General features: G+C 38.1%; 1 protein-coding gene and 1 long non-coding RNA gene across 3 annotated transcripts; both read right to left on the reverse strand.

The window, feature by feature from the left end:
• Positions 1 to 2,944: 2,944 nt before the first annotated feature.
• On the reverse strand, positions 2,945 to 49,345 carry LOC106071110 (protein neuralized-like). 2 transcript variants are annotated; one of them, XM_056027313.1, is made up of 8 exons: positions 48,943 to 49,345; positions 46,862 to 48,571; positions 39,934 to 40,100; positions 15,446 to 15,791; positions 9,859 to 10,178; positions 8,500 to 8,698; positions 8,113 to 8,232; positions 2,945 to 7,631 (listed from the first exon to the last, which is right to left on the reverse strand). In XM_056027313.1, exons 2-8 carry the CDS (start codon positions 48,057 to 48,059, stop codon positions 7,189 to 7,191), a joined length of 2,793 nt encoding a protein of 930 aa, XP_055883288.1. In that variant the 5' UTR covers positions 48,060 to 48,571; positions 48,943 to 49,345; the 3' UTR covers positions 2,945 to 7,188. The 2 variants fall into 2 exon arrangements, with proteins under 2 accessions (XP_055883288.1, XP_055883279.1); XM_056027304.1 differs by having other exon boundaries at positions 46,862 to 48,593.
• Positions 49,346 to 66,303: 16,958 nt separating this feature from the next.
• LOC129925882 (uncharacterized) lies at positions 66,304 to 69,168 on the reverse strand. Its single transcript, XR_008777645.1, has 2 exons — positions 69,072 to 69,168; positions 66,304 to 68,385 (listed from the first exon to the last, which is right to left on the reverse strand). It is a non-coding gene; the product is annotated as an uncharacterized LOC129925882 (long non-coding RNA).
• Between the last annotated feature and the right edge of the window lie 2,921 nt (positions 69,169 to 72,089).

Raw genomic sequence — 72,089 nt, forward strand, 5'->3', positions numbered from 1 at the left:
AAGCATGTATTTCAACAATTTCAAGCTGTGATTATGAACGCATTGATCACCAGCAAAGTCAAGCCCTCAGCAAATTTTGGCCATTTGATCAATGTAATAAATAAATAAATTACATGGGAAACTACACATGACATCGTCAAACTAATGAGTTACCAATGAGCCACTAGTTTGGGGTCACTCTGCCTGCAGACCAAAGTTTGATTTGAAGGAGCCCTACAACCCAGATGTTGTAGCACTGGCACTAAACAAATGTCAATAAAATAGTCAAATAGATAATGTTTAATTGACATGAATCTACATAGATCTACCCATCGCCAACATATGAACACAGATTAATAGATTTATAAGCGAGCCCTGTAAGTACTATAGATACTATAGACAAATGAAGTATAGATATCTCACAATGCCAGAAGCAAGAAAGACAAAATAAAGTGAGACTTAACACACTTCTATCCTTTGTAAGCTCAGAGCGTAGGACACAGATGTGAAGTTACAAACGAATCAACACTGATATCACTTCCACCGACCAAACTGTGACAACCATGTGTAAGTGTAGAACAGTGGTTCCCAAACTTTTTTGTCTCGTATACCCCTTGTCATGTTTTCTGGTTTTCCGTAGACCCCCTGCTTAAGTTATATTGAATTTGTAAAAAATTGAATTTCAAATTACACATTTTGTTTAAAATAATTTCTAACCAGTGACACGAGGAGTGAAAAAGTTATTTAAAACTACATTTTAAGTTGAATTAATTTTTTAACAAAATAGAAATTTAAACCCATTATATAACAGTTAATACGTATAGCATACAATCACTAAACACATTGGGAACTTTTTATTTTTAAAGGTTTGCAAGCTCACCATCCGTTGCTACGGAGATTATTTTTCATTTAGGGATTTGTTGTTATATGAAGTAGTTCTTCAAAACATTAAATATTAATGTGCCTTAAGTATCATTGTAAAAGTTTTCACAAAAAAGCAGTTTTTCGTGGATTTATTGAGCCATAAAAATTTGAATAAAAAAATACATCATTACCAGACAAGGTTGACTCTGCCAGCTGTATAGAGAAATATGCTATTTGCAGAAATATGCCGTTTGCAAAGACTTACATAAGAAGAAAGAAATATTTGACTATATTCCAACAGAGCTCAAGAATTTAGTAAACTCTTCTACAAATACATTGCCCTAACAACCAATGGGTCAGAGTTTGCATGGATGGTTCTCAGAAAGCCACCACAAAAGGAAAATCTGGAATACTAATTGAATGGCCCAATGGAGAAAAAAATCATTTTTAAAAATAATGTTCATTGTAACTACTGAGCTCTATGACAAGCACAGAGAAGAAATAGAAGCACTGGAGCTAACAGCTACCACCATGCTAGCCAATCAGCCAAGTTCGCAAAACAGTAAAACAAAATTTCGTGACCAATATAAAAATAGTCCTTCAAAGCTTGACAAACTCTGATACCTCATAAACACAACAACTCATGAGGCCTGGACTGACGTTCGGTTGTCACCTTTCCTGCTTGCATTTCCTGTCGGGAGGTTTGGGCTGGGATGTAATTATCCACATAATCTGAAGGAACATACGAAAGATTTTGTACAAAACATATTGTGTGACCTTGTAAAGCTCAACAACAGCAAGAACACTGCTCTCCAATGTTGAAGTAGAAGGAAATAGAAGACTGACACATTTGCCAAATGTGAGAAAACAAAGACACATTTAAACATCGCACTCTACCCTTTTGGAGTGTCACCAGAGAATGCTGACCATGTCTTCAAAATTGCATTCTTCAACAAGAGGCCCAAAACAAGACACCGGCCATAAAACTCAAACATGAAATTCTTTTAATGATATAAGTTTGTGTAAGAGTTTTTACAATTTCTTCAAAGGCTGGTAAAATCAATAATTTGCCTATCGTGTGAGGTTTTCAGTATTTCTCTATAAGTAAAGAGATAGAGTAAAACGCTCATTAATCATCGTCTTCTCAATGTCAGGTCAAAGAAAAATTTTGTGGCTGTATTCTGAACTTTATCTTTGAGTGTTTGAAAGTTTTGCAAACTTTAATCTTTCTATCAAGGTGGCATCATTCAAATGATCCTCCAGCTTAATTGGTTTCATAGCATATAAAAAATGGCACATTAACTCTCGCTTGTTTGACAAAGAAGTAATGAAGTTCAATTTCAAATACTTTACGCTGTACAGTCTACAGTCCTTTTTGTTAAAGTTATAACTAGACAAAACTACACAATTTAAATATAGTTATGAAATTAAATAAAACAATTTTTCATTCAATCAGCAGGATAAAAAATTTTAAGGATTTCCTAAGGTACAAATCATGAAAAAAGTGTGTGTGAAAAATTCCAATTGTCAAAATTGAGATTACTGAATTGAGATTCTTTATCGTAGACACCCGACCACATCTCATAGACCCCTTATTCCCTTTTTAACTTTCGTAGACCCCTGGGGGTCTATATAGACCACTTTGGGAATCACTGGTGTAGAAAGTGTGCAAGAACCAAGCAAAAAATACACCGGATGAAAGCGAGTTTATATTTTCTTTGTCTTAATAAATACATTGAGCACAGTGATACTAGTGAAAGTCCAACACTGCCCTGCCTAGAAAAAGCTCAAATGTATCTTAATACGAACAAACTAACAATCACAATCACAAGACAAATTTCCATACGGATAATAAAGATTATTATTATTATTACATACGATGCTCTTTATCCAATTGACAAAAATCAAACTTACAACCACATATGCTGCCAAAGATCAAACTAACAATTACATACACTGCTAAAGATCAAACTAACAATTACATACACTGCTAAAGATCAAACTAACAATTACATACACTGCTAAAGATCAAACTAACAATTACATACACTGCTAAAGATCAAACTAACAATTACATACACTGCTAAAGATCAAACTCGACTTGTTTTATAAGGCATTTGCTCTCTTTATTGTCATTCTAATTCACAGGATTATAAAAACAAACATTTTGTGTTTTAGTAGTTCCTCATCTGTACAAGAAAAAACGTTTGAAATGGAGACATTCATGGAAAGACGAATCAATGAACCACTACCTCAATATTAAAAATTTCATAAGTCAAAATAAAAAGTGACTACAACTTAACTTACACTTAGACTGAACGTGAAGATTGTTTCATCACAAATAAAAGACATCAGCCACATGGGCAGGGTAAAACAGTCTGAGCTCTGCACATATTTTTCTTCCATGTAATATTTCAAACACAACTTAGTCCCATGAAATGTTTTCAGCTTGTTACAAAGATCACTTCAACAAATACTAGCAAGCATTGTTTTCAATCCCCCTCACCCCCCAACCACACACACACACAAATACAGGCCATTGCCACAGCTCATGTATACATTCTGAGTCTCAGTGACCTTTTCTTTTCAAAAGTATACTGTTAGTAAATATAATGGAAATGTACATCCTAAATCTATATTTCTACTAGATCTAGATGTCTAAGTATTTGGTCTGTATACACAAGGACCAGCAGTGAAAAGGTTATGGGCACTATCTGACCAACATGCCACTGGCTGAGACCTCCTGCAATTAATCATTGAATTTCAATACTACTGAATGCATGCCCCCCTCCCCTTCTTGACCAGTAATCCTGCACTCATTTACACTTTTAGTAACTACAAAGGACCCTGCCTAGCTACTGAGCTCATAGGAACTGTCTCAGTCTCTAGATCATAAGTTAGCATTAGATTGGGACAGCATGGGAGATAACTGTCTAGGATGAAACACAGCCACAACAAAAGGTTTTCTTCTACAAACAAAACATATGGGTACAAAGGGAGAGCAACTTGGAATGCATAAACAGTTCTAAGAAAGCCAATGGTTCTTATGTTATATGTGTGCCTGTTACATGCTCTAGTCCATTTATTATTAGAGGTGATTCAAAACAGAAACTCAAGCTGGCCTACAAATCAGAATTGACAAGTTTTGAAAAACAAAATGTGAAGATCATAAAGGATGAAAAGATCATACATAATAATCTGATCCAAGAGTACATTCTAGTTCTTTGATCATGTCTAGGACTACATTTAATCATTCCAATACATTACATCTTTTGAAGAGTCCATTTTGTACCTTACTATTTCTTTTGAAAATGTTTCAAACATTTGACATTGTCTCCTATACCTGCTCAACACAGGGAACAAAATGTCTACTGTAATATTGTTGTTTTTTTTTGTTGTTTTAAAATACAAACATGATTTTGATGATATTTTATGTTTCAATAAAAAAAATGCAACAAAATTAATTACAGATGAGCTAATTATTTCATTAATTTCATTTTTTTAAAATAAATTTTATGTGTAACAATCAAAACCTAAAAATGAACATGATATTTTAATTCTAATTACACGAAAAAAAAAAAAAAAGGCTAAAGCGATAGCAATGACATAATAATTATACAAAAGAAATGTTAACATGAAGAGAATTGATTTTCCAATCAAGTACATTGTCATAAAGCACATAAAAGAATGAATGCACAACATTTGAATGTAAGACAATTGTATTGCTGGTGTGCATCTTTAAGTCCAAAAAACAAGTGCTGCTACATATGCCATGCAAGTGTGCCCAGTAGGATTACTTTAATACAAAGATGTCTACAACATGTATGGCAAAGAAGTGACAGTCCAACAAGCCATCAATCAGCCCTCAAGCTGCCTGCTTTGTCACTTAGCCACACCAGGGGAAGATGCAGAATAAGCAACTTCATGTAAATATTTACTTTTTTTTTTTAGTTAGGTAGCTGCTAGTCATTGAACTACAATGTCAGTAAATAATGAACCAGTGACTCTGACACTGCTAACAAGAGTGAACTGTCAAATAACAACAAAGTGAAGTAACATGTCAACAATGTTTGTCCCAAATACTTGAAAAATCCCAACATTGATTTTAAAAAAAAAAATGCCTTCATTAGAGTACTGAGTACTGAAGCAATTACCTGCAAGAAAATAAGGGAGGGAATCATGAATATCTGGACAATGTCACAATACATTGAAGAGGAAAGACACGCTACAGAGTTTACAAGCAGTAACAACATAATCCATTTTAACTCCTTGTATGAACTAATCTTCAATGAAACTACACCATACATTTCATACATGGAGGATACACTTTTTTAACAACTATGAAAAGCATGTCACACAGTACTAGACAAATACTTAACAAGTGAACCAACAAGCCACAAATACAATGCTGTCAAACTAGTGGGAACATTGCAATAAATAAACTAAAATCACAGATTATTTTTCAAAACAAAACTGATCTATACAAACATTGTAGTACAAAAAAGTCCGTTGAAAAATAGTTTGATATTGAGCTAACAAGCAAGCACTATGAACAAAACAATATGAAAGGAATGGTAGACATAGACTTCATTGACTTCCTCTCTGCAAGTGAAGCAAGTTAGGGCATTCATCATTCAGATACATTGAAGCTCTATTTTATGAGCTTTTCACTTGTAGTATTACAACTATAAATATGTAAACAATCAGGTGTTCTGAGCCTCAATGAATAGTTATTTTGTTTGAATAAGACAAGGGTTGTGTCAGAACAATTATAAAGCAGTTAGTCATTTTGTTGGCTTTAAATTAAAAAGTAAAAAGTAATTTGGATTTTAATGAAGAACTAATTACAAAATCTTGTGAAGGGACAGTGCTGCATACAAATGTTACTACAGCAGTTTTAAACGACAGAAACAAAAGTTAAAAAGTTTCACTAGATTATACAAGCAGAAGTTCACACATTTCTACTATTGAAAATGATAAGACCAGCATTGTGGCCACTTCTATTTTTCATTAAGACAAATTTCCATATGGACAATTAAGATTATTATTATTATTAACATAATACTAGGTCCCAGTAGAGCTGGCTAGACTTGGTAACATGACAGAATAAATACTGTATCTTCAGTAAGATACCTGTACTGTATTTATCACACATGTCCCCATCCACAATGAACTATTGTTGAATCAAACACTTTAGAGATTTTTTTGTATGCTTTCTCTGCACCATGAACAACATGAGATGCAATATTGCTAATACAAACTTTGACTTGAAATAATTTACTAGTGAACTGTCTCTTTTTAACCTGAATGTACAACTTTAAAATGATGCAATGTAAGCATGGTTGCATAGTCATCAAATAAACTTAATACCAATTTCTGAATAGACAAAGAAGAAAAAAAGACAGCAAAATGTTATATCAAATGTTTTCAAAATTTGAATTCTGTAAAACTGTATTATACATGCTGCACAATATCATCAACAAAAAAGCAACCTATAACATTGCTGTTCAGCACTAGTTGGTTTCTCTAAACATTTTAATGATTCAAAGACTTTCAAAATTGAATATTTTGGGGGAGAAAAAAACAACAAATTTATGTGAGAAAAATACACTAGCTTGACAGCAACAGTCTTTAATCCAAATATTTACAATTACACTGAAAATCATTAGAATAAATTAAAAGCATTTCTCATACATTTTGATTATTTGGCAACATCAGAAAATATTTACTTTAATTATACTAAACACATATTGTACAATGCTCTGTTTTAAATTTAGCTCACATGTGAACAAGAGCAACAGCAATGCAGATAAAAGGATTGAGCGTAGTTCATTTGGATTGAATGTTTTCCCCTTTAATCAAGACATGTAATCAGATTTTTAATTGTTAAAACATAAAAGAATACCAAACCTTAAAACATTTTAATCAAAACATTTCTTAACAGTGACAAAGTAATGCTAAAATTATTTACAATTTGAAGTGAAAGTAATTTTACAAATAGAGAATCAATTTTAAGAAATGCATATGAAAGAAAATGACAATTAACCTACCTTAGAACAATCATATCATGACCCTATAACTGTACATACATTCTACGTTATTTTATTTTTACTGCTATATAGTAACACTGCAATGTCAGTCACTTGTGAACATGATACATCACAATCCATAGAAATCAGCCAATCTGTCCTCTTGCATGCCTCAAAAGGCTTAAAACATTGATTGTTGTATTTATCTTTGCTAAAATAAAACATCTATTGCGGTCACATAGAGAAAATACCCATTGTTAATTGACTTGAATTGTTACAAGAGGGATAACTCCCATAACATTTTCTTTCCATGCTGCTAAGATCGATATATTTTAATTACATCCTGTATCGTCTGTCTACATATAGGGCAAAGTCCTTTCTCATTGCGAATGGTGGTTGCACAATCAAAACACAAGCACATGTGACCACAAGTATACAGGACGCTGTTGATAGATTTCTCCCAGCACACTTTACAGTCACTGGCTCCATCTTCCAATGGCGTGGCAGGTAAGGAAGTGGTCTGCTGGTTGCGGAAAAAGTCCCCTTCAGTTTCTGCGGGAGAGTGGTACTGCACTGGCACACTGTTGCTCCTGAAGACATTAGCTGGCAGGGAGGCTGGGCTGGAGTGAGGGGGAGGAGGAGGCATAGCCACTGTCAGCCCAGCACTGTAAGCAGCCCCGCTATTCCCAGGGCTACTGTTGTAACTGTTCATGCTCACTGACCTAGGCAGACGACCTTGAATCTGGGCCATAATTGTACCTGGTGAAAAAAAAAAAAAAAATACAATTCTATTGACAAGCTTTTAGAGACATGATTCTTGCATTCATTGCAATCAAAACCTGTAACATTTAGAAATGTAAGGAGCTACACCACTTTCAAAAATGTTAATTTACACAATTATTCAGCATTCAAAAACAAAAGCGATATATCCTGTTTATAATTTTAATCACTAGATGATAGTTATTCTTAAGTAGTATGACAGTAAGCGGAAGTTGTGCATTGTTTGATTCAATAAATCTAAATATAATATTTTGTTTAGTTATATATTGCATTGTTTAATTCAATAAATCCAAGTCTAATATTTTATTTTGTAATATGTCAACTATGTCACTTTGACAACTTAAGTTTTAGTCATATAAAATACTCTTACTGAAGGCATTACATTTCCAAACACTTCATTTTGTCTACGATAAAAAAATTAATTTCCCTTTGCGGAGTCACTAAAATAAAAGAATGTTACCTATAACTCTTATTTTCTGTATGTTACCATAGACATCAAAGAAAGCCCATAATGGAAGAGTGCGGTCCACATGCATCAGTGTAACAGGGGCTTGATTGTTTCTAGCATACCTTACCTCACCTGATCAATGGACAAAATAATAGTGCATTATTAAAAATGAAAACAGCACCCAAAGGTACAAATAAGTCCAATGTAACAATAATTAGGCTCCTCTAACATTACAAATAACATCTCAGAATTACAAATGAACAATTAAAGCTCAAGAACGTAATAAGAGTTTTTGTATTTAAAAAAAACAACACAACCACCTGGCTTGAATAACCAAACCACACCCAATAGCTATGTTGTTCCAGATTTGTGAAGCCATGAATATATCAATCCACAAACCTGATTCTGTTAGATGAAAGCTAAGCTCATCCCCAATCTCTGGGTTTCTGCAGATATCTTTGTTGACCACCCAGTACTCCAGACGATCCAATAGAAGATCTGAATCATCTGGCAAACTGCCAGGGTCTACTGTTGATGGATCACAGGCAGTCAGTCCAAAGCCTAGACCACCAAAAAAAGACCTGTCTATACTTAACACCTGTTGAAAAACAATACAGATTAGCTCAATAGTTGAAACTTTCTGAATAGCTGGCTAGATATTTCTTGAAGCCCTTTTTACAATAATTAATTATAATTTGTACAATTAATTAATTAACTTATCAAAATAAACATAGGTGGTTCCGTTCTGTAAATGTATGTGTGTCCAATGCTTTCACTGATTTAAGTAGATATCAATCTAAAGAAAATTTACAAGTTTTGATATTTGACACATTCTGCCTAAGTAAGATATTTCTTAATGTATTTTGTACTTAAAATAATTTTAAACAGTAACTCTAAATCTTCAACTCGTATGGTCTACCTGGCCATAGAGGTATGAACATTAAATCTCAAAATGTTAAGAGTCCCAGCAAACCTCACCACACCCATCTTCACCAACCATCCAAAGCTGACACAAAGTAATGTGTTGCTGCTAGGCAGAGTTGTCAAATCAGAGGGTCCAAGGTAGAGATGGGAAATGAACTGAACCAAACCCCAAACCAAATGAACTGAACTAGAACCTCACTTACAACTGAACTTTGAAACTGTTCACCCGAACTAAACGAATTGAGATTGACAATGATACAAATTTTGTATACTGCACTTCCTTAAAATAAATTTCACAGCAATTCCAGTGCCCTAATTTACTTACTAAATCTAAACCCAAAAACAGAAATGTTGTCATTTCTCAAATCAATAAGCTAATTAAGCTACCATTAACTGTAGCCCCTGTCATTCATTTTTCATCACATTTAATCATTTGATTTTTGCTTTTACTTTGACTGCAACAATTTGTGATTTGAGTGTTAAAAGTTCCCAAGCTGGCACATTGCAAATTATTTGTGTTTGATCATTATTTATGTATAGTTTCAAGTAACTAATAAATTGAATGTAACCAAATGGCCTGGTTTTGATATTACATAATTTCATGAAATTGAACCAAACCTGAATCTGAACTCCAAACCAAACCTGAACTATACTTGTTAATCAACCAAACTGAACATGAACGTAAATCTGATTTATACTATGGATTTCATTCCCATCTCTAGTTTATTATTTGGCTATAATTATTTCACCATTTTGTCTCATTAATGTTTGGTCCCTAGTGCTGTCTTTATATATGTAACATGTATTCATCAACTTTGACTCAACACATCTTACCTGTATGACTAAAGTCTCTCCACAATGAATGGGTCTTGAGGAAAAGACAAAAGCATTACAGTACTCATCCCTTAGCCTGACTGCCACACTTCTATCATTGCTTATCCTGATGTTCTTTCCCTGTAGAGTGTGCAGTGGCATAGGGGTCAAGTTGACACCAGCATGCCAAGTCAAACTGGGCAGAGGAGATGCTGGGCTGGGAGGGATTGGGGGCTCATTGAGAGACATAGAGCTTAAGGCAGAATTAAATGTGAAAAGGTCCACATCTGATGGCAGTGGACTGGCATCAAACTGAGCAGCGTTGGCAGGCAATTCAATCTCTGCAACAGCACAAAGAAAAAATATTGCAATAAATATAAAAGTTATTTGTTAGCAGTTACTTTTTATTTTGAATTTGTACAAGAGTAAGATAAGGTGTGGGCAGTACAAGAGTAAGATAAGGTGTGGGCAGTACAAGAGTAAGATAAGGTGTGGGCAGTACAAGAGTAAGACGTAGTGTGGGCAGTACACGAGTAAGATAAGGTGTGGGCAGTACAAGAGTAAGATAAGGTGTGGGCAGTACAAGAGTAAGATGTGGTGTGGGCAGTACAAGAGTAAGACGTGGTGTGGGCAGTACAAGAGTAAGACGTGGTGTGGGCAGTACAAGAGTAAGACGTGGTGTGGGCAGTACAAGAGTAAGACATAGTGTGGGCAGTACAAGAGTAAGATGTGGTGTGGGCAGTACAAGAGTAAGATGTGGTATGGGCAGTACAAGAGTAAGACGTAGTGTGGGCAGTACAAGAGTAAGATAAGGTGAGGGCAGTACACGAGTAAGATGTAGTGTGGGCAGTACAAGAGTAAGATAAGGTGAGGGCAGTACAGGAGTAAGACATAATGTGGGCAGTACAAGAGTAAGACGTGGTGTGGGCAGTACACGAGTAAGACGTGGTGTGGGCAGTACAAGAGTAAGATAAGGTGTGGGCAGTACAAGAGTAAGATAAGGTGTGGGCAGTACAAGAGTAAGATAAGGTGTGGGCAGTACAAGAGTAAGATGTGGAGTGGGCAGTACAAGAGTAAGATAAGGTGTGGGCAGTACAAGAGTAAGACATAGTGTGGGCAGTACAAGAGTAAGATGTGGTGTGGGCAGTACAAGAGTAAGACGTAGTGTGGGCAGTACAAGAGTAAGATAAGGTGTGGGCGGTACAAGAGAAAGATGTGGTATGGGCAGTACAAGAGTAAGACATAGTGTGGGCAGTACAAGAGTAAGATAAGGTATGGGCAGTATAAGAGTAAGACGTAGTGTGGGCAGTACAAGAGTAAGATGTGGTGTGGGCAGTACAAGAGTAAGATGTGGTATGGGCAGTACAAGAGTAAGACGTAGTGTGGGCAGTACATGAGTAAGACGTGGTGTGGGCAGTACAAGAGTAAGACGTGGTGTGGGAAGTACAAGAGTAAGATGTAGTGTGGGCAGTACAAGAGTAAGACGTAGTGTGGGCAGTACAAGAGTAAGACGTGGTGTGGGCAGTACAAGAGTAAGACATAGTGTGGGAGCAGTACAAGAGTAAGATAAGGTGAGGGCAGTACACGAGTAAGACATAATATGGGCAGTACAAGAGTAAGACGTGGTGTGGGCAGTACACGAGTAAGATGTGGTGTGGGCAGTACAAGAGTAAGATGTGGTGTTGGCAGTACAAGAGTAAGATAAGGTGTGGGCAGTACAAGAGTAAGATGTGGTGTGGGCAGTACAAGAGTAAGATAAGGTGTGGGCAGTACAAGAGTAAGATGTGATGTGGGCAGTACACGAGTAAGACGTGGTGTGGGCAGTACAAGAGTAAGATGTGGTGTGGGCAGTACAAGAGTAAGACGTGGTGTGGGCAGTACAAGAGTAAGACGTGGTGTGGGCAGTACAAGAGTAAGATGTGGTGTGGGCAGTACAAGAGTAAGACGTGGTGTGGGCAGTACAAGAGTAAGATGTGGTGTGGGCAGTACACGAGTAAGATGTGGTGTGGGCAGTACAAGAGTAAGATAAGGTGTGGGCAGTACACGAGTAAAATGTGGTATGGGCAGTACAAGAGTAAGATAAGGTGTGGGCAGTACACGAGTAAGATGTGGTGACGGCAGTACACGAGTAAGATGTGGTGTGGGCAGTACAAGAGTAAGATGTGGTGTGTGCAGTAGGAAAAAGAACACATGGCTACATAGATTTACATGATTCTGTAAGGAATTCAGAATGTTTAGGGCACCTCACCAAACTCTATGGGTACATGACATTATTTCGGGAAAACATAAATGTAGATGGTCATTGTACTGACCACATGATACCCTTATTAACCATAGGCCACAGAAAAAGATGACCTATACATCATCTGCCAAATAGATAGCAAGGTCTGAATGACAGGGGTACTTTGCTTATGGTTCTTTCATCTAGTTTCAAAACTACAAAGTCTGAAGGAGATTGCTGCAGGCTTATGAAAATGAAAACAAATTAAAAATAAAATATGGTAATTAGAAGCTTGGTGTTGGTCCTCAAATAATGTACCACTTGATTGGTTGGTGTGTTTGTAGATTAATCTAATTGCTAATGTAGTTACGTTGAAAATGAACATTCAAATAGATCTATATAACATATATAAACAAGTGTTAATACTATTACTAAGGTAACAACAATTTAAATCTAATTTTTTTCCACTTCAAAATGTTGTAAAAATACATTGAAGAACATTAGACTTTTTGATTTAAAATCTTGTCTATAGATTTAAAATAGGTGTATATTTATATATTGTATGTAGGCCTACATGTGTATAAATAGCATATAATGTTTAAGTATTTAAAAAAAAAAGGCATGTTTTAGACCAATTTTTTTCATATTGACTTGATGAATGTATTCAAGAAGTAATTCCTACACTATGGACACAGTTTGATGTATCAATAACCCAATCAGAACACTTGCAATTAAATCACTTGCCTCTATTTTGATTACAATGTGCAGATATTTGACACTACAACTGTCCTCTAGTGACACAGGAAACTCAACTCCATAGAACGAAAACAAACGACTACACGCCAAGGCAGGGCCATCTCAATCTCGATCTACCTGTGTGTTATCTACCCTGACGACACGAGCTATCGGGTATTCCCGAACAACATTCAACACATTTACATTCTGAATGCTAGAATTGCTCTAGCCCAGCGGTTCTCAACCTTTTAAGCTCGGCGACCCCTTTTTGCAATCCCCCACTCTGCCGCGACACCCCCCCGCACACACACACACAGCAATAGAGGAATAGACAAAAACAATAAATTTTTTCGATGGTCTTTGGCGACCCCTGGCAAATCGTCAATCGACCCCCAAGGGGGTCGCGACCCACAGGTTGACTCTACAGCTTCTCCAGTGGCGACCTTTCTGCCGGCTCTATTGACGGAAGTATGACAACTTATCTTGGATAGTCTAACATTTGTCCCGTCAACTATCATCTTGTCTCTGCCATTGATGAATTGCTCTACCAAGTGCTGATACGCCAAAGGGAGAAAGCTATAGCAGTGAGTCTAGAAATAGAACCTTGTACTTGATCTGCATTCCCTCTATAAGATCTTCGCCTTCAGTAAGCAAGAGATAACATGTCAATGAGTTGCACGTTAATGGCCTATAACGTTCGCACATCTCCCCAGCAGACAAGTTTCCATCAGATATGCAGGCTAAAAGGCAGCAGTAACTTGTAGCTTGTTAAGCTGCGTTTTTATTTCCCCAGAGGAAGTACATCACTTTGATAATGCATAAGTAACTTTCCCCCCTTGTAAGACGCGTCGTGCCAAACTGATGAGAATCTTTTTTGTTGTTTGTTCACAAAGAGGTGGCGCTACAATCAGGTCTATATGATCAACAACAAAACACAGGCTGGGTTTTTCTCCATTCATAATGAAAACATCAAAGCTGAACCATTTGACTCTAGTGGCCAGACATTATCAGAGTGCATGTCAACCAGATAGTGACTTGAGACGCGCACACTAATGGGCAGCACGCGCACTGATAGGAATAAATACTAGTAATTGGGAAAAATATTTTAATGCCCATTTTGGTTTCTAAAAAATCAATGGAGCTATTGAAAGACACAAGTCTACTTGGTGCACTAAAATGATGGAGGTATTGAAAGACACAAGTCTACTTGGTGCACTAAAATGATGGAGGCATTGAAAGACACAAGTCTACTTGGTGCAGTTATATGATGGAGGTATTGACAAAAGTCTACTTGGTGCAGTTATATGATGGAGGTATTGACAGACACAAGTCTACTTGGTGCACTAAAATGATGGAGGCATTGAAAGACACAAGTCTACTTGGTGCAGTTATATGATGGAGGTATTGACACAAGTCTACTTGGTGCAGTTATATGATGGAGGTATTGACAGACACAAGTCTACTTGGTGCACTAAAATGATGGAGGCATTGAAAGACACAAGTCTACTTGGTGCAGTTATATGATGGAGGTATTGACACAAGTCTACTTGGTGCAGTTATATGATGGAGGTATTGACAGACACAAGTCTACTTGGTGCACTAAAATAATGGAGGCATTGAAAGACACAAGTCTACTTGGTGCAGTTATATGATGGAGGTATTGACAGACACAAGTCTACTTGGTGCACTAAAATGATGGAGGTATTGACAGACACAAGTCTACTTGGTGCACTAAAATGATGGAGGCATTGAAAGACACAAGTCTACTTGGTGCACTAAATGATGGAGGTATTGACAGACACAAGTCTACTTGGTGCAGTTATATGATGGAGGTATTGACAGACACAAGTCTACTTGGTGCACTAAAATGATGGAGGTATTGAAAGACACAAGTCTACTTGGTGCAGTTATATGATGGAGGTATTGACAGACACAAGTCTACTTGGTGCAGTTATATGATGGAGGTATTGAAAGACACAAGTCTACTTGGTGCACTAAAATGATGGAGGTATTGACAGACACAAGTCTACTTGGTGCAGTTATATGATGGAGGTATTGAAAGACACAAGTCTACTTGGTGCACTAAAATGATGGAGGTATTGACAGACACAAGTCTACTTGGTGCAGTTATATGATGGAGGTATTGAAAGACACAAGTCTACTTGGTGCACTAAAATGATGGAGGTATTGACAGACACAAGTCTACTTGGTGCAGTTATATGATAGAGGTATTGACAGACACAAGTCTACTTGGTGCAGTTATATGATAGAGGTATTGACAGACACAAGTCTACTTGGTGCAGTTATATGATAGAGGTATTGACAGACACAAGTCTACTTGGTGCAGTTATATGATAGAGGTATTGACAGACACAAGTCTACTTGGTGCAGTTATATGATGGAGGTATTGAAAGACACAAGTCTACTTGGTGCAGTTATATGATGGAGGTATTGACAGACACAAGTCTACTTGGTGCACTAAAATGCTGAAGGCATTGAAAGACACAAGTCTACTTGGTGCACTAAAATGATTTAGGTATTGAAAGACACTATTCTACTTGGTGCACTAAATGATGGGGGTATTGAAAGACCTGAATTGTTTTCAATGTATAATTTTGGAATGAAACGATGAGAAAGCAGGTGAATACATACCTGCATTAGCGTGAGAGAACTCCACACCAACAGTGTTGCCATAAATATCCAGCATTGCCCATAGCGGTTGATTGGTGGACACACCGCTGAAAAAGAGCCCTTTCTCCTCTCCATTTACCCCGTAGTAGACGTCGCCGCTCCTGTTGACACTGAAGTGCAGGAGGATGTTGCTAGTGGTGTAGCGCTCCCCGAGAGCTTTGGCCCAGTTGCCAGGCTTGTTGGTTAGGTCCGGACAGGCGTACCGTGGAAGATCGCATCCCCGAATAGTGGCAGGGTTGATGCTGGTGAAGCCGAATCTAAGCACGCCACTCCAGTTGGTGTTGGTCTCTACAAACTTAATGTACACCTGTAAAGAATTGTATGAAGAACGCATAGAGAGGGATGCTACTATAACAAAGATATTATAAATCTAATAACATCAAAGTATTGAGATACACGAATCAAAATGACCTTGCTGAAGAATAGTCATTATGGGTCACAGACAAAAGCAGGAGGGACCTCGATTAGGTGTTTTGTTTGATTACTTCAAACATGTGGGAGCAATGTGGCCGCTCGCAGTTTTCCAATATAAGGCGACTATATAAATGGACAGATGAAGAGTTCCTTTGAAATCTTTTCATCCTCAGAGTGTGCCACGAGTTCTTAGGATTTCCGAGCTCAACAATTCGTTCTTCCAGAGAAACCAACATTCACCGAGCTCAACAATACGTTCTTCCAGAGAAACCAACATTCACCGAGCTCAATACGTTCTTCCAGAGAAACCAACATTCACCGAGCTCAATACGTTCTTCCAGAGAAACCAACATTCACCAAATACGTTCTTCCAGAGAAACCAACATTCACCGAGCTCAATACGTTCTTCCAGAGAAACCAACATTCACCAAATACGTTCTTCCAGAGAAACCAACATTCACCAAATACGTTCTTCCAGAGAAACCAACATTCACCAAATACGTTCTTCCAGAGAAACCAACATTCACCAAATACGTTCTTCCAGAGAAACCAACATTCACCGAGCTCAACAATTCGTTCTTCCAGAGAAACCAACATTCACCGAGCTCAATACGTTCTTCCAGAGAAACCAACATTCACCGAGCTCAACAATTCGTTCTTCCAGAGAAACCAACATTCACCGAGCTCAACAATTCGTTCTTCCAGAGAAACCAACATTCACCGAGCTCAATACGTTCTTCCAGAGCAACCAACATTCACCGAGCTCAACAATTCGTTCTTCCAGAGAAACCAACATTCACCGAGCTCAACAATTCGTTCTTCCAGAGAAACCAACATTCACCGAGCTCAACAATACGTTCTTCCAGAGAAACCAACATTCACCAAGCTCAATACGTTCTTCCAGAGAAACCAACATTCACCAAATACGTTCTTCCAGAGAAACCAACATTCACCAAATACGTTCTTCCATAGAAACCAACATTAACCGAGCTCAATACGTTCTTCCAGAGAAACCAACATTAACCGAGCTCAATACGTTCTTCCAGAGAAACCAACATTCACCGAGCTCAATACGTTCTTACAGAGAAACCAACATTCACCGAGCTCAATACGTTCTTCCAGAGAAACCAACATTCACCGAGCTCAACAATTCGTTCTTCCAGAGAAACCAACATTCACCGAGCTCAACAATTCGTTCTTCCAGAGAAACCAACATTCACCGAGCTCAATACGTTCTTACAGAGAAACCAACATTCACCGAGCTCAATACGTTCTTCCAGAGAAACCAACATTCACCGAGCTCAACAATTCGTTCTTCCAGAGAAACCAACATTCACCGAGCTCAACAATTCGTTCTTCCAGAGAAACCAACATTCACCGAGCTCAACAATTCGTTCTTCCAGAGAAACCAACATTCACCGAGCTCAATACGTTCTTCCAGAGAAACCAACATTCACCAAATACGTTCTTCCAGAGAAACCAACATTCACCAAATACGTTCTTCCAGAGAAACCAACATTCACCAAATACGTTCTTCCATAGAAACCAACATTAACCGAGCTCAATACGTTCTTCCAGAGAAACCAACATTAACCGAGCTCAATACGTTCTTACAGAGAAACCAACATTAACCGAGCTCAATACGTTCTTCCAGAGAAACCAACATTAACCGAGCTCAATACGTTCTTACAGAGAAACCAACATTCACCGAGCTCAATACGTTCTTCCATAGAAACCAACATTCACCGAGCTCAATACGTTCTTTAAGAGAAACCAACATTCACCGAGCTCAATACGTTTTTCCAGAGAAACCAACATTCACCAAATACGTTCTTCCAGAGAAACCAACATTCACCAAATACGTTCTTCCAGAGAAACCAACATTCACCAAATACGTTCTTCCAGAGAAACCAACATTCACCAAATACGTTCTTCCAGAGAAACCAACATTCACCGAGCTCAACAATTCGTTTTTCCAGAGAAACCAACATTCACCGAGCTCAACAATTCGTTCTTCCAGAGAAACCAACATTCACCAAATACGTTCTTCCAGAGAAACCAACATTCACCGAGCTCAATACGTTCTTCCAGAGAAACCAACATTCACCGAGCTCAATACGTTCTTCCAGAGAAACCAACATTCACCAAATACGTTCTTCCAGAGAAACCAACATTCACCGAGCTCAATACGTTCTTCCAGAGAAACCAACATTCACCAAATACGTTCTTCCAGAGAAACCAACATTCACCAAATACGTTCTTCCAGAGAAACCAACATTCACCAAATACGTTCTTCCAGAGAAACCAACATTCACCAAATACGTTCTTCCAGAGAAACCAACATTCACCGAGCTCAACAATTCGTTCTTCCAGAGAAACCAACATTCACCGAGCTCAATACGTTCTTCCAGAGAAACCAACATTCAACGAGCTCAACAATTCGTTCTTCCAGAGAAACCAACATTCACCGAGCTCAACAATTCATTCTTCCAGAGAAACCAACATTCACCGAGCTCAATACGTTCTTCCAGAGCAACCAACATTCACCGAGCTCAACAATTCGTTCTTCCAGAGAAACCAACATTCACCGAGCTCAACAATACGTTCTTCCAGAGAAACCAACATTCACCGAGCTCAATACGTTCTTCCAGAGAAACCAACATTCACCGAGCTCAATACGTTCTTCCAGAGAAACCAACATTCACCGAGCTCAATACGTTCTTCCAGAGAAACCAACATTCACCGAGCTCAACAATTCGTTCTTCCAGAGAAACCAACATTCACCGAGCTCAATACGTTCTTCCAGAGAAACCAACACTCACCGAGCTCAACAATTCGTTCTTCCAGAGAAACCAACATTCACCGAACTCAACAATTCGTTCTTCCAGAGAAACCAACATTCACCGAGCTCAACAATTCGTTCTTCCAGAGAAACCAACATTCACCGAGCTCAACAATTCGTTCTTGCAGAGAAACCAACATTCACCGAGCTCAATACGTTCTTCCAGAGCAACCAACATTCACCGAGCTCAACAATTCGTTCTTCCAGAGAAACCAACATTCACCGAGCTCAATACGTTCTTCCAGAGAAACCAACACTCACCGAGCTCAACAATTCGTTCTTCCAGAGAAACCAACATTCACCGAGCTCAACAATTCGTTCTTCCAGAGAAACCAACATTCACCGAGCTCAACAATTCGTTCTTCCAGAGAAACCAACATTCAACGAGCTCAATACGTTCTTCCAGAGAAACCAACATTCACCAAATACGTTCTTCCAGAGAAACCAACATTCACCAAATACGTTCTTCCAGAGAAACCAACATTCACCAAATACGTTCTTCCAGAGAAACCAACATTAACCGAGCTCAATACGTTCTTCCAGAGAAACCAACATTCACCAAATACGTTCTTCCAGAGAAACCAACATTAACCGAGCTCAATACGTTCTTCCAGAGAAACCAACATTCACCAAATACGTTCTTCCATAGAAACCAACATTAACCGAGCTCAATACGTTCTTCCAGAGAAACCAACATTCACCGAGCTCAACAATTCGTTCTTCCAGAGAAACCAACATTCACCAAATACGTTCTTCCAGAGAAACCAACATTCACCGAGCTCAATACGTTCTTCCAGAGAAACCAACATTCACCAAATACGTTCTTCCAGAGAAACCAACATTCACCAAATACGTTCTTCCAGAGAAACCAACATTCACCAAATACGTTCTTCCATAGAAACCAACATTAACCGAGCTCAATACGTTCTTCCAGAGAAACCAACATTCACCAAATACGTTCTTCCATAGAAACCAACATTAACCGAGCTCAATACGTTCTTCCAGAGAAACCAACATTCACCGAGCTCAACAATTCGTTCTTCCAGAGAAACCAACATTCACCAAATACGTTCTTCCAGAGAAACCAACATTCACCGAGCTCAATACGTTCTTCCAGAGAAACCAACATTCACCAAATACGTTCTTCCAGAGAAACCAACATTCACCAAATACGTTCTTCCAGAGAAACCAACATTCACCAAATACGTTCTTCCATAGAAACCAACATTAACCGAGCTCAATACGTTCTTCCAGAGAAACCAACATTCACCAAATACGTTCTTCCAGAGAAACCAACATTCACCGAGCTCAACAATTCGTTCTTCCAGAGAAACCAACATTAACCGAGCTCAATACGTTCTTCCAGAGAAACCAACATTCACCGAGCTCAACAATTCGTTCTTCCAGAGAAACCAACATTCACCGAGCTCAACAATTCGTTCTTCCAGAGAAACCAACATTCACCGAGCTCAACAATTCGTTCTTCCAGAGAAACCAACATTCACCGAGCTCAATACGTTCTTACAGAGAAACCAACATTCACCGAGCTCAATACGTTCTTCCAGAGAAACCAACATTCACCGAGCTCAACAATTCGTTCTTCCAGAGAAACCAACATTCACCGAGCTCAACAATTCGTTCTTCCAGAGAAACCAACATTCACCGAGCTCAACAATTCGTTCTTCCAGAGAAACCAACATTCACCGAGCTCAATACGTTCTTCCAGAGAAACCAACATTCACCAAATACGTTCTTCCAGAGAAACCAACATTCACCAAATACGTTCTTCCAGAGAAACCAACATTCACCAAATACGTTCTTCCATAGAAACCAACATTAACCGAGCTCAATACGTTCTTCCAGAGAAACCAACATTAACCGAGCTCAATACGTTCTTACAGAGAAACCAACATTAACCGAGCTCAATACGTTCTTCCAGAGAAACCAACATTAACCGAGCTCAATACGTTCTTACAGAGAAACCAACATTCACCGAGCTCAATACGTTCTTCCATAGAAACCAACATTCACCGAGCTCAATACGTTCTTTCAGAGAAACCAACATTCACCGAGCTCAATACGTTCTTCCAGAGAAACCAACATTCACCAAATACGTTCTTCCAGAGAAACCAACATTCACCAAATACGTTCTTCCAGAGAAACCAACATTCACCAAATACGTTCTTCCAGAGAAACCAACATTCACCAAATACGTTCTTCCAGAGAAACCAACATTCACCAAATACGTTCTTCCAGAGAAACCAACATTCACCAAATACGTTCTTCCAGAGAAACCAACATTCACCGAGCTCAACAATTCGTTTTTCCAGAGAAACCAACATTCACCGAGCTCAACAATTCGTTCTTCCAGAGAAACCAACATTCACCAAATACGTTCTTCCAGAGAAACCAACATTCACCGAGCTCAATACGTTCTTCCATAGAAACCAACATTCACCGAGCTCAATACGTTCTTTCAGAGAAACCAACATTCACCGAGCTCAATACGTTCTTCCAGAGAAACCAACATTCACCAAATACGTTCTTCCAGAGAAACCAACATTCACCAAATACGTTCTTCCAGAGAAACCAACATTCACCAAATACGTTCTTCCAGAGAAACCAACATTCACCAAATACGTTCTTCCAGAGAAACCAACATTCACCAAATACGTTTTTCCAGAGAAACCAACATTCACCGAGCTCAACAATTCGTTCTTCCAGAGAAACCAACATTCACCAAATACGTTCTTCCAGAGAAACCAACATTCACCGAGCTCAATACGTTCTTCCAGAGAAACCAACATTCACCGAGCTCAATACGTTCTTCCAGAGAAACCAACATTCACCAAATACGTTCTTCCAGAGAAACCAACATTCACCGAGCTCAATACGTTCTTCCAGAGAAACCAACATTCACCAAATACGTTCTTCCAGAGAAACCAACATTCACCAAATACGTTCTTCCAGAGAAACCAACATTCACCAAATACGTTCTTCCAGAGAAACCAACATTCACCAAATACGTTCTTCCAGAGAAACCAACATTCACCGAGCTCAACAATTCGTTCTTCCAGAGAAACCAACATTCACCGAGCTCAATACGTTCTTCCAGAGAAACCAACATTCAACGAGCTCAACAATTCGTTCTTCCAGAGAAACCAACATTCACCGAGCTCAACAATTCATTCTTCCAGAGAAACCAACATTCACCGAGCTCAATACGTTCTTCCAGAGCAACCAACATTCACCGAGCTCAACAATTCGTTCTTCCAGAGAAACCAACATTCACCGAGCTCAACAATACGTTCTTCCAGAGAAACCAACATTCACCGAGCTCAATACGTTCTTCCAGAGAAACCAACATTCACCGAGCTCAATACGTTCTTCCAGAGAAACCAACATTCACCGAGCTCAATACGTTCTTCCAGAGAAACCAACATTCACCGAGCTCAACAATTCGTTCTTCCAGAGAAACCAACATTCACCGAGCTCAATACGTTCTTCCAGAGAAACCAACACTCACCGAGCTCAACAATTCGTTCTTCCAGAGAAACCAACATTCACCGAACTCAACAATTCGTTCTTCCAGAGAAACCAACATTCACCGAGCTCAACAATTCGTTCTTCCAGAGAAACCAACATTCACCGAGCTCAACAATTCGTTCTTGCAGAGAAACCAACATTCACCGAGCTCAATACGTTCTTCCAGAGCAACCAACATTCACCGAGCTCAACAATTCGTTCTTCCAGAGAAACCAACATTCACCGAGCTCAATACGTTCTTCCAGAGAAACCAACACTCACCGAGCTCAACAATTCGTTCTTCCAGAGAAACCAACATTCACCGAGCTCAACAATTCGTTCTTCCAGAGAAACCAACATTCACCGAGCTCAACAATTCGTTCTTCCAGAGAAACCAACATTCAACGAGCTCAATACGTTCTTCCAGAGAAACCAACATTCACCAAATACGTTCTTCCAGAGAAACCAACATTCACCAAATACGTTCTTCCAGAGAAACCAACATTCACCAAATACGTTCTTCCAGAGAAACCAACATTAACCGAGCTCAATACGTTCTTCCAGAGAAACCAGCATTCACCAAATACGTTCTTCCAGAGAAACCAACATTAACCGAGCTCAATACGTTCTTCCAGAGAAACCAACATTCACCAAATACGTTCTTCCATAGAAACCAACATTAACCGAGCTCAATACGTTCTTCCAGAGAAACCAACATTCACCGAGCTCAACAATTCGTTCTTCCAGAGAAACCAACATTCACCAAATACGTTCTTCCAGAGAAACCAACATTCACCGAGCTCAATACGTTCTTCCAGAGAAACCAACATTCACCAAATACGTTCTTCCAGAGAAACCAACATTCACCAAATACGTTCTTCCAGAGAAACCAACATTCACCAAATACGTTCTTCCATAGAAACCAACATTAACCGAGCTCAATACGTTCTTCCAGAGAAACCAACATTCACCAAATACGTTCTTCCATAGAAACCAACATTAACCGAGCTCAATACGTTCTTCCAGAGAAACCAACATTCACCGAGCTCAACAATTCGTTCTTCCAGAGAAACCAACATTCACCAAATACGTTCTTCCAGAGAAACCAACATTCACCGAGCTCAATACGTTCTTCCAGAGAAACCAACATTCACCAAATACGTTCTTCCAGAGAAACCAACATTCACCAAATACGTTCTTCCAGAGAAACCAACATTCACCAAATACGTTCTTCCATAGAAACCAACATTAACCGAGCTCAATACGTTCTTCCAGAGAAACCAACATTCACCAAATACGTTCTTCCAGAGAAACCAACATTCACCGAGCTCAACAATTCGTTCTTCCAGAGAAACCAACATTAACCGAGCTCAATACGTTCTTCCAGAGAAACCAACATTCACCGAGCTCAACAATTCGTTCTTCCAGAGAAACCAACATTCACCGAGCTCAACAATTCGTTCTTCCAGAGAAACCAACATTCACCGAGCTCAACAATTCGTTCTTCCAGAGAAACCAACATTCACCGAGCTCAATACGTTCTTACAGAGAAACCAACATTCACCGAGCTCAATACGTTCTTCCAGAGAAACCAACATTCACCGAGCTCAACAATTCGTTCTTCCAGAGAAACCAACATTCACCGAGCTCAACAATTCGTTCTTCCAGAGAAACCAACATTCACCGAGCTCAACAATTCGTTCTTCCAGAGAAACCAACATTCACCGAGCTCAATACGTTCTTCCAGAGAAACCAACATTCACCAAATACGTTCTTCCAGAGAAACCAACATTCACCAAATACGTTCTTCCAGAGAAACCAACATTCACCAAATACGTTCTTCCATAGAAACCAACATTAACCGAGCTCAATACGTTCTTCCAGAGAAACCAACATTAACCGAGCTCAATACGTTCTTACAGAGAAACCAACATTAACCGAGCTCAATACGTTCTTCCAGAGAAACCAACATTAACCGAGCTCAATACGTTCTTACAGAGAAACCAACATTCACCGAGCTCAATACGTTCTTCCATAGAAACCAACATTCACCGAGCTCAATACGTTCTTTCAGAGAAACCAACATTCACCGAGCTCAATACGTTCTTCCAGAGAAACCAACATTCACCAAATACGTTCTTCCAGAGAAACCAACATTCACCAAATACGTTCTTCCAGAGAAACCAACATTCACCAAATACGTTCTTCCAGAGAAACCAACATTCACCAAATACGTTCTTCCAGAGAAACCAACATTCACCAAATACGTTCTTCCAGAGAAACCAACATTCACCAAATACGTTCTTCCAGAGAAACCAACATTCACCGAGCTCAACAATTCGTTTTTCCAGAGAAACCAACATTCACCGAGCTCAACAATTCGTTCTTCCAGAGAAACCAACATTCACCAAATACGTTCTTCCAGAGAAACCAACATTCACCGAGCTCAATACGTTCTTCCATAGAAACCAACATTCACCGAGCTCAATACGTTCTTTCAGAGAAACCAACATTCACCGAGCTCAATACGTTCTTCCAGAGAAACCAACATTCACCAAATACGTTCTTCCAGAGAAACCAACATTCACCAAATACGTTCTTCCAGAGAAACCAACATTCACCAAATACGTTCTTCCAGAGAAACCAACATTCACCAAATACGTTCTTCCAGAGAAACCAACATTCACCAAATACGTTCTTCCAGAGAAACCAACATTCACCAAATACGTTCTTCCAGAGAAACCAACATTCACCGAGCTCAACAATTCGTTTTTCCAGAGAAACCAACATTCACCGAGCTCAACAATTCGTTCTTCCAGAGAAACCAACATTCACCAAATACGTTCTTCCAGAGAAACCAACATTCACCGAGCTCAATACGTTCTTCCAGAGAAACCAACATTCACCGAGCTCAATACGTTCTTCCAGAGAAACCAACATTCACCAAATACGTTCTTCCAGAGAAACCAACATTCACCGAGCTCAATACGTTCTTCCAGAGAAACCAACATTCACCAAATACGTTCTTCCAGAGAAACCAACATTCACCAAATACGTTCTTCCAGAGAAACCAACATTCACCAAATACGTTCTTCCAGAGAAACCAACATTCACCAAATACGTTCTTCCAGAGAAACCAACATTCACCGAGCTCAACAATTCGTTCTTCCAGAGAAACCAACATTCACCGAGCTCAATACGTTCTTCCAGAGAAACCAACATTCACCGAGCTCAACAATTCGTTCTTCCAGAGAAACCAACATTCACCGAGCTCAACAATTCATTCTTCCAGAGAAACCAACATTCACCGAGCTCAATACGTTCTTCCAGAGCAACCAACATTCACCGAGCTCAACAATTCGTTCTTCCAGAGAAACCAACATTCACCGAGCTCAACAATACGTTCTTCCAGAGAAACCAACATTCACCGAGCTCAATACGTTCTTCCAGAGAAACCAACATTCACCGAGCTCAATACGTTCTTCCAGAGAAACCAACATTCACCGAGCTCAATACGTTCTTCCAGAGAAACCAACATTCACCGAGCTCAACAATTCGTTCTTCCAGAGAAACCAACATTCACCGAGCTCAATACGTTCTTCCAGAGAAACCAACACTCACCGAGCTCAACAATTCGTTCTTCCAGAGAAACCAACATTCACCGAACTCAACAATTCGTTCTTCCAGAGAAACCAACATTCACCGAGCTCAACAATTCGTTCTTCCAGAGAAACCAACATTCACCGAGCTCAACAATTCGTTCTTGCAGAGAAACCAACATTCACCGAGCTCAATACGTTCTTCCAGAGCAACCAACATTCACCGAGCTCAACAATTCGTTCTTCCAGAGAAACCAACATTCACCGAGCTCAATACGTTCTTCCAGAGAAACCAACACTCACCGAGCTCAACAATTCGTTCTTCCAGAGAAACCAACATTCACCGAGCTCAACAATTCGTTCTTCCAGAGAAACCAACATTCACCGAGCTCAACAATTCGTTCTTCCAGAGAAACCAACATTCAACGAGCTCAATACGTTCTTCCAGAGAAACCAACATTCACCAAATACGTTCTTCCAGAGAAACCAACATTCACCAAATACGTTCTTCCAGAGAAACCAACATTCACCAAATACGTTCTTCCATAGAAACCAACATTAACCGAGCTCAATACGTTCTTCCAGAGAAACCAACATTCACCAAATACGTTCTTCCAGAGAAACCAACATTAACCGAGCTCAATACGTTCTTCCAGAGAAACCAACATTCACCAAATACGTTCTTCCATAGAAACCAACATTAACCGAGCTCAATACGTTCTTCCAGAGAAACCAACATTCACCGAGCTCAACAATTCGTTCTTCCAGAGAAACCAACATTCACCAAATACGTTCTTCCAGAGAAACCAACATTCACCGAGCTCAATACGTTCTTCCAGAGAAACCAACATTCACCAAATACGTTCTTCCAGAGAAACCAACATTCACCAAATACGTTCTTCCAGAGAAACCAACATTCACCAAATACGTTCTTCCATAGAAACCAACATTAACCGAGCTCAATACGTTCTTCCAGAGAAACCAACATTCACCAAATACGTTCTTCCATAGAAACCAACATTAACCGAGCTCAATACGTTCTTCCAGAGAAACCAACATTCACCGAGCTCAACAATTCGTTCTTCCAGAGAAACCAACATTCACCAAATACGTTCTTCCAGAGAAACCAACATTCACCGAGCTCAATACGTTCTTCCAGAGAAACCAACATTCACCAAATACGTTCTTCCAGAGAAACCAACATTCACCAAATACGTTCTTCCAGAGAAACCAACATTCACCAAATACGTTCTTCCATAGAAACCAACATTAACCGAGCTCAATACGTTCTTCCAGAGAAACCAACATTCACCAAATACGTTCTTCCAGAGAAACCAACATTCACCGAGCTCAACAATTCGTTCTTCCAGAGAAACCAACATTAACCGAGCTCAATACGTTCTTCCAGAGAAACCAACATTCACCGAGCTCAACAATTCGTTCTTCCAGAGAAACCAACATTAACCGAGCTCAACAATTCGTTCTTCCAGAGAAACCAACATTCACCGAGCTCAACAATTCGTTCTTCCAGAGAAACCAACATTCACCGAGCTCAATACGTTCTTCCAGAGAAACCAACATTCACCAAATACGTTCTTCCAGAGAAACCAACATTCACCAAATACGTTCTTCCAGAGAAACCAACATTCACCAAATACGTTCTTCCAGAGAAACCAACATTCACCAAATACGTTCTTCCATAGAAACCAACATTAACCGAGCTCAATACGTTCTTCCAGAGAAACCAACATTAACCGAGCTCAATACGTTCTTCCAGAGAAACCAACATTCACCGAGCTCAATACGTTCTTACAGAGAAACCAACATTCACCGAGCTAATAATACGTTCTTCCAGAGAAACCAACATTCACCGAGCTCAATACGTTCTTCCAGAGAAACCAACATTCACCAAATACGTTCTTCCAGAGAAACCAACATTCACCAAATACGTTCTTCCAGAGAAACCAACATTCACCAAATACGTTCTTCCAGAGAAACCAACAATCACCAAATACGTTCTTCCAGAGAAACAATCCAAATGTACAAAGCACGAACCATCGTGTAACATTTTCAGTCTCTAACAACTAAACAGCCTTAAGGTAAACTTGTATCATTTTTGTTACAGTCTACTTCCTCTAAACCACGTGACTTCTTGAATGCATTCGATGTAACCGATGGTTCAGTATAACTGTATATTAATCAATCTAGATCTCGTTCGACTCGACTAAGTTATACTGTATGAGTAGTGTGAACTGAGTATATAAGAATCTGTTCTTTATGCTCTAATTGAAGCACTAGCGGATCCAGAACTTTGAAGTGGGGGGGGCGATTTTTTTCCAAACCCTAACCCTAACGCCCAGTAAACCCTAACCCTATGCATAAACGTGCGTACACACACACACATACACACACACACACACATACATACATATATATATATATGTTTATATATATATATATATATATATATTAGAATTATAAAAAAGCAGGATTTCTCAACCTTCAGCGAAAAACAAAACAACTGGGGCAGCGCTATAAGGTTCTCTTGTGGGGTTCTTGCTTTTTTCACTGCAGAAACGCATTCTCCTGACAAGTACAGCTCTTATTTAGCAATGGATTTCGGGGCGAAGCCCCGACGCCAAAAGCGTTTTCTTGCATTCTTCACTGCAGAAACGCATTCTCCTGACAAGTACAGCTCTTTATTCATCAATGGATTTCGGGGCGAAGCCCCGACGCCAAAAGCGTTTTCTTGCTTTTTTCACTGCAGAAACGCATTCTCCTGACAAGTACAGCTCTTTATTCATCAATGGATTTCGGGGCGAAGCCCCGACGCCAAAAGCGTTTTCTTGCATTCTTCACTGCAGAAACGCATTCTCCTGACAAGTACAGCTCTTTATTCATCAATGGAGTTCGGGGCGAAGCCCCGACGCCAAAAGCGTTTTCTTGCATTCTTCATTGCAGAAGGGCCTTCTCCTGACTTCTACAGCTCATTATTCATCAATGGATTTCGGGGCGAAGCCCCGACGCCAAAAGCGTTTTCTTCTTTTTTCACTGCAGAAACGTATTCTTCTGACATCTACAGCTCATTATTCATCAATGGAGTTCGAAGCTCATTATTCATACTATTAAAAAAGGACCTTTTGAATAATGTTGTACTTGAAAATTATTTTAATATGAATTTATAGGCCCTTAATACATTGCAAATAAAACCGATTTGTTCCTTGAAAAGATAAGATACCCCACATATTTAGATTTTGGCTTTGGGGATCGCCGCCGAAAAAAAAAAATATTCAATAAATAGTATTCAATAAGATTGCAATATAAATTGTGAATTATAGTCCCAAATTTATTTAACTAGAAAATTATCAGATTGAGTAAAGGTTGGTAAAAGGCGACTATGAAAACATTATTTGAGTTTATAACTCATCTCAATCATGGCTCTAATAGTGAAAAATTTCGTTTGAATTCTAACTTTTCCAATGCAAAGTCTTACTTAAAATAATTATGATAAATTCATGTAAAATTAAATAAACTCTGTCTGGAAATGAGAGGAGCGGTAGAGTGAAAACGATTAATCCTCGCTCCTTTAATAATTTCTGCTAAAGATTGCATTTGGCATTAAAGAATAGGGGTTGGGCGACTCAATATAAGAATTTAATTTATAGTGTATATAAATTATGATGGGGGAAATGCGATTGCATGTATCGCCCCACCCTCCTTGTACAACCCTTTTTCATTTAAATTTACTAATGATACAATTTGAGATTAGATTGTGGTATAACATAATATACAATGGGTCACATATCAATACGTAGTTTATATTATATAGATATTCAACTAATTTTGTTCACAAACTATGATTCTCCACAAAAATAGGACCGCCCCCCCCCCCCAGCATTCAGAGGGCTAGAGTGGGGAGGGCAGTACATGCAATTGCCCCCCCCTCACCCCACCGAATCGGCCAAAATACCAGAAAGGGAGCGACATAATATAAAATGTATATATTAATTCAACTAATTTTGTTCACAAACTATGATTCTCCACAAAAATAGGACCGCCCCCCCCCCAACACTCAGGGGGCTATAGTGGGGAGGGCAGTACATGCAATCGCCCCCTCCTTACCCCACCGAATCGGCAAAAATACCAGAAAGGGAGCGACATAATATAAAAGGTATATATTAATTCAACTAAATTTGTTCTCAAACTATGATTTCTCCATAAAAACGGACCGCCCCCCCCCCACTCAAAGGGTTTAGGTGGGAAGGGCAGTAGAGGTATTCGCCCCCCCCCCTACCAATCGGCAAACACGACATAATATAAAGATCGGTTAAAAAATCAATAACAAGTCTACACAATATAGATATTACATTGATTCTATTAGCAAGCTATGATTTCTACAAAAAAATTGTACCGCCCCCCCCCACTCGAAAGTGTATGGGGGGGCGGGATTGATACCATCGCCCCCTCCCGACCCCACCAATCGGCCAACATACTAGAGGGGGGGCGAAATAATCTAAAAATAGGTTGAAATATAAATAATTAGTATTTATTTTTAACCTAAGTAATAAATTCGTATACAAATTGTGTGAATTCTGTAATAAAAATCGCCCGGTTCGGGGGGGGGGGGAGTCGGCCGAGTGGGGGGGGGGGCGATCGCCCCTACCGCCCCCCCCCCCTGGATCCGCCAGTGAATTGAAGGCAGTTTGCTCACCTATGATAATAATTTACAAAAAAACGCCCAGGGAGGGGGGGGGCGGCCTGAGATCTACACGTGTACAATGTAGCAGTAGTAGCAAGAACAAGCACAGCACGTGGAAAAAACACTTTTAATGGGTTACCAGGTCAAGTCTGAACTGTAGATGATCCGTGATCACATCCTGGTTTTAATGGTGGTACTTCTACTTTTTGCTAGACCAGCAAGAGAGAGAGAGAAAGATGGAGAGAGAGAGAGAGGAAGAGAGAGAGAGAGAAAGATGGAGAGAGAGAGAGAGAGGAAGAGAGAGAGAGAGGAAGAGAGAGAGAGAGAACGTTAAATTATGTTCCATTTGTTGTTGTTGAAGTTCTACACGTAAAAACGTGCTCTGTTTGATCTCTAGTCATTTCAACTGCTGCCATTAGACTTTCATCTACTCATCACCCAGCAAAGTGATTGGGTAAAATTATTTTTAGTTAAAAACATATGCACTTATTAGTTGGAGTATAGTTTTTTTTTTAATCGAGCCCCCCCCCTTTTTTTTTCCGGAAAGACGCTTTGTCTACGTGGTGTGGCAAAATATGTTGGTCACAAATGGGTCTGCATAGACATAGACTTTCCTTAATCATTAGTTTCGAAGACAAGTCTGACATTTTTTCTCGCACTGTCATAGCTCCAGGAAATATTCACGGTTTTAATTCAATTTCACCATTTTAACTATTTAACCATTGTTATTGGCTTGCCACAAAACACAGGTGCTAAAAAGGCATTCAGAATTGGAAATAATAACAGACTACAGTCACTACACATAACATGATGAAAACAAATGAAAAGTAATAATGATGAAAGTGGTTATATAAAATTAAAATTCTAACATTAATAATGAACAATGATACCGCAACTATCAGATCACACGATTCACAAACAGTGCATGGCTAATCTAGCACCTAATTACAATCTAAGCCATCAACATAGCATGACAATAATGTAATAATGTTATATGTTAAAACAATAGAAAATTCTTTAGCAGTATTTAACTTCTGAAAAAAAAGGCAGAATTAACTTCATAAATACACTGAGATTTTTTGGTATTTACAGATCTAGAATTAAAAAGGTTAAGCTAATTTTTCAACATTGGGCCTGAAATAATATTTTTTTATAATCTTTTTTTTTTTGTATAACAGGCATGTCAAACACGGCGTTCGGGGGCGCATGCGTCCCGCGACCTCTTTGCATGCGGCCCGCTTGGCCACCTCAAAAATTATCAAAATAATGTAAAACTATTAGCTTGAAAATAAGAGATGACAAGCTACTTGAATTGAAAGCTACTATTTGTTAAACTAAACAACGAGAGTGAGTTTACAGTGAAAGCCAGCTACATTTTGTCAAACTTAATTGCAAGCCATAGCAAATCATTTCGTAAATGTCATTTTATAAAGGAGTGTGTCGTTAAAGCTGCCAAAGTAATTTGTCCAGAAAAGGGGAAAGCATTCAAATAAATAGCGTTAACTAGGAACACTGTGGATGTGATATTGCAGTACTATTTACCTTTGGTAAAGCTGGCTAGTCTAACAACGGATGGCGCACCAACCATGATGAAATGAAATGGTGTTAATGCAAAGCTGCTTACAAAACTATGAGGGACTGATGCTAATTTTAAATTTGCTCATTTTCATTCACCAAGAAATATTCTGCGCAAAGCAATTACAGTTCCAACATGTCATAAGACCGGTTTCAGTCACTCTCAATTTTATTCGTGCCCGTGGTTTAAATCATCGCAAATTTTCAATGTTTCTGGATGACATTGGACACGAAATTTGATTGTGTTCCCTACTACACATAGGTCCGCTGGCTCTCCTGTCATAAAGATATTTTGCACTGCGCGAAGAAATTCTATTGTTTCTGAACATGAAAGGTGAACCTGTTGAACATTTCCAAACTGACGAATGGGTTCAGGATTTGGCATTTGCAGTCTATCTCACTGGTCACCTGCAAGACTTGAGTTTGAAAATTCAAAATAAAGACAAAATTGTCACAACTGCGTGTGATCATGTGAAGTGCTTTCAAGCAACATTACCAGAGTGGATAAACTAAATATGAAAAGAAAATCTTGTTCACTTCTCAACGTATCAGGAACTAAAAAGATTAGAAAAGGCTGCAACATTTGGTAAAGATGCTTTCAATGACCGTTTTCGTGACTTCGTTTCATACGAGCAATAATTTTCGTTGTTTGTATCTCCATTTTCATTTGCTCCTGAAAATGCTGCTGATAATGTGCAACTAGACCGGATAGAATTGCAGTCAGATTCTTTGTTAAAAGCGAAGTATATAGAAGTGGCTGTGGCAAAATTTCCTGAACGGTATGTTGAATTACGGAAATTTGCAGACAGAATTCAAGCTATGTTTGCAAGCACTGATCTCTGTGAGAAGTTCTTTTCCATAATGAAAGCTAGAAAAACACCTCACCTCGAGATTATCTGATCAAAATTTGTCAGTGATGAAAGTGTCAGTGGTAAACAAACTTCAACCTGACGTTAATAAAATTGTATCTCAGAAAAGATGTCAAGCATCAGGAGGAAGATAATAATAATGCGTAATCATAGTCATTTTTAATTACATCAATTATTGTATTCTATTGTATTGTTTATAATTTAAATAAAACTAGTAGGCTATGATTTCCAACTGATTTTTTACTGCGGCCCCTCAGGTCATAGTACATTTTTTTATTTGGCCCATACACCTTAATGAGTTTGTTGTATAATTTAAATTGCTCACAAAAACATGCCAGGATCATTTGGACTATTTTTGATCAATAAAACAATCTTTCGTACGGAAAGGCTACAGAGCTAGAGTTACTATATGACTCGGATTGATAAACATGTCTTTATCAATGGTATTATAGCCTATAGTTCTAGTGTAATAGTTTTCAAGGGTCATACAAAATAGTAAGTACACACACGCTAAAATGGTATTATATCTACAGTTCAAGTCTAAATAAATTATGTTACAGTGTATCGTTTATGTTTTAAGTGGTTAAAGCCGTGCAGGCCTGTCTATTCAATGTGTTCGAATCTATTGTTCAAGTTTCAGTGAAAACGTAACCTTTCTCCCAACCCATCCTATACAGGTGTACTGAACTCAAGTCATACACAAGGAGGCTGATGATGACATAAACGAGGGCAGCAGATGCCATGAGATCAGCAACTCCCCCACCCCACTCTGCTTCTTAACACCGCATCTACCACAGCAACACATCGCCTCTCCCGCTTACTACTAGTACCACTCAGCAACATTACAGGTAAGTGTAGGGTGAACTGTCTCTCTACAGGGGAACTTTTGTTCTATGCCAGCGCCAGGCACTAACAACTTTTATTCTTCTATCAAATGTTTAAGTTTCGTATTCATCATAATCAATGAACCAGACGACTCATTCGTTGTGAGGAAAAAACCCGCCACCAATAATCTCCACTCGTCTCGGTAAGAAGCCGGCCCGCTTCAACGTGCCAATGAAACAAATTGTGGTTTATATCCCAACCAATTCTCTTTCGGAGGACTTTATGGGCATGTTCCCTTTTAGTTACTGCTATAGAAAATCTCAGCTACATGTTCTCTCTTAGTTATTTTCAAAGAAAATCTCGGCTACATGTTCCTCTGTTAGTTATTTTCAAAGAAAATCTCAGCTACATGTTCCATCTTAGTTATTTTCAAAGAAAATCTCAGCTACATGTTCCATCTTAGTTATTTTCAAAGAAAATCTCAGCTACATGTTCCCCTGTTAGTCATTTTCAAAGAAAATCTCAGCTACATTTTCCATCTTGGTCATTTTCAAAGAAATTCTCGGCGACATGTTCCATCTTGGTCATTTTCAAAGAAAATCTCGGCTATATTTTCCATCTTGGTCATTTTCAAAGAAAATCTCGGCTACATGTATCTTAGTCATTTTCAAAGAAAATCTCGGCTACATGTTCCTCTGTTAGTTATTTTCAAAGAAAATCTCGGCTACATGTTCCTCTGTTAGTTATTTTCAAAGAAAATCTCGGCTACATGTATCTTAGTCATTTTCAAAGAAAATCTCGGCTACATGTTCCATCTTGGTCATTTTCAAAGAAAATCTCGGCTACATGTTCCATCTTGGTCATTTTCAAAGAAAATCTCGGCTAAATGTTCCATCTTGGTCAATTTCAAAGAAAATCTCGGCTACATGTATCTTAGTTATTTTTAAAGAAAATCTCGGCTACATGTTCCATCTTGGTCATTTTCAAAGAAAATCTCAGCTACATTTTCCATCTTGGTCATTTTCAAAGAAAATCTCGGCTACATGTTCCATCTTGGTCATTTTCAAAGAAAATCTCGGCTACATGTATCTTAGTCATTTTCAAAGAAAATCTCGGCTACATGTTCCATCTTGGTCATTTTCAAAGAAAATCTCGGCTACATGTATCTTAGTTATTTTCAAAGAAAATCTCGGCTACATGTTCCATCTTGGTCATTTTCAAAGAAAATCTCGGCTACATGTTCCTCTGTTAGTTATTTTCAAAGAAAATCTCGGCTACATGTTCCATCTTGGTAACTTTTAAAACGCTTCTATTGTACCCTTAGTGATACAATTTTCTTCGTGTTCCCAGAATAAACTTTCTCCACGTGTTTCTTCTACGCTATTTTGAAGGACCATTTTGTGCATGTTATTTCTGAGGTACCTTGAAATAATGTCTTCCCACCTAGAGCAATCTTTGTCAATACTGACGAGTGGGGGGAATATTTTGCTCTTGACATGTCTATTGACTTACAGGTATTGCTTGAAGAAAAAGGGTACGTAATCCGCGATAAAAAGAACAAAGAGAACTAGAAAAACTCAAGCCTCCCTCCAACGTAGTTTGATAATGATGAGGACTTGCTGAAAAGAAACACAATGGCAGATTTGAGCCAAAATGTCTAAATGGATACTGTAGTGACTTCAAAGGCAGTATCACACACGCCAAGAAATTTTTGTGTTTCAGCTCGTTGAGCAGATTATAGACTTGATCTTGACTGTCTTTATGGAAGTCATTTTAGATCCTGATGGAAATTAAATGATGAAACTCGACAGGCACATAAATAGTCTATGTCAGTAACACATTTGAAAAGATACCAAGTGAGGGTGCTAGTGGTAAAACTGTCAGTAATTTCAAAACTCTCAACTCAACAAAACGTAGTAGGACACAAGCTAACCATTGACAGAACTGGCTACAAAAAAACTCTAGAAAATTGAAACGAAATACAAAATGCAGTCAAAAGGAAAATACTTAGGACTCTTGACACAAGTATTTTTTTGTGTTAGTTTCAAACTTTTGTAGTAGTAGAAGTATTCTATTTTAAAAAGTCATCCAACAAACTTAAATGCTTTCTTTATACATAGTCTAGTTATTATCTATATATATAATTCTCTTCATGGCTCAACAGTTTGGACAAGAAGTAAAGGAAAGAGCACTCTTTTATTTCTGCGGATTTGACAGGGGGGGGGGGGGGAGAACAAGTAGTATTCACCCCTCACTAAATAACAGGGCCGGACTTAACCATTCTGACCAAAAGTCATGGAAAGATCACTCTTATTTATTTCTACCACACGTAACTTTAGCAACGAGAAAGGGGGGGGGGGGGGGAGATCAAGTAATATACTCTGTATTCAACAGACACTAAATAACAGGGCCAGACTCAACCGTTTGGGGCCCTATGATTTCACGGGGCTATTTGGGGTAGGGATACGGATAATAAGTGAAAATTAAGAATTTGTATTAGAAAATAAATTCGTCTTTGCATTTTATTCATTCTTTACTACGCATAGAATTACTTTACGAGCCTTGCGTGTCGCAAAGTCATACAGTATATTATAATAATTATATTTCCTACATAGATCACGCTCAATTACAAAATTGTTGACCTCAGGAAATTCTTCATTAGTTTGAGGCGCGAGAAGCTTCTTTCACTAGATTCCACAATTACGGGTATTGCATAATGCCGTTTTTTTTTCGAGCGTAGGATTGGTGTTTTCTATATTGAATAACACCACAAAATGACGATTTTTTGTCTATATATTTTTAAAATTTTAGGAGATTTGTATGACTTTTCAAAAGATTTTAATAATTTCCGGATATTTCCAGGACTTTTCGTATATTTTGCAATTTCAGGAGATTTCCAGGAGCTCCTGGGAAATCAGCAGGCCGAGGGAACTCTGTTATAAGTTATTAAATGGTTTAATTTAATAATGTATACACCTAGAATTATCGCGGGTACTATGAAAGTGGGGTTGCATAGGTTGCAGTGGCCTAATGCCGGCCCTGCAAAATAGCGGCGTATGCTACGCCGCCGGTCGACTAGTGATTTTAAAAATGGGAACATTATTGTGATAAACCTTTTTTTTTTTTTGGAATGAGTGCACTACTGGAATAGAATACTATCACCCTGGCCCATCGATCCCCCAACCCCCCTCGACACACATAGTTCTGAGCAGATTAGCATCATGCTAAACGTCCGCTAATGTCTAGACTTTCTAATCTCGTCATTATTATCTAACATTGTAGATCCACGAACTCACGAGTTGTACATGTTCAGTGCATACACTTTACCTGGGAATAGGTTACAACAACAACACGGGAGTGGGAAATACACTTAGGTAGTCGCTCTAGTTGACTAAATGTGTACAAAGTAAGATGCGTGCATAAGCAAGTTAAGTTTACACCGTATGTACATAGCAAGTAACAATTCAAAGTGTGTACACACGTTTACAACTGTCTTTAGGTAAAGTAACGTGTTCTAGAAACATATTTCTATTACGATCTGTGCTTGTTTTGCAAACATCAAGTTTGTAGTATTCTTTTGTTGTTTCCACCCGCCACAACTCTCTGACACGCTGAAACTTGAACGCAGTAACACATTTACTGGGACATATTCGCAATATTTTCATACAGGATCAATTCTTTAAAAGTGCAACAAAGTTTCCAAACTTCAAGACTCAAATTAGTTTTTTTTCCCTACAAATTTCTAGTCTGACATAGTGCCATGGAAGATAATGAAACATTGTTCAATTCAGCACTACATCAAGGAAAAGGCAGACCCGATTTCCTGGAGGCATCTTCTATGATTCATTTTATTGGCTCATTTTCTTTTCTATGTAGAGTCCATATCAAAACGAGGGATGTATGCCGGTCATTGGTTTCTAGATGTAAGTGCGTCCGCGGCTAGCGAACTGCACTGGCCTGATACATTCTTGAAGCTATGCAAAGTAATCAACGTCGTCATTGGTCGATTGCTTGCATGTGTAGAGTTGCACCCAGCTCAGGCCTGGCTTCAGTCCCAGGGTATGACGGTCAACTCCTCGGTTCCACATGTCTGCAGTGGCTTCATACGCTCCTCTCACATTAAAACTTTCCTAACCAAATTGTGAGCTATATATTCAAACTACCTTTATATTTTAAATTGAAAAGTGTTTAGAAATAGAAGAGTTTTGAGAAGAGCTGAAGGAAACAAGACACTGTGCTAGACAAAGTAGCAGCTCTTGAATACTCTAGCATCAAGTAATCAACATTCTAACGCTATGATTTTTAAGCTTAAAAAAAAAAAGCTAAAAAGCAGACAGATTTGGAAGATACAGTACGGAAAATGTCCTAGAATTTTTAAATACTTAATAGCCCTTTAGACACCGTTTGTCTTGGTTGCAAAGTGTTAATAAACTAGTGCTAGAAGTTAATGCAATAAAGCTATTATTTGACGAACCACATTGAGTTGTCCAATACAGAAGTCTACAAAAAAACCAAAACGGCTTTAGTGGCTAGATGTGGCACACACATATATATGTTACCGACAAAGTGGGAAATCCGGCATTCTATAAAATGCCTAAGCATTCTATAGAATGCCCGAAACGTGAAGGCAAAGTGAGAAATGATTTCTCCATTTCCTACTTTGCCTAGCATCTAAATTTGTTAGTCTTATTCTTTGAAGTGTGGAGTTTGAACGTGTCATGGTAAGCCTCAGTGGGCCTCTCGGCGTTTTTCTTAACACAAGATAATTTATAAGAACAAAGGAAAAGTTGAAAATGCAATAAAAACGCGTACAAATAGAATATGTAGACTTTTCTTTATCGGCAGAATTTTTAAAATTATCCTTTCATTATATAACTTAAGACAATTGATTAGAACATATTGATTTTGTATTTGTATTTAAGAAGAAAGTAACAAAAAAAATTATTTCAAACTAAGAGCAGTATTTAAGAGTTTATGAATTACTTTGATTCTCTTTCGCCGTTACGTGTAGACAGTTTTACCTGCTCAATGTTTCGGCATCTTATCATTTCAATCTACTTAGAAGAAACGAAAGAATGGTATACTGACTAATGTCTAGTACTATTATAAAATACAATTTGTGTATTTAACAAAAGAAGTTTTTGATTCTCTAAAATTTGAAATAGCACTTAGCGTAGGTTATAAAAGCACGGGTCTACAAATGTATTTTTAGTCTTAAGACATTCTGTTGTTTATGTGTTGTTGTTGCTGTTTTTTTTTCCACTCATTTATACTTAATGTCTAAATATCTTTCTAAATAACAGCTTGACGCAGAACAAGTCATTCTATAGAATGCTTGCATTTCGCACTTTGCCATTACATTCGTCAGCATATCACCATAGCATGACCAAAAATGCGGCCGAAATGATAGAAAAAGCTGCTGGACACTTGAAGCTTACTATATATATGCAAGGGTAAAAGATACATTACATAAGGCATACACTATAGACATTTAAATATACTACTAGACTGGAAACCGGAAATAAATTCTTATCCGCGACTGATCGACCGTGAACAATGTAGAAAGTTGGATCAAGGCGTTGTTTTGTAAAGTAGTTAAAACAGGTAAAGTTGTTATTTTTTTCAACCCTAACCTATGTATCATATCATTTTATTTTTTAGATCAAGATCTAGTAATTGATTATCAAAAATACACAAAAAATCACAATTTAGCGTTGCATTCAGTCTTTTGATAAAGAAGATTATGTATCTAAAAATTGAAAAATAATAATTATGAGACGAGAGTACTCTTATTTTTGATGTTCATTTACTAGATCTAGATCAAAAAATTAAATTATGTTACATAGTTTAGGGTTGAAAAAAAAAAGCCTCTACTTCTTTTAACTACTTTACAAAACAACGCCTTGATCCAACTTTCTAAAAAAATGTTCACATTTTTTGTAGTGTTAAAAAGTCTCCTTGTCCAGTGTAGATATAGTATATATAAGTCTATGGTATACACTTTGATAATTCCCCCCCCCCCCCAATCCAGAATGAAAACATTGCTATCAGACACAACAGTGTGATTACAAAAGAATACCTGAGGACAAACTTTCTTTTACCTTTTCTCCAACCGCTATTGGCCTGTTACTAAAACAGATGCCTTTGCAGAAACTTTCATAGCGACGAGCCCGAGTTTTGTTGTTGAGAAGCTCAACATTTTCCCCGTGAGTGTCGTGGAACTGTAAGGGCAGGTCGCCTCGAGACGAGTTGCTGTCTCCAGGAAACCCTACAAGAAAAAAAAAAAACAATGCAGATACATATTACTATTATTAGAGACAAGTTTACAATTACATTACTAGCCTAAAGGAGGCCACAGAGAAAAAAGGACTACGATTTTAAAGAGCTTTCTTTATTAGCTCCTGGGTAACTTTCCATCAGTCGACGGTCACAAGACACCCTTGTTAACCCTTGGATACAGAATGTCATGAGTTTTATGAGCCCACAAGAAAGTGATGTCTCAGGGAAACAGCTTTACACCCTTGGAGAATGTTAATGCTCTATTAAACTTGAATGAGCGTGTAAAGAATAAAAAAAAAAAATACAAGACCCTAGGAATCAAAGTTCATGTGGTAAAAAAAAAATGTCTAGCAGAACAATGGCTGAGACTAGCATGTCTTCCTACTTCAAACCACAAGTCCGAAATAGAAGCACTACTTCTCCATACCTGCATCAGAAACAAGACAGAGACGATGTAAATCAGTGACAAGAACGTTTCGTAATGTGTCTTAGAAAGCATCCAGCGTACCTCTCCCTAATAAAAAGTCATGATTCGAGAAACAGAGGAAACAGAAACGTGGCAACACTCAAATTGACGTGACGCGAAGACGTGCTGCCAGTAGAAATTGGGAGAAAGAAAAAAAAAAGTGTGTAAAAAAGTGAACAAAGGAAGAAACGACCAAACCAAAGTTGTGCTTTGTTGTAGCGTTTTTTTAGTGGTTGATTTAGTAGATGCACACAAGTACACTTGAACGTTGATTTCAATTTTAGTTCCAAACAAAATAATTAATTAGCAACACTTAATTAACTAATTGGTAAATCTTTTTTACTTGATTCTTGTGTTGTCAGGTCAAAGAAATAAATGTGCAAAATTTCAGTTAGATCTGAGATTGGGTGTTGGAGGAATAACGAGTACAAACTTTTTACCAGACAGACAGAAAAAAAAAGCAAAACATAAATAATAATTTTAAAAAAGCTTCTATAAAGAAAAGCTCCACAAAATCACTTTCATATCTCAATAATGCAAAGTTTATATATATCCCATTTTTTTTTTATAAACAAGGTTACAAAATCGGCCCCCGAAGTGGTCCACCCAGGCAGGCTTCAATATTTTCAGAAAGAACATCCGAATGAAATTATATCAAAGACAAATGAGAGATAAGAATGGAGAAAGAAGGTTGACAGATCTTGTGTAGTGCCCCAACGGTCCAGCAGATCGAAGGATAGGGGCAAGTGAATGCAAAGTTAGATGTGAACCTGGCCTAACTAGTTCCCCTTTAGGACCTTGTGGTCTATAGGGCAGATGATGTAAAGTTCATCTGTTTTTGTGGCCTACGGTTAACGAGGGTGTCATGTAGCCAGCACTACGACCAACCGCCTTTACTTTTCCCCAATTGATATCAGGTACCCATTAGAGCTGGGTGGACTCAGAGGCGCCCAAGGATTCCGAAGTTGAAAATCCCAGTCTTCACCAGGATTCGAACCCGGGACTCCGGTTCGGAAGCCAAGTGCTTTACCGCTCAGCTACGGAGCCTCCCCTGGCCTAACCGAAGTCTTATAATTGATGTTATTGTTTTGAAAAGGCTCAATCTCTTATGGCTTATTCGAATCCCTTTACGGGTATCCTAACTACAAAAATCTTAAGAAAATGCAGTTTACAAGATTATTATTCGTTTTAAATTAGGTCTAACTTATAATGCATACCAAATAGCTTTTTCTCTTTAAAAAACTGCTTGCATAAGTGATTTAAAAAATTAGATTTTTCGCTTTTAGAAAAAAAAAATTAGCGTTGCATCAGAACTTTGAATGGTCTAAAATATTGTGATGTCGGATTTTCACTATCTTTTCTAGTTTACGAGATCTAAGCGGGACGGACGGACAGACATTTCACACAAAACTAATAGCGTCTTTTCCCCTTTCGGGGGCCGCTAATAAAAAACAAAATTAATTAATTATCACTATTTTTAAAACTAATTGGTTAATTTATTTATTGATTCATGTATTGTCTTCGCCGATCTATTGTTGTGCAAAATTTCAACTTGACCCGAGAGGCGGGAGAAAAATTTGGAAATGGGTATAAAACAAATATTGCTTCCTGGAGCTTTGCTTCGCCTATTAAAATTATCAGCTTTGACAATCTTTACATCACACCGTTAGTAACATTCAGTGGGTTACGTTCTCTGTACGCTCCAGACAAATGTGTTAGTTCAGAAAACGATGTTCCCAAAGATTACGTAAGTATTGTTCTAGCTTACAATCCTAGTGAGTTGTCGGTATTGGGACCAAGAAGACGTACACGTGAAGTCTCAAAAGTGACGCTCCACTCAAAATCCGCATTAATAATCAATGAAAGCCTTTGCAGCGTAGGTGTGATATCCGGCGTTAGGTATCTCTCCGTTGGGTGATATCCGGCATTAGGTATCTCTCACACAAAAACAACTAACGAACATGCTCATTCTTTTATTAGCCAACATCTTCTATAATTTGTGTTTCTAGGCAATGTTAAGTGTATCCGGCGCTATATCTGTCTCCAGCCATGATTTAGTTTGACAAGAACTCGAGAAAAGATAGAGTAGCAAGCATTTGGCTTAAAGAACATGAAAAGAATCTAAATCTCTTAGGACAAGGCTCAGCAACCTGCAAGACTTGTTCAGCAACAATAATATTGTAATAACTTAAGTGAGGCAACTCAACGAGGACATATACGTTTATTTACATAGAGACACGACAAACACAAAGGGCATCTGCCTTGAGTACAGCATCTCCATATTGGCTCTCTAGACTTGGGCGGAAATCGTTTGTCTCTCATGTCAACATCCGACTTGTTTAGTCACTGATAGTGCGCACCTTCTTTCTGCACTATCTTGGATGGCGGTGCGCATGGCAAAGTCATAACAATATTGTTAAACATTAATGACAAACCGCATAAAAACTTTTTTTAAAATACGAAATAAAACAATGACACATTCATTCTGTGTGGTCACTCCATAAACAGTCTAGTCAGTCTACAAGTAAGGTAAAACATGTTTGACTTAAAATTGGTGAAGATTTTTATGAGGTACAAAAAAAGGTGTTGTAATTAACAACATGACACACACACACAGAAAACAGAGATATCTGTAAGGATTATCTTCATTACATGACACACACACACACAAAACAGAGATATCTGTAAGGATTATCTTCATTACATGACACACACACACACAAAACAGAGATATCTGTAAGGATTATCTTCATTACATGACAGGGAAAAGATCGCAGATGCTTTGTCTTTTATGCAATACAACCATCTGAGGAAAAGGGTTTGTAAAACAAAACAAAAAATAACAGTTATACGACAAAGTTTAAACCGAACAGTTGGAATCAAGAAAGTATGAAAACAAAACCACAAAGACATAGAACTACAATAGAATAATGCTTCAAATCAAAGCTTCTTCAGGAAACTCGTTCACCAATTACTGACTTAAAGAGCGTATCCCTTATTGGAGTATGGGCCGCCAACAATAGATCTCCATAGTTCCCTGTCCTGGTCCATTCTTTCCATCTTGTTCCTGGTGTAATAAACTTAAAGTACCTCTAGGTCCAGTCGCCGGTGCTTCTTGGGTGCCCTCTCTTTCTCTTGCCTGGTGGATTTCATTTCAATGCCTGCCTTGTGATGCTAGTTGGTGCATTGTGCAGTGTCGAATTCAGCTCTATCTTCTCATTCTGATTTCTTCGTCTACGGGAGTTTGGGTGGTTCTTTGCAAGAGGTCACTGTTGCTTATGGATAACGTAGGCAGCTGTTAATGAAAGTTTACGCTCTTCTGACAGTTTTAGTTGTTCTCCAGGTCTCGGCTCCATATCGGCCTTAACATTAGAGTGAAAGAGGCGATTTTTTGTTTCCAACGAAACTTCTTTTGTTCTTCAGATTTTCTTGACCTGTATGAAGGCGACCCTTGATTTGCTTTGACGTCAGCATCTGTTCCGTCTGTTTCATTTATGATGCTACTCAAGTAGGTGTTTATCTTCATTGTCTTTATTAATAACCAACCCAGATTTTTAATTAGGTTTTCATAAAAATATACCATTTTTCACTATCAATAGTAAAAACACGCCAACACACCGAACTAAAGGGATATTATGTTGTATTCGTATATTTTAAACTGAAAATCACAAATTATGCACTTCAGACTGTCGTTGCGATTTTCCAGAGTTTGAAACCTGCCTGCTGTCATCCCGTGACGTCCTGCTGGAGGTTTGGTCTAGGACGAAATAATCTTCATATCTGAAGGAACGTCCCAACCATTAACACAAACCATTCAAACCCTAACAACACAAACAATTCAAACCCTAACAACACAAACAATTCAAACCCTAACAACACAAACAATTCAAACCCTAACAACACAAACAATTCAAACCCTAACAACACAAACAATTCAAACCCTAACAACACAAACATTTCAAACCCTAACAACACAAACAATTCAAACCTTAACGACGATTGGCGCTATTTGTTTTTCACCGTTCATTTAGATAACATAATTATAATAATAGAGTGAGCGAACAAAACCTGCTTCGTTGGCTAGCCTATAGATCTACATAGGTCCTGCCTCACTCACAAGGTAATAATCTGATAATGTGTTAGTATCTTGTGTGCACACGTTTAGCAGGTAAGTTTATGTGCTCTCCTATTGGCAGCTTTGGAAATCACGAAAGAGCTTCAGAAAATAAGGATTGAAAATCTCGTGCTTAAGAGAAAAGGAAACAAAAAAACTGAAACAATATCAACAAAACTGAGTGTGTTCCATGTTAACATCTAACATACATGTCCTCTAACTAAACATACTTGTCCTCTCTATAGTGTATTAATAGTTAGAGTTTTATTTGAGTGAAACTGGGAAAAGGAGGGACGAAGAAACAGCACGGACGTTTACTACTACACATTTTCTTTGGATTCTCTTTCTAAATATAGTTATAAATGTGAACTTTTTAGGGACTCTGTGACATAAGATCTAATACCGAAAACAATAAATTTAGGGAAATAATGCAAATGCAGAATGTGCCTATTAACTATGACTTTCTGACATACATGGAATCTAGTAACGAGAAAACTAAATGAGCGACATAATGCACTGCAGAATGAGTGAGTGGAACAGTGCCAGCGTCGTGCTGAACGAACACAAGATAACACAGACATGAGTGTTAAGCACAATCTATGTGTGAACATTATCTGCCCCTGGCAATGATTATCTGCTCTTGGGTAAATAACTTTTATATAGAGCCTATATGAGTGTTTTGTATTTCTATACCATTTCAGTTCAAGTAAACAGAGCTCGGGGACAAAAATGTTTTGTTAAAAAAAAAAAATCTATAGGGAAATATCGAAATACCTGTGAACTTCTCTTTATGCTTCTTAGAGATTCTCAAACTGTACTTTTTGAGACTATTAGTGACGATTGTTTACGAAACATGTGTGATCATTGAACTTATATAGATCCACACCCAGCGAATTTAGTTACAAACAGCTTCGTTTTATCCCTAAGTAGTTATTATAGCTAATAAAACAACACTCACAATAGCTAAAATATATATTTTACATAGATATATAGATTGACACTAGATAAAGACAACGCACGGTGAATCTCATCTAACTCTCAGTCTGTTTTTAATCCGTTATTCTCTAGGACTTTTGTTAAACGTACATAAGATTCATTTCAGAGGGCTAAAAATCGCTTTTTAAAAAATCCTTCTAATGTTACAGGGTCATGATACATATCTAAAACTTCACCCTGAGGCTCCCGGTCCACATCCCTGCAGTCGGAGAATTAAAATTCAGGACAAAAACTAAAACAGGAGCCCCTATACTTCCGTACACCGTCACACCAGCTTCGTTAACAAAAGCTAAAAGCTTTTTTAACCCTTCAGTAAAAACCTAGGCTAACCCAGCTCAGTTAAAGTAGAAACGAACTTAAGACCTGGCACGGACGTCAAAAGGAGGCACAGGGTAAAATATGTGTGTGTGTATGTGTGTGTGTAGGTTCATGTACTGGGTATAGTGAGGATGAGGAGGGTGAGCACTGGATAGATTACTACCTTAATCAGATAATTGCAACCAGATTGAACCTTCTCTTTACACTAGACCAGAAATACAGCCAGAGAGAGTAGTTACTTTAAAAACAAAATGCTCCTAAGTCTCTATTGGCTTCTACTTAACGATACAAACACTTTAGTTCCAAGTTTCACCCAATTTAAAACAAAAGGTGTATACAAGAAAATTGGTAGTTCAGTTAGAATGTTCAGTTTTACGTTGACAAAGATGAAACGAAGATCATGGAAGCCACAATACAGCCGATAGGTGAGTCAATTGAGTTCACAACTCTAAAGCCTCTGCTCTATCTTAGACACGAGACAAAATACCACTTATTGATTTCCAAACAGGAAGAAATATATTGAAAGAAAAAAAAAAAGCACTTATAACACTATACTGTAATACTACTAGCTAAATCAAACATTGGGGAATACAATGTTCTAGTGTTTCTCTTGAACTGTGGTCCTCTACTCTTCTTGTTCCTACTTCAATATTTACTGGTTTTATTTTGAGTTTGAATTGTATTTTCAAGTTTACTGGATGTTCTACTAAACAAACGAAACAATTCTAATCTAACAGTCGTTGTGTTTTTTTAACATCAAAAACAAGTAGTAAACTATCTTTAATATTTTATTCAATTACGAACAACTCAAAGAAATAAAACTGAATCGTTAATGTGGGAAGAATTAGATAACTACCTTCTAGGTGAAGAGAAAGGTGCTTCCTGTTTAATCTGGCCCTGGACAGTTGAGGACGTGTGATGACCAACTGGCTGGGGACATTAATGCCCGTCCACAGTGCTTCTTGACACGTGGGTGAGCTAGCTTCGAAAGACTGGGATCTCTTTAGTTCCTCGCGCCTCCTTTTCACGCGGTCATCTTGGCTGTGACCCCTTACTGGAAAAAAGTCCATGGAGAGACTAGAGGAACAAGGCTCTGAACGCAGGCGGACAAGTTTCGGCTTAGAAAAAGAGGATACCGAGATGTCAATGCTGTGCTTCACATTCTGAGACAACTTTGGGGATGACACGCCCGGGTGGTAATCTCCGCTGATGGCTGCATTTTTGGCGTTGTCAATCTGTGTTGAGGCACAATCACATCGATATAAGGAGGCAGATGAAGTCGGCTCTGATTGAGAGGCTACCCTCTGCCGTTCGGATCTAAAGGGAGAATTCGGTGGCAAATTCTCAGATTGGGGTGTTGTTCTTTCCGTTCTAAAAGGTGAATTGGCAGGTCCGTATTCAGACTGTGGAGTTCTTTGATGCTCACTTGAACTCAATGTTCTCTGCGCTCTTCTAAGACCAGGCGAGCTTGAAACATGGTCAAAAGAAAATGCTCTTTTCTGCTCAGTGGAGTTTCCTGACAAGTTCGACTGTTCCACCCATGATGCTCTTTGTCGACTTCTGTAGGGTGAAGACATACCTACATGCTCAAGTTGTGGACTGAAGTGTTCTGGAAAACCGACAGGCGTAGTAGCCCGTTCACCCCAAGATACCCGTTCTCTGAAAGGAGATGAAGGTACAGAAGAGCGTAATGTTTGTGGAGATCTTTGCAAATCAGGAATGTCGGAACCAATACTTCCATCACTCCTCTGGGAACCGTGCTCAAGTCTGCTTGAGATCTGCTCGGAGGACGACGCCAAAGAGCTTACGTGCTGCGACCGACAGCTCGTCTGCTCGTTGGTCAGCTGACCCTGGGTCACCGACACGACCTGCTGCGACCTCTGACCCAAAGGCACGCTCCCAGATCTCGAGAGTAGTTCCGAGCTGTTCTGCTCCGACCTTGACAGCTGCTGCCCGACACTGTTGGTGATCTCGATGGTCTGCTGCACATTGTGCCTTTTGGTGACAGAGAAATGGTCAATGATAAAATTCTCCATATCATCGAATATTCCCATACTAGATATCCGTGGCGAAAGAACCGCTAACAACGCACCAGAAAAACACACACACACGAATTACCACAACCACGTCTACTTCTCAATCCTTAGCACTCAGGCCATATCGCATAAGTTACGTTTGCTCCTAAATCTACATCGACAGTACATCTCCAACGATCATGCCGCACCTTCCAAACTTCACTGTGGCCTTTGTTCACCAACACAGTAAACTCTATCTCCTTAGCATGGAAGTACAGAAGGTAAGACACAAACACCGGGACATGGTGTTGTTACTCCTTCAGGACGACCTTCTCCTTCAATCTCTCCATCTCAGGCACAAAACGAGACTCTGGTTGCAAGTTTCAATTGTTGATACAGGGGGCGAAACAGAAGAATGTTTTTTATGCAGGTACCTCCCATAACTTGTGGGGTGTCTTTTTTTTTTCCTCTCCCTCTACCAAAGGTAGAGTTGATTGTTAGACCAGGTGCTATACGCTAGGTGCGTACGCAAGTTAGTTGGTAAAAATAAACTTTTAAGATAGAAGAAAAGGACTAGAAAGAGAAAATACAAAGAAACACTTGTAGGGAACTGAAACTTATAAAAAAAAAAGGTAGCATAAGAGTTGAACGAGTACACATTCAAACATAAGTAACTCTCTAAGGCTCAAAAGTCAAAGAAAATGTTTTAACTTGTCAAATTATACATTTTTTTTCGACCCGGCAATGGTACACGAGAGAGAGAGAGAGAGAGAAAGAGATAGAGAGAATGGGAGAGAGAAAGAGCAACTACTTCCGAAGCAAGGTTAAAGTAAACAACTAACTGGTTTGAACATCACTAATGGACGGTGTCTTACGTCATTTATCCACCCGTCAGATAATACCTACACAACGACCAACTTACTTCACTTAGCAACATAAACAGTTTTATACGAATCCTTTTTTGTTTAGAATTGTAATTATGCAAAAGTTAACAACACAGAGCTTGTAATCAAAAGAACAAACAAAAAATAATAACGACTTTCATTTACTAGGAAACTTCTCATTAGCCAACAGTTGAACTGGGTTCAGTGAATCGGTACCAGAAGAAAAAAAAACAACACAACTAAAACACTTCAAGTGAAACAGCAGAGAACTGCTCAAGATGAGCACGGGGCTTTCAATGGAGGGGTGGAAAGAAGCAGAAAAAAAAGTACACCGACACCGTCCTGATTCCAGACTGCTATCAGTTAAAATGGGGAAATGAAAGAGGAGCAGACGAGTGAAGAAGGAGGAGAAGGCAGTGAGGAGAAGATTATGGCGGGAGAGGGTGAGAAGAGGCTGTGCGAGCCAATTGGCAATATCTTACACTCCAAACTGTGTAGCCTTAACTATCATGCACACAACATGGGGCGAAGTACACCAGTGTACTTTACAACTACAATTTACACTCGTTTACCCACCTTATACAACATCAGATGTGAAGTAGTTAACGTAGGCTTTTGCCTCTATTCCGACACCATCGCCATTATTTATAATGTAATGTCTACGAAGTGATTTAAACTCGAGACATACACTTCAGAAGCTAAGTGCTTTACAACTCTACCACCACGCCTCCGTTATATAGCGGGCCCGCGACGTGTGACCCAGCCCAATAAAGGTCACATACAAAGTGGACATTTCAGCCAGTAGAAAAAGAGCTCCCGGTCCACCTCTGTCCTCAGGACTAGAGAAGAAGAGCTTCCGGTCCAACTCTGTCCCACCTCTAGAGAAGAAGAGCTCCCGGTCCACCTCTGTCCCACCTCTGTCCTCAGGACTAGAGAATAAGAGCTCCCGGTCCACCTCTGTCCTCAGGACTAGAGAAGAAGAGCTTCCGGTCCACCTCTGTCCTCAGGACTAGAGAAGAAGAGCTCCCGGTCCACCTCTGTACTCAGGACTAGAGAAGAAGAGCTCCAGGTCCACCTCTGTCCCACCTCTGTCCTCAGGACTAGAGAAGAAGAGCTCGCGGTCCACCTCTGTCCTCAGGACTAGAGAAGAAGAGCTCCCGGTCCACCTCTGTCCTCAGGACTAGAGAAGAAGAGCTCCCGGTCCACCTCTGTCCTCAGGACTAGAGAAGAAGAGCTCCCGGTCCACGTCTGTCCTCAGGACTAGAGAAGAAGAGCTCCAGGTCCACCTCTGTCCTCAGGACTAGAGAAGAAGAGCTCGCGGTCCACCTCTGTCCTCAGGACTAGAGAAGAAGAGCTCCCGGTCCACCTCTGTCCTCAGGACTAGAGAAGAAGAGCTCCCGGTCCACCTCTGTCCTCAGGGCTAGAGAAGAAGAGCTACCGGTCCACGTCTGCCCTCAGGACTAGAGAAGAAGAGCTTCCGGTCCACCTCTGTACTCAGGACTAGAGAAGAAGAGTTCCAGGTCCACCTCTGTCCTCAGGACTAGAGAAGAAGAGCTCCCGGTCCACCTCTGTACTCAGGACTAGAGAAGAAGAGCTCCCGGTCCACCTCTGTCCCACCTCTGTCCTCAGGACTAGAGAAGAAGAGCTCGCGGTCCACCTCTGTCCTCAGGACTAGAGAAGAAGAGCTACCGGTCCACCTCTGTCCTCAGGACTAGAGAAGAAGAGCTACCGGTCCACCTCTGTCCTCAGGACTAGAGAAGAAGAGCTACCGGTCCACCTCTGTCCTCAGGACTAGAGAAGAAGAGCTCCCGGTCCACCTCTGTCCTCAGGACTAGAGAAGAAGAGCTACCGGTCCACCTCTGTCCTCAGGACTAGAGAAGAAGAGCTACCGGTCCACCTCTGTCCTCAGGACTAGAGAAGAAGAGCTACCGGTCCACCTCTGTCCTCAGGACTAGAGAAGAAGAGCTCCCGGTCCACCTCTGTACTCAGGACTAGAGAAGAAGAGTTCCAGGTCCACCTCTGTCCTCAGGACTAGAGAAGAAGAGCTCCCGGTCCACCTCTGTACTCAGGACTAGAGAAGAAGAGCTCCCGGTCCACCTCTGTCCCACCTCTGTCCTCAGGACTAGAGAAGAAGAGCTCGCGGTCCACCTCTGTCCTCAGGACTAGAGAAGAAGAGCTACCGGTCCACCTCTGTCCTCAGGACTAGAGAAGAAGAGCTCGCGGTCCACCTCTGTCCTCAGGACTAGAGAAGAAGAGCTACCGGTCCACCTCTGTCCTCAGGGCTAGAGAAGAAGAGCTACCGGTCCACCTCTGTCCTCAGGACTAGAGAAGAAGAGCTCCCGGTCCACCTCTGTCCTCAGGACTAGAGAAGAAGAGCTACCGGTCCACCTCTGTCCTCAGGACTAGAGAAGAAGAGCTACCGGTCCACCTCTGTCCTGTCTGTCAGATCAGGAGGTATGAGGGGAACATGAGAACGTTTGGAGTCAGCTGTACATTAACATTCATTGTGCTTGAATATTCTACACATCACGTTTGTACAATTAAATTAGTCAATATTCTACATTGCAACTGCTCTTTAAGTAAACGGACCTGCAACACGTGTATGTGTGTGAATGACTAGAATCACTACAATGAGAAAACTTCGTAACACCATTATTGAGGTTGAGTAACTCACACAAAGCGGAAACTAAAACATAGTCAGATCCGTCATAATTTTAGATCTCAATCGCATTCTGGGGGCCAAAGTGTTTCCATTTCCGCTTTAAACCGATGACTATTTCAAAAATTGTTCTCATTATTTTCTCTATAGTGATTAGTGGTTAGGTGGTTCAAATAGAACACCGTGTGCTTCCTGAAGTTTGTATCCTTGACACTTTTAAAAGATATTCAATTATCCAAAGAGAAAGAGGTTCAAAGCTTCTCCAACGAGCGACGCGAAATTTATAAAAGGCAACTACTTTCAAGACGTGCTTGTAGTTGTCCTCTAGTCTCCCTGTTGAACCATAAAGTTGGCAGTTCATCACCACGGACACAAAGAAGTACTGGTACTAGGAGGGCACATTAGGAGACACGCTTTTTGTCATGGGTTTTCTAATCGTTAATAGTTTAATTCATCATTTTAAAGTGTCACACTTGTCTCTTGGCCAGAAGGTAGCTGTGTGCAATGAATGCAACACGTCGACTTATACACCACACATAAATGAATGTTTGGAATAACAAGTCATTAGGAAAATGCCGAAAGAAAGTTTCAACAAGTAATATATAAAAAAAAAATTAAGCAATTCCAAATTTATGCTCATTAAACAAACTTAATTTGTCATTGAAAATAAATAGAAAGAAAAAAGGCCAGAATCGAACCCATGATATTCGATTTAGCATGACGCGCTAACCAGCAATACAATAAATGATATAATCTATACAAAGCATCGAAATAAACAAAACAAACAAAAAAATATATATATATTATTTAAAAAATATTTTTTGATTTTCTGGCATTTGAATCTCCGGCACCAGGAGTTTAATATTGTAGTGATGTCACAACTCAATCTAATAATGAAAGTTAATTCATTTGGCGTTTTAGGTGTTTGACTAAGTGTTGGGCTTATAGTAGGAAGTTTTAAAAAACCTTTTCCACGACAAAGATTTTGATATTAGATACAAACACATGAACATCACAGAAATACTATCAATATAGCGGCTATATTTACATAACAACATTTATAGATATTCGTAATCGGGATAAATCAGTTGATATTTTCTTATAGATAAGACACTGTACACTTTCAATATAGATTTGAGAAGACTAAATTCTCAGCACACGTGGGGCTGGAGTGATACGTATACCAACATGTCCTGCACTTGGTGGCCGGGTTAAGTGGAAGGAAGAAAGAGTAGGGGCAGTGTCGGGTGTTTTTGTGATATGATAGTACTCCCACCAGCCTTTAAGTCAGAGGGTCAAGATAGCCAGAAATGTGAGTATCACCTTACGGGACAGATGGTTAGTAGATTAGTACAACTGGGCAGTGCTAGTATATAGTAGAATGGGGATGGGTGAGCTCCTCCTTCCTTTTTACAATTCTATATATATATATATACTAAGTACTATGAGAATAATCTACGCCTACTACTAATGTACTGTACGAGTATAAAAACAGGTTATCCGTTTTTTTAACGTCTAGACAAGTAAGTGTTATTTGTGTCCACACAATGTATTCAGGAAGTCATGTTTCAGCCTACGGTACACCGATAATTCTATTCAATATGTCTACATATGACGTGTATTCTATTCAACTTGAGAGCTCACTCTGGGCTAAAAATAACTCCACATCTTTTCAAACATTACACCCGCTAACTAGAACCCGGTGCCCAAGCCAAGGAGATGAAAGACAAGGGGGGGGGGGGAGTAATAGCCGACTTAACAAAACAAGAAAGTAACGGAATATACAAAGGACAATATGTTTCTTTTAGTTCTTAAACTTTTTTGAGGTAACTTAAAAGATTTTTGTATCTACTCAAATACACAGTACGGGTATTAATACGAGAAGAATGGAGATATTTATTAAGACTCTCTGTATCTTCTTTTTACGCAACAATCAAGCAGTCACAAACTTAAATAAATACCGTTGATTCCATGACCATCTATTTTACTAATTAGTCTCCAGATTGCTAGTTAGTTTTTTTTCAATGGCTCCATGTTACGACTAACAAAGAGAAGATCTAGTAGCTACCAAGAATGAAATAAACAACAAAAGAGTCAGAACGGGTATGAGGTAATGGTAAACTGAAGAAGTAAAAAAAAAAGTCAACTACGAAGGGACAACACCAGGGCCGGTCTTAGGCCACTGCAACCTATGCGGCCGCAGTGGGCCCCGCACTTTCATAGGCCCCGCGCGATGCGAATTCTAGGTGTAAATTATTAAATTAAACCATTTTAACTTATTATTAAAAATGTTCCTGGAATTCTCCTGATATTGCAAAATCTCCTGAAATTATTACAATCTTCTGAAAACTCATGCAAATCTCCTTAAAAAAAATACAAATTGTCATTTCGGGTGGCATACAAATATTGATCTAAATCTATCTCGACCTCTGCAAAATCTCCTGAAATTATTAAAATCTTCTGAAAACTCATGCAAATCTCCTTAAAAAAACATACAAATTGTTATTTCGGGGTGTCATTCAATATGGACATCGCCAATCTTACTCGCGATAAAATAAAACGGCATTGTCGACTATCATGTAATAAAAATGTAGGCTTAATAATAAGTCGAATTTTAACCAAAACAAAAAGTTTGAATACCACACTGGCATACAAATATTGATCTAAATCTATCTCGACGTCTTAAAAAAACAAAACAAAAGCGATATTTTGCTAGTCGATAGTAAATCTAAAAGGCAGATCTGAATGTCTTTGTTGGAAAACTACTATCTACTGCAGATGGCTCATAAAGTTAATTTGACAGTGATTTTGTACTTAGTAAAGTATGAATAAAATACAAAGACACATTTATTTTCTAATACAAAATCTTAATTTTCACTTATTATCCGTATCCCTCCCTACCCAGACTGGGCCCCGCGCACTCCGTTTCGCATAGGGCCCCGCAATCTGTAGGACCGGCCCTGGACAACACTCTCAGTGAACTCATGAACACGTTTTTCTTGGCATTCAACAGTTATCATTCAAGGTCAGTATGTTTCCTTGAAGGTCAAATCTAACAGAAAGTTTGTATTTCTTGTCCATTCATTGTTGCTGAGCAATCAAAACAAAGGTCATACAAATAGGGCACAAACGCCGCTAATTTGTCCCAGGATTTCGATCATTCTACTGTCCCTAGATCTCTATCATTCTACTGTCCCTGGATCTCTATCATTCTACTGTCCCTAGATCTCGATCATTCTACTGTCCCTGGATCTCTATCATTCTACTGTCCCTAGATCTCGATCATTCAACTGTCCCTAGATCTCTATCATTCTACTGTCCCTAGATCTCTATCATTCTACTGTCCCTGGATCTCTATCATTCTACTGTCCCTAGATCTCGATCATTCTACTGTCCCTGGATCTCGATCATTCTACTGTCCCTAGATCTCGATCATTCTACTGTCCCTGAATCTCTATCATTCTACTGTCCCTAGATCTCGATCATTCAACTGTCCCTGGATCTCGATCATTCAACTGTCCCTGGATCTCGATCATTCAACTGTCCCTGGATCTCGATCATTTAACTGTCCCTAGATCTCACAGTAAAGCTGTCTTCTTCCAAACTGCTATTCTAATAAAAACAAAGCTATATGACTTCTGGTTGTAAGAGACAACACGACCAGGAGACCGAGGGTGTGGCCACGTTTGTCTTGCTTGACAGCGCGTGTCTTGATATTGTGCGCGTGTGTGTGTGAGAGAGAGGGGGAGGGAGAACATCAGTCAAAGTAAAGGACGTTGGTCACCAATGCAGTCCTGGAGACAGATGACCCAGATACATCGGGTCTGGACAGAGAACGTGCAGTTACCTTCTAACTATTTCTGATTAACTCACTAAGAACAATTAAAAACCTTTCTTGATTAACCCACAGCAGTTACTTAGAAAAAAATGTCCTATTAACCCACTGTGTTACTGAGAAATAAGGTTATCCATTTCCTGAGCTAATCCTACCCGCACTGCACTAAATCAACCCCATTCATGTAAGTAGCTTCTGTCCATTTGCTAACCTAACACCTACACAAACAACATCCTTGTTACATTCCCAGCGAAAGAGCTTAATTCCACCCAATAATAAGTATTACATAGGAGTTCCTTTTTTTTTTATTTTAACGAAATCTATCAATTTTTTTTTAAAAGCTAATGAAAAGTGTGATGGATAGTTCTTCAATATAACACACACACACAAATATGAAAGACAAACTTTTCTTTTATTACTTCATTAGGAAATACCTAAGAGGAAGAAACGTGGACCCTCACTAGTGCCATCTGCCCTCACGTGACAATAACACAACACACACACACACCAGAGGCCAAAGCAGTGACACTCTTACACATCAAGCTCTTTATTCCTCCGAACACAATGAAATCAACACAATGACATCAGGAGTCCAGGGGGCTAAAAATAGCCACAAAGTCTAAAGGACTATGTATTTAATGTGAAACAATGTTTTTAATGACTGTGGGCTATGTTTAATTAACAGGGAATAAATGCTGGTACATTTGAAGGAACCAGAAAATTACAAGCTGAAATATTAATAATTAAATTTAATTAACAAAAAAATCAGGACCTAAATGAAGATTCTGTGTACCAAAGTAATGCATTTATAGGCAGTGAAGATCCTCTAGAGTATTTGGTCAACTAAAATTCATAAATACCATTTCAAACATTGGTGTCCAAATTACAAAAGAATAATAATAACAATTCTGAGCATTAAGAGATGCCCCTGGTAATAAAGGAAAAAAAAAAAAGTAAAGTAACCCTTGCAAACTAGAGGATATAAAGGTCATCTTTTTCTACGGAATACTGTCATGCCGGAAATGATCAGAGATAAAATACTAAACCAAATCTAGCAGAAATATAAAAATGATAACAATAATAAAATAAACAAAATACAAATATAAAAATTTAGAGACACACACACACACATAAATGTTCTATATCCTTTGTCAAACTCATAAAAAGGTTCATTTCAAAGTACTTATTGCAGCTGTCGACACACTTAACAATAATCTTTGAATGTTTCACTTAGGTCTAGCCTGTGTTATGATTAAGAGAAGAAAAAAAAAGTTGTTTAATTTGTACCAAATTTTGTTTCGAATATTTTGACAAAGGACAAAATACTTTTTTATTTGTTTCTCTTCATTGTATTTGCCATCAAGTGATTGTATTTGATATCAAGTGGGCAACCAGTCATATTTTGTTCTTTATTGTTACGCAATAACAGACTATGAGAAAACCTGTAACACCCTGAAACCTTCTTCGGCATTATATGCCTAGATCAAATTTGCAAGTGCAGAAATGTTTAGTAGGAACCACCATATTTAAATCAACTTCACAAATACAGAATTTGTCCCACTGGATGGAGCTCATTTGGAAGTCAAATTTAGTTTGTGTCATGAATGAGATGGGTGTGACTTAATTTGAAAGAAATCTCTAAAGGTGCTCCTAGACTACAAAGATTTAAGACAATTTTAAAGATCATACATCAGTTTAATGGCAGTTCAGTCTCTGAAGAATTTGTCAAGAATACTAGTCATCGATATTGACAAACTTCAAATTTTTGGTTCCCAAACCAGACAAAGCATGCACTAGTTTGCAATTAACATCACAAAATTAAGTACCAAAGAGGAGCCCACAAGCACTTGACAAGTGGTTCAAGATTCCAACTGAACATTTGAAGAAGTGTGAAGGTCTATATAGAGATAAAAATAGTTAGCCCACATTATAACTCATTTTCTTTCAAAGCCTTGTGTTAAGAAACTTCTTTCAACATAAACTTATTTAGACTTAGATCAGTGATTCTTAACCTTTTGCTTCAAGTGATCTCCCCATTCTCCCACCAAACTGAAAAGGAAACATTCACATCCCTTTTAGCTAGCAGGCTACAGTGGCAAGACATTTCCTGCAAACCAAGCTGCCACAATGCATTTCTCTGCATATATAGCAAAATTTGATCATAGCGAAAAGTGCACAGGTCAAATTAAGTCACATAAAAAGGGGGAAGGAAAGATAATGAGGATAATTAGACATTTAAGAAACATGATGCAATGCATACAGGTCTTTAAAGTACTTAATCATCGATCATCTTAGTATTTAACGTCTTTTAGAATTCTAAGAATATCAACTATAAAATATATATAATATTTAATAATTATTTAAACATTAATAATAATGTCAATGTACTCACATTTGAATCCATAACAATAATATAATAAACTGACATACTATTATACCTTACCCTTGTAAGCACAGAGAGCCACACAAATTTGAAAACAAATGCTTTAAAGACTATTAAACTATATATATATATATCTTACTAATTTCAAGTTAAACTTCACTTGGTTTTTCCGACAATTTTTTAAAAAATCTGGATGCTCTGCCTAAAATTCTGGATTATATTATGATAGTAGACTCGTGAGCATTGGTTTAGCCCTTATTCTAGATCTACACTAATAATAAAAATAACATGGAAAGAAAGAGTGTGTAATACTGAGTCGACTGAGATCCTTGCGAGAACAGGCCTTCCCAGCATCTTTACAGTCTGCAGGCAACGCAGCCTGCGCTGGCTCGGACATGTTTGCTGGGTGGAGGACAATCGTGTCCTGAAAATCATTCTGTATGGGCAACTTGCGTTTGGCTCAAGAAAAACTGGTCGCCCCCATCTCTGTTACGTTGATGTGATAAAAAGGGATTTAAAATCAGTGAACATTATTAAATTAGTAATACTACATTGTCTAGGCCTAGGCTCTAGAATTAAATCTAGGACTAGATAATTAGATATCTATATTATTTTCTAGACTATAGATCTACTACTACTTAACTACTAGTCTAGATTTAGTTAGACCTATTAAATTTATTAGATTGTAGTAAATTACTAATCTTATCTTATATATAATAATAATACAAATTACTAATTTAGTAATTATATATATATTATAATATATAGTATAGATTAGATTTACATTCATTACATTGATAATTTAAATATGATACTTTGATACATGGAAGACACCGTCGACACGGTAACTACTAGACTCTATGTACTAACACTACCACTCAGAAGACTGAGATTACTGAGAAGTCCAGAAGTGTACTTACCCCTGTTAGAAGTAGTTGACCCATTATTTCCCATATTAAACTAGAATCTGTTTATTTGATAAAGTTGAAAGTACACTTAAGCTCACATTATAAATTTCACTGAAGTATGTTGGAATGTGCAAACTCAATAGATCTAGAAGAAAAGAAAGTTTTCAGTCATTGTCTTGATTATTTTACGTGAGTTCACCCAGATCTATCTCTATCTATTTACCACAGGAAAACCCAATGTTTCTAACGGATGTGGTTTTAGATTTTTTTTTTCTCTTTTTTTTTTCTGAAGAAGAGCTCTTGATCTAAAAATGCCTGGATGAATTATTCATTTTTTACTTTTATGTATGTCAGGTTCTTGTAAAATAATTAGACAATTATTAGATTTTAATCTAATAGGTCTTCATGAAGGTTCAATTTATGAAAAAAAAGCTTTTTAAGCAGTTGCCTAAACCAAGAACTAAAACCAGCGAGGTGTCTTAGATTATATATAAGAGAGAGAGAGAGAGAGAGAGAGAATAGAATGGGTTGCCTGAATCAGCCAGGAAAACGAACGCCTTAGCAGATTTTAAGTCATTGATTATAGATCTAATGCATGACTAGATTGACACATGAAATGCGTAGGACGTAATTGTCTTCTTTTTATAATATATGTGATATATAAGATAAGAAGAGAGAGAGAATATATATATATATATATATATATATATATATATATATATATATATATATATATATATATATATATATATATATATATATATAATAACATACATATATATACTTGCTCATTTTAATATAAAATCTTTTTTAAATATAATTCACTGTTAATATTGAAAGAAACGAGAAGTTTTAAAGCATATTTCTTATGTATTTTCGTATAAAGATTTGTGTTCTACTCGAAAATAAACTTCTATTTCAGCTTTTGAAATGTGTAAACTAAACAAACATATTTTTTTAAAATCTAGACGAATAACTAGAATCTATAAGCTTTAATTTCAACATGGCACTGGTTTCAATACAACTATTGCAAAATAGCAGTACTTTAAGCAAGGATCAAGAGCCTTTTTGTATTAGTAGAAAGAGAGATGTAAGCTATTGTAAACACAAGAGTATGCATTCTAGATTCAAAGTCATAATTGACAATATTCCTAGTCTTCATAAAAAGGGAAGTAATCAGTATAAGTCAATACTATTAAATTTGTTACGTACTTACTTCCTATGTTTTTTTCTGTTGCATAATTGTTAGTATCTGGTTACCGAGCCTCGATCGGTTAAATACTTTCTTTAGGAAAGATATACACCTGAAGTCATTTTGGAAATATTTGGTCATTTAAAAAAAAAAATCGGATAAAAACTACCAATCCGATGAGTAGCTTTTGTGTTCAGTTCTCAATGTTATTGTACATGACGTTTTGTGTTCAGTTCTCAATGTTATTGTACATGACGTTTTGTGTTCAGTTCTCAATGTTATTGTACATGACGTTTTGTGTTCAGTTCTCAATGTTATTGTACATGACGTTTTGTGTTCAGTTCTCAATGTTATTGTACATGACGTTTTGTGTTCAGTTCTCAATGTTATTGTACATGACGTTTTGTGTTCTGTTCTCAATGTTATTGCACATGACGTTTTGTGTTCAGTTCTCAATGTTATTGTACATGACGTTTTGTGTTCAGTTCTCAATGTTATTGCACATGACGTTTTGTGTTCTGTTCTCAATGTTATTGCACATGACGTTTTGTGTTCTGTTCTCAATGTTATTGCACATGACGTTTTGTGTTCTGTTCTCAATGTTATTGCACATGACGTTTTGTGTTCAGTTCTCAATGTTATTGTACATGACGTTTTGTGTTCAGTTCTCAATGTTATTGTACATGACGTTTTGTGTTCAGTTCTCAATGTTATTGTACATGACGTTTTGTGTTCAGTTCTCAATGTTATTGTACATGACGTTTTGTGTTCAGTTCTCAATGTTATTGTACATGACGTTTTGTGTTCAGTTCTCAATGTTATTGCACATGACGTTTTGTGTTCTGTTCTCAATGTTATTGCACATGACGTTTTGTGTTCTGTTAGTTCTCAATGTTATTGCTCATGACGTTTTGTGTTCTGTTAGTTCTCAATGTTATTGCTCATGACGTTTTGTGTTCTGTTAGTTCTCAATGTTATTGCACATGACGTTTTGTGTTCTGTTAGTTCTCAATGTTATTGCACATGACGTTTTGTGTTCTGTTAGTTCTCAATGTTATTGCACATGACGTTTTGTGTTCTGTTAGTTCTCAATGTTATTGCACATGACGTTTTGTGTTCTGTTAGTTCTCAATGTTATTGCACATGACGTTTTGTGTTCTGTTCTCAATGTTATTGCACATGACGTTTTGTGTTCTGTTCTCAATGTTATTGCACATGACATTTTGTGTTCTGTTCTCAATGTTATTGCACATGACGTTTTGTGTTCTGTTCTCAATGTTATTGCACATGACGTTTTGTGTTCTGTTCTCAATGTTATTGCACAAGACGTTTTGTGTTCTGTTCTCAATGTTATTGCACATGACGTTTTGTGTTCTGTTCTCAATGTTATTGCACATGACGTTTTGTGTTCTGTTCTCAATGTTATTGCACATGACGTTTTGTGTTCTGTTCTCAATGTTATTACACAAGACGTTTTGTGTTCTGTTCTCAATGTTATTGCACATGACGTTTTGTGTTCTGTTCTCAATGTTATTGCACATGACGTTTAAATAGACAGTTTCTTAGGTCCCCCAACAGTGTAGAAAAACCACAGCTCACTTCGTGTCGTTTTACATCTTTTTCATAAAACTATTGGCCTTTTATTGGCTTGGAAGAAAGTTTTTGCAGTGTAACTTCTAAAATGGTTTCGTCAAGACATTTAATATTGCAATTAGTATTAGTAGGCTATATTCCTTATAGCTTTAGTACGAAACATCAAGTGATGCCAAATGTCTACGTTATAGGATTAACATGCACTTTGTAACAAAGTAAAATGACGTATTTTTTCCGAAGAGACTTAAAAACATTACCTTAGTAGGCCTATTCTAAAGAAGATTTTCCGTGGGGCATCTCTGTTTGGCTGACGATTAAAAGAAGATTGCCTTTGGCATATGTTCGTCCCCCGTACGGGATACGTGCCCTGCTCAGCGTGACTGTCGGACTATAAGAAGTTCACAGCGGCATTCGCCAGAACATCTCTGTTTGTAGTGACAGTCTAGCCAACGTATGTACATGACGGTGTGCAAGCATCTTTGTTTGGTGAAAGCGTTCAAGAAGTCTTAGCTGCTTTCTGTCAAGTACCCATGTCTTAGATCCACATCGAGAGGTTAAGAGAACAACTCTTTAATAGCAACTGATTTTTGTAGGCGGGGGGGGGGGAGCGAATTATTTCGCCACACTCTCGCTTGGAAGTACTACTGGCCCTGATCAGACGCTTATCAACCTCCCTTAAAGCAATGCGTCATTTGATACTATGCTTTCCAAATTTGTGAAGTTGTCTACCAAGTTAGATTGGTGTCTGTTGACGGTGATCTTTGGGGCTGAGTAGATTTTATTGGGTGACTTCTGGAACTTGACTTCCTTTTTTCTGAGGTTTATAGTTAAACCAAAAAGAAGCGTCAGTGTATGTGAATGCGTTGGCCGTAGCTGGAGAACATGTTCAGTGTGAGTAAGTAAGGCGTAGAGAAGCTGTGTTATGACCATTTCCTTATTTTTTTTTTGTTTTGCTATGAGACAGTTAGACTTTCAAAATTGAACAAGTTGTAATAATTCGCAAGCAAAATAAAATATTGCCCTGCATAGTAGGACTATGTGAATTATTCTAAGCTAGGACTATGTAAATTTTTCTAAGCTAGGACTATGTGAATTATTCTAAGCTAGGACTATGTGAATTATTCTAAGCTAGGACTATGTGAATTATTATATTCTAGGACTATGTGAATTATCCTAAGCTAGGACTATGTAAATTATTCTAAGCTAGGACTATGTGAATTATTCTAAGCTAGGACTATGTGAATTATTCTAAGCTAGGACTATGTGAATTATTCTAAGCCATCTAAACTGGGAATAGTTAGACATTTCCTTTGAGAAACCTTTGACCTAGCAGATTTATAGAAGACATTTACTTATTTACAAAGTTACAATAAATTTGTGCAAGGTGTCAAGCTAAATACTTAATTGAAACGTTTTTTTCGAATGCATTGGGAGGTTTCTACATAAAGATAAAGGGATTCGAGTCACCAATTAGCACATTTTCAAACCATCAAACATAAGAATATTCAGAACTTGTGTTTAAACGTATAGTTGTTTTTTTTACTTCTAATGTTGTTTTTTAAATATTAAGCGAATTGAAAGAAAAAAATATTTCTATGCAATATTTTATCATTTTATTCTTTATTATATTTTATTTATTATTCTTGACATAAAATATACTGAAGGGGAGGACTGGCATTTGGGCTATTGGGCCGGTGAGGCCACCGAAAGGGCCACATGAATGCCAGTAAGATGGTTTAATATTGTATAATATTCTCTTTAAATGCAACACTTTGAGACTTGTGATTACAAAAAAATCTTTTAAACTTTAAAGTCTAATACTAATTTAAAGGGATTGTCGTATTTTGTTTTTTAGGATACCTCAGCTTTTTTTTTAAACTTTTGACGTCAGTTGTCGAGCTCTTTTCTTTGCCTCTTTTTTTTTTGGGTGGGGGGTGGGGGGGGGGGCTCTGCTTCTTTTTGGGGCTATTAGACTCGCAATTGGGCGTTTTTAAAATATATTATTTTATTAGTACAAAGGTACAAATTAAAAGGGTACAATTTAAAATAAATTATTTACAGTGTGATCAAACATGGAAATGGAAATAATTACGTTAAGGTTGTCATAGCATTTTATCGTTAAAAGTTGTATTGACCAGGTTATTTATTCATCATACATTTTTTTATACAATAGCACAAAATGAATATTTTTTAACATATAAAGTACTTAAAATATAAACAGTGAAAATGTTAACAATAGATATATCTAATTAAATAGAACAATCAAATAGCGAAGGTAGTACATTAATGATATTTAATCATTTTAAAATCTTTGTCACATTTGTTTTCACTTTGTCTTCATTGCTTAGAGTTGTTTCCCTTGTACTTTTGCTCCATTAAACCAGTTCTTTACATTACCTTTTTTAAAATTATATATGGGCATACAAGCATCTATATTATTTCTTTCATTTTTTCCCCTTCAAATTACAAATTTTGTTTTCCTTCTTTGAGATTTGGAGCACTGTTTTCTCATCATCAGGGTGGCAATCATGTCTGCTAGAGTCGGTATCCAGGGATAGAAGGAGCACTTGTACAAATTTGTCCTAGCAAATGGGATGAGAAATGTGCCTTTCTTTGTGTCTTTCTGAGTATTTTATTAAATTTTGTTTTTGTATTTGAAGATTATGGATCAGTGTTTTATGTATAATTGCTACTTTACTTTTGAGTCTTCTGTTCTGAAGGCTTTCTAAATTTAGTGATTTTTATTGCAATTTTTAGTTATTCATTAATTAAAAATAAGCATAAAAACTTTATGTTAGTAATAAAAATTCCATTACTGTACATTTAATATGAGAATGCAACGCTCTACTCAAGTGCCACAAGACAATCAAGGTAAACGAAATTCTAGATTATTTATACGTACTTTGAATTAAATTTCTGAAAGATAAATATACAATTTTTAATTTAGTACCGGGTATTTTGTAATGTCTGTCCAATGGCTGTGTGAAGCGTCTAGTGGTAGCTTAAATTGTTGCCACCGCTGGCTAGCATCTGTGAAAGGGGAGCAATTTTGTAAGTCTCTCTTGCCAGTACATAGGCTCTCCACAGAAAGTCCTATGCAGTACCTTCTCGTGGTGGCAGATGGAAACTGAGGCTGAGAAGCCTCAGGCTAAACTGCAAGGGTCTCGGAAGAGGTTTGGCCCCAAGATGTGAGGCAGGCATGGCCCGTCGGCGTGCGGACACGCCCTGTTGCCCACAAACCAAACCCTTGGCTATAGGTCAACAGCCGCACTGCCTTGTGTGTGTGTCCCTGTAAGGTCTAAGGCTAAGGGAGTAAACCCTAACAGAAAATCCGGTCCTGGAGCCCCGTAGGCGGAGGGACAGTAGTAAGACTACTGCTCTCTGGCAAACTCCTGCAGCCACCTGTCCCCAAATTAAGATGGCTCGCCATCCCTTTGGACCCGGTCAGTATGGAAGAGAGGCGTGTGCTGACGTGTGGGCAGCCCAGCACTCGCAAATTTACCGCCCAGGCTTTCCCCCAGCAAAGAAGAGATCACTCCATCTCTGACAGTCATGTCTTTGAAAAAACACGGAGAGTGGTAGTTACCGGTGACAAGTTCCTAGCTGATTGGCGTAAGCTGGAACGCCAGGGACCACTCTTAACGGTAGGAGGGGCTTTTTAGCTGGATAGCTACTGCCTGCCTTAAGCCGAGCAGCCTTCGGACAATAAAGTGCTATCCCGCCACAGCTTGACGCACCACTGGGTGCTTGTTTTTAAGTTGCAAAGGGAAAAGATCATCTCTCGAGACATAAAATGCCACAGAAAAAAATTAGTAAATATTGTTTTAAAATGTTCAACTTTATCTGAATTAAAACATTTATATGTTTTAAAATATTATTATTGGACGTCGATGTTTATATACGAAATAAACTCTTTGGATTGGTTGCTTTCGACTACGTGTTTTTTTCCCCAATAGGTTACTGTGCATAGACATCGTGCGGACTTGGGAGTATATTTTTTTTTTAAATTCTAAGATAAAAGAAAATTGTTTTATGCCGAACAATTACAATACTGTATATAATGAACTTAACTTAACTTTTTGTTTTAAAAATAAGGCCCACAGCGTTAAAAGCAGACATACTGAATTGTTATTGTTACAGCGTTATTGACGGATTAGCCCGTTAGCGTGATGTGGTACGTGTATATAGTCTACCCTTACGGCTCAGGGCCCCACACATTGCACTCGCACAGGGCCCCGTGTACTGTTAAGACCGCCCCTGCCTCCAGGCCCCGCATAGGCATACATCACATAAGAAAGTAGCGCCTGACTGGTCTTTCCCATTTGGCACGTTTCTGTTCTTCTGTTGCTACCTCGCTGCCCATTGATTGTTAATTTATAATTTGGGACCTCCGTGCTGTTTCCTGTGATGAAGATAAACGTGCACATAAAACCTGAGAAGAAATGAATCATTAACTTATTAAAATTATATTCATACAATTTTATTAACATGTCCAGGAACCGCAACTTTAAATGTACCCACACTTTTAGTTTTAATCTATTGATTGAGTTGTGTCCCTCTAATATATGTTCATGACGTTTCCACCCATGTTGTTAATACAGTATTCAGTCTTTCCACAATGAGAGCTGGCCAGTGGAGGACGCAGAAACTTCATTAATTATTAGAAGTGGATGGATTGAACAAAAATACCCTATTTTTATATTTAAAAAATCCATTTGTCATTGGACAAGTGTACGTTTGTAGCATCTCGTAGTGTTCTTTCTGCTCTTTCGTTTAAAACTGAAGGTTAATATATTTATAAATCTAAAGTGAAAACAAAAATTCCGAGAAATGTTTCACAAATTTATTCTTTAGTTTTTATGTCATTATAGATGTCCAGCCTGTGACCAGAGCTGAGTATCAAGGATTGGCCACATTAGTCACACAAGCCGTTGCAAAAGGATTATATCTATAATGTCACAGACCTATATAAATATATATGCTTTGGTATTCTTACTCATCAAAGAATGTGCACTCGAATGAGACTCATCCATGCTAAATGTTCAATGCTTGTAAGATAATGAATTTTATTATAAGTACATGTATTTTAATAGCAGCAGATAATGAAGCAGTCGAGCGTTCTAACATTGAAAACTGCCAAAAATGATACACAGAGATAGAAAAAAATACGCAAGTTTGAATTAATTATAAAATCATAAGTGCTACATAACTGAATTCAGAGCTGCACAACAAAAACATAAAAAATACTTAATACTTAAAAAAAAAAGGTTATCTAAAATGTAAGAACTCCGCCCTTAAAACTATATGTATCAATAATGTACTAGTTATTTCCCAGTTTTCCCTTATTCGATATCAAACAAAATTATAAATTACCAATAATTAATTGACTTATTGAGTACTTTTGTTTATTGATTCATGTTTTGTTAGGTGCAATAAATAATTGTTTAAAGTATCAACTTAATCGAAGAATATGTGAGGGAGAAATAGCGTTAACAATTATTTAAGGGAACTAAACCCAACAAATTTAGTTATATATGTGAATACTGAATTATCAGTTTCCCTTGTTGGTATCAAACAAAATAATTCATTACCAGTAATTAATAGTTTAATAGTATTTTTTAAATTGATTAATGTCTGGTCTATCTATACTAATGAATAATTGTGCGAAGTTTCAACTTGATCCGAGAATGGGTGTGGGAGAAATAACGTATACAAAATTTTTACCAGACAGACAGACAGAGTGATTTAATATAAGCTTTGTAATCATTGTAATTTACTGGTTGAGCTTAGAATATAACCATATCTTTAGCAGTTCATTAATAAATAGATTTAAAAAAAAACGTGAAAATCAAGGTCCGATATACTTATAGGTAACACAATCAATTGGGTCCCCAAGAAATGTTTAGCACTGACATATAATATCTGGAAGCCCATAACTTAGGGCCTTTTCAAGTCTAAATATGGCACCAGCTAAAACTGAAAAATGAGACCATCTTTGATGTTGAACATTTTTTCCTTGTAAATTTAAGTCTAATAACAATCTTTCCCAAAAGCTAACTCTTTTCTGGAAAAGAAGAATAGATCACTACATGTCATAATGAAAGCTGTCAGATGGCATTGAGAAAAAAAAAGGGGGGAAGGGTAAGGTTTGTTGATGTTAGATTGTGGCTTGTGTGGACTTAACAATGCAGTTCAATGTCCAAATTATTCTAATTCATGTAGATATAATTCGTCAGTCTGGGTTGTAACAGCTTGGGATGAGAGCAATATCTTGGGTGAATCACTTTCTTTGATACAGACACACACAGAGACCAAGAAAACACATTAGCAAAACAACACAAACTTAGACACGGACCTGAAGGTTGTAATAGAAATAAGGCATGTCCTTGTTCCTACCCCTCCCCACCCGCACCTGTTGAAAACAGTCAACACTTAGTCAGACATAGAAATAAATTACATCCTGGAGTCCAAACAATAACCTATCACAAACCACCTTGAGTTCTATTTGTGGAGATCTTCGTGGGAACCAAAAAAAAATGATATGGGGGGGGGGTTGTAAACATTCATTTGATTACTTTTTCACTTTCGATGAGTGCAAAGTATCACAAGGACATGAAGCAGGCGTTAGGCTATTAGGCTAAAGACCTTCAGTTTATAATACAGTGTTCATTAATCCATTGTTTTCTTGGTCTTCCTTATCATTCAATGCACAATGTCCGGGTAGACCGCACCTTGACCTCACTTCCATCTCAAGCTACTGGTCAGCTTTAAATAAATCTCTTCGCCGTACATCGATACTTAGGAATGGAGCAGTGACTGTGCACAAGGTTTTGGAGTGAAAAAAAGATCGAATCTTAGTAGAAATTGAGCTACAGGAGCATACGTTAACCGTTTCACGGGTAGAATCCATTCTAAGGAACAAGAAAAACATTTTAAAAACTTATACTAAGTGCAGATGTATCAATTAGTTTGGATCAGTCATGTAATTAAATGTATAATAAACAAACAATACTAAAACTGTGCGATTAGAAATATTTTTACCTATTGTTTTTGTTTGGCATGCTTTTAGTTTTCTCATGAGCTAGGATTTAGTTGGGGGGTGGGGGAGAAGAGGCTGTGTCAATGTTACCGTGTGATCTATTTTAAATGCATAACAAAAAAAAAAGTGTAGGCCTACGTCAAAATTCGAACTCCGGCCTCACGCCTCCTCAAGGGAACTAATTCAACTAATACCACCACATCTGTCAAGTTAAATTTCTTTCCCTTGATTGATACCAACGAAATAGTTAATTATCAATAGTTACTTAACTATTTTTTTTAAATTGATTCCTATTTTGTCATAATTGCAAAATTTCAATTTGATCCGAGATCGGATGTGAGAGAAATAAAGTGTTCAATTTATACCAGTGAAACAAAGTGAGTTGATAAAAAATTGGTTAAAAAAAATTGGCATATGTAGCCTAGAGTGTGAGTAAAGTAGTTAGTTATCAAATCAACTTAATACAACATTAACACTTTTTACTCGAAAGTTATATATATACCTTTTAACAGTGAGTTAATTTGAAAAGTAAAATTAGGAAATAATTATACTACTTACAATGCACATCTCATAGTCAATGCTTCTAAAATTTTAAGCGAAAATGCTCATTTTGTGAACACAATTTGATCTAAGTTATCATTATATCTATGTAGTCATCGCTAATTTTTGAAACAATTAATTATTAATATTTGTCTATCAATAGTTAAAACAGCATTCATCAGGACTTAAACCCGAGACCCACCGCTAGCCACTCAGTCAACTCGTCTTGCTCTATAGTTTGGTTTGTGTGTGTGTGTGTGTGTGTTTTCTAGGCCTAAGTTTTTGTCTAGTGAGTAGTTCGTAGATCGAATTAATTTGCTGTGACAACGCAAGGTTACTCCCCTTGCCAGTCCGACATATTGATGAAAACAGTAGTACAAGACACACACAGGGCTGGCCTTTGATGTGGAGGAAGCTTTTAGGTCATTGAACCTATTGTTGTGAGCCAAGGTAAACGATTCATTGCAAGGGAATCAAGGTGAAGGATGATGTTTACAATGCATACACACCAGCCAGACAGATCTTTCTTCTCCGCTTTTCTCTTCCAAGGAAATCGTTAACACTCTCAAGAAAACACAAGCCTATCTGCTCTGTTGTGAATGGAGCTCTTTTGGTGACGGCGTGAAGCTCCTAATAATATCTTATAGTCCACGTAGACTTTCGTATATTTGCATACTTGGCGGATCATCTATAAATAGTTAGCTTTTTGGTGTATCCGGTGTAAAAACAAAAGGGGGGGTGGGTGTTGAAAAATTGATAAAACAAGTTTGTTTTTTAAAGTTATAAGACAATTTTTTCTGCACTTTTTAGAGCTGCAATATCAAATTTTCTAAGCAATTCCTTTTGTAGCAGGAAGCAATTCACTATGGAAAAAAAATTAGAATTTTACTCTAGAAAACTAATTTCAAAACAAATGGGCAACTAACTAGCGATAATAAAAGAGACTTGAAGTGAAGATCCACTGCCACGAATTGAGTAATTGCTAAAACTATATAGGTCAGTTCTATTTGATTGAGTTGGCAACAGCGAAGTTCAATTTAGCGTCCTTGACATTGTTGAGTTGATCGTGAAAATCTACCAACAGTAATATGTTCAATTAACCAGAGATATGTTTGATTAATATATGAAATGTAAATACGACCTTTATGCAAGCTACAAATTAAACTTAATTTACCTTACTTTTTGCTAGAAATGATAGTAGCCTACCAATATGTTGTAAAACACTCGAAAAAAAAACCAGTTATTTTGTAAGTTTGCCTGGCTTTCTTTTCGAGCTCCCTCCGTACATTGCAGTAATCTGGTGTAGTCAGTCAGCTGGACAGTTATCATTTCATGTGACCCAATCCCAGAGTAACATCTATTGAAAGTTGTCTTATGGAGATGTTTATACATTGCGGGGTTGAACTATCTAGCTTATTGGCTTTATTGGTGTACCTGGTGTGCAAAGAAAGAGGAAGTGTTTACATGCTAGGTTTTTTTAAGGTAGCTAATTTGTGTTTTTTTTTAAGCCCTGCAGAGTCACATTTTCTGAGCTCTTCTGTTTATAGCACAGAATAAGTTCACTATCTCTAATGATTAACTTTGTCTAATTGTATTTGTGGATATTTGTGTTTGATATTATGTAGTATGAAAATTCTTAATTATTGATTTTATAAGGCGTTTATACGTGGGAAATTCTTTTTTATAAATCTTATATCCACTCACTGCCTCCAATTCCTTCTGGTCTCCTTCTGACTCGACTTGTACAGAGAGCTCGGTTGAGCCTCCAATTCCTTCTGGTCTCCTTCTGACTCGACTGGTACAGAGAGCTCGGTTGAGCCTCCAATTCCTTCTGGTCTCCTTCTGCTGACTCGACTGGTACAGAGAGCTCGGTTGAGCCTCCAGTTCCTTCTGGTCTTCTTCTGCTGACTCGACTGGTACAGAGCTCGGTTGAGCCTCCAATTCCTTCTGGTCTCCTTCTGACTCGACTGGTACAGAGCTCGGTTGAGCCTCCAATTCCTTCTGGTCTCCTTCTGACTCGACTGGTACAGAGAGCTCGGTTGAGCCTCCAATTCCTTCTGGTCTCCTTCTGCTGACTCGACTGGTACAGAGCTCGGTTGAGCCTCCAATTCCTTCTGGTCTCCTTCTGACTCGACTGGTACAGAGCTCGGTTGAGCCTCCAATTCCTTCTGGTCTCCTTCTGACTCGACTGGTACAGAGCTCGGTTGAGCCTCCAATTCCTTCTGGTCTCCTTCTGCTGACTCGACTGGTACAGAGAGCTCGGTTGAGCCTCCAATTCCTTCTGGTCTCCTTCTGACTCGACTGGTACAGAGAGCTCGGTTGAGCCTCCAATTCCTTCTGGTCTTCTTCTGCTGACTCGACTGGTACAGAGCTCTGCTTTTGAGCGCCTCAGGGAAGGGATGAGCTATAGCGGAATTCTTGCACGGTCGGCTGCTGTAGGTATTGTGTCTGTCTGGGTTTAGAGTTAATGCTGGAATTGATCAGCCGCCGCCTAGTGAAGGGTCGAACCTTTCTCAAATCTCCAGGCTCTAAACTGATGGTATCAAAAAAAAAGGTCTCCTACCACACTCCACTCTAGGGAATTAAAGCCTGCCTTTATGAGTGGCGATATCCTAATAATCACCGCTAGTGTTACTGCTAGACTAATAGCAACAACCTTTACAAATATGTTTGCTTTCAGCATCGATAAAAACAAAGACCAGGTAAATGTATATCCAGCTTTTTTTTCCTTATACAGCTGAGTGCAGGTAATCGATTCTTTCACTAGAGTCGTAACGGATGGACGGATCGATCTCACTGTGCTAACCAAAAAATTGGCGACGAGGCGTTCCTCGACATTTCCGCATTTAAATTGCCAGTTTGGTATGTGGACCAAAATAAGGGTAAGGCAAGATAAAGCTCGAGTCCAAATATTTGATCCTAGCATATCACATGAGTGGTATTATCACTAGAGAAGAGACTGTAATAAATCAGCAGATATTATAGGCTGGGCCTTATAGTGCACAGCTTTTAACAAATAATTGTCCCACATTTTGT

The sequence above is a fragment of the Biomphalaria glabrata genome, chromosome 1, assembly GCF_947242115.1.
Source record: "Biomphalaria glabrata chromosome 1, xgBioGlab47.1, whole genome shotgun sequence".
Classification (NCBI taxonomy): Eukaryota; Metazoa; Mollusca; class Gastropoda; family Planorbidae; genus Biomphalaria; species Biomphalaria glabrata.

Excerpts from the sequence above, each read along its gene's own strand:
- LOC106071110 (XM_056027313.1), bottom strand. The coding sequence starts at position 48,059 with ATGGGAATATTCGATGATATGGAGAATTTTATCATTGACCATTTCTCT. Across the intron at positions 8,699-9,858 it reads GAGAGACTTTAGTCATACAG|GTGTTAAGTATAGACAGGTC; the intron begins GTAAGATGTGTT and ends GTTTTTCAACAG. Across the intron at positions 7,632-8,112 it reads ACAGAAAATAAGAGTTATAG|GTACAATTATGGCCCAGATT; the intron begins GTAACATTCTTT and ends TTTTTTCACCAG.